Source organism: Cataglyphis hispanica, chromosome 9, assembly GCF_021464435.1.
Source record: "Cataglyphis hispanica isolate Lineage 1 chromosome 9, ULB_Chis1_1.0, whole genome shotgun sequence".
Taxonomy (NCBI): Eukaryota; Metazoa; Arthropoda; class Insecta; order Hymenoptera; family Formicidae; genus Cataglyphis; species Cataglyphis hispanica.
Genome location: NC_065962.1, coordinates 2,708,612 through 2,780,700, shown reverse-complemented (window position 1 = coordinate 2,780,700; position 72,089 = coordinate 2,708,612). Strand labels below are relative to the sequence as shown.

The 72,089-nt window shown below is 36.3% G+C and overlaps 2 protein-coding genes and 1 pseudogene across 2 annotated transcripts; 1 reads left to right on the top strand and 2 right to left on the bottom strand.

Moving 5' to 3' along the window:
* Positions 1–21,173: 21,173 nt before the first annotated feature.
* LOC126851889 (uncharacterized) lies at positions 21,174–27,465 on the top strand. Its single transcript, XM_050596223.1, has 5 exons — positions 21,174–22,608; positions 22,712–23,214; positions 23,315–23,909; positions 26,703–27,355; positions 27,424–27,465. Exons 1-5 carry the CDS (start codon positions 21,174–21,176, stop codon positions 27,463–27,465), a joined length of 3,228 nt encoding a protein of 1,075 aa, XP_050452180.1.
* Positions 27,466–27,649: 184 nt separating this feature from the next.
* Positions 27,650–32,006, bottom strand: LOC126851888 (uncharacterized). The gene is made up of 2 exons (XM_050596222.1): positions 31,918–32,006; positions 27,650–28,118 (listed from the first exon to the last, which is right to left on the bottom strand). The coding sequence occupies exons 1-2, from the start codon at positions 32,004–32,006 to the stop codon at positions 27,650–27,652; spliced, it is 558 nt and encodes a 185-aa protein (XP_050452179.1).
* A 19,703-nt stretch (positions 32,007–51,709) lies between these two features.
* Positions 51,710–54,971, bottom strand: LOC126851887 (uncharacterized; annotated as a pseudogene).
* Between the last annotated feature and the right edge of the window lie 17,118 nt (positions 54,972–72,089).

Genomic DNA, 72,089 nt, shown 5'->3' with positions numbered 1-72,089 from the left:
TGTTAACTAATTTCATTAATCGCTTATCATTCTAGTTCCATATGATTATTTAGCCTAAAAACCGAATATATTTTAATCCTTTTAGTAATAATAATAGATGGCGCAAGAAATTAAGAATTCCTTAGATCGACGAATCAAGAAGCATTATTTAGAACTAGCTAGCTGTACAGCAGTGACTTTCTAGAACTAATCTGCTGATTTAAGATTTAAGACTTTAAGAACGGACTTGCGAGCGAATTTCACACTCGATAATATCAATACTAATACTTAGCTTTTAAGATTTTAATATTTAATCACACAGACAAATATATATAAAAATAACTCACTCTTAAATTGAGGAGTAAATGCGCCGTACTTTATGGAATCATAGAACGTATATAATAACAATTTGTTGACAATATTTATAGTTATTTTATCCAAAACATCACATACAAAACTTTCAATACTATATTCAATACAATTATACTTTATAAATAATTAAAATTATATTAATTAAAACAGGTTATTATATAATGCGCGAATGCTTCCATAAAGAAGTGATTTTAATAGAATTAATATGCTTTATTGTAGTATCGATCAAGCGACCATAAATATAAATTTAAGAGGCTTATATTCTATGGAATCATAAATTATATACATTACATATAATACATATAAGTTATCTAAAATATCTATTTTTCTTAAACTATAGAATGCCATAACTTTATATAAACTGCCAACTTATTATCAAAACTGAAATAAATAGAACAAATGATTCCATAAATTAATAAGCATAAATATTAACCATATTACTAAGGATTTTATATTATAAAATATTAATTAAGCTGAAGAGAATGCGCATAAGAGGCCTCATATCAGTGAAACCTGATATTGCGAGCGATAAGTCGAACGGACTCGCGACGGCTACGACCACGAGCGCCGAAACTTAATAGACAGATAAACATATCGATCGACAATTCTCAGAAGAATTGTTGTTAAAAATCTTTCTTCTCGGAAGTCTTCCACTGAATCATCCTAAGAACATTCCAGAGCACAACGCGTGATCTGCACACGGCCCGAAAACCCTTTGTTTCGACAGTATATAAGCCGGCGATATCGAACCTTCGCAGCATTCAATTAAGAGGTCTTCAAGCATTCGAATCATTCATTCTTACATTCAAGCATTCAATTAAGAGGTCTTCAAGCATTCGAGTCATTCAATTGAAAAGTCTTCCAGCATTTATTTTTAGTCAACATTATTCATTACTAATTCATTACTATTTCGTACAAGTATTCGCTCCGTATTATTCGTTCATTCATTCACTCACGAACTCATTTTCGAATCATTCATCCGCTCTGCACCTGATCATTGTTCGCGTACATTCGCTATACAATTTCGATTAACATATTAATTGTTATTACCGTCAATTCTGTGTTAAGCTGTGTAAAACTAAGGAAATAATAAAAAAATTTGTGCATATGTCTGTGTACTTTTATCCGGCCTACTTCAACCACGATCGAGGTCTTAAAGGACGAGAGAAGGGCCTAACAGAGTACGACCAGAACTTGAGCAGAAGGAAGGATTTTCCTGCCACATCACGGTAAGTACTTACAATTACTATAAACTCCCGTCTTTCTATAAATATTAGAAACTTTATTTGAATTGACTGACAACCCCTAATATCATTTAATTACCTTTTCATCCTCTAAATAATAAGAAATCCCCTGTCAAGCATTAGCATGTGGCTGACAGTTTCCAGTCAGTCAACTTTAATCTATTATCCTACTATTATTTAAACACACCCACAATATCAATACTAAGTAAGATTTATAAATTCCATGCAAAACATATACTACTGTTGTCATTTGAACCTGACTTAATCTTGCAACACTTTGCTCTTTTTCCCGAAAATCCATCGTTGCCGAGCGCTTATGGTGCCCCTGGCGACTCCCTTTTTCCTAAATTTTGACCTCGTTGCCGAGCGCTTATGGTGCCCCTGGTGACTCCCTCCTTTCTTCTTGAATTCTTTATATAACCCTTAAACCTAGTTGCCGAGCGCTGATCGAGGTGCCCTGGCGGCGTTTCCTATCAATTTAAAAATCTCCCACAAGAAATGACAACAGGAGATTAAATTGAAATCAAATTTATTATCTAATTTTCTGAACACAACCCAATCCTTGAACCTAGTTGCCGAGCGCTAATTACGGTGCCCTGGCGACATTACACATTCTCCCTAAAATTCCATCGTTGCCGAGCGCTTATTACGGTGCCCCTGGCGACATTCGATCTCTTTTCTAAACCTTCCCTTTCTAGCAGAAATTTAGAGTCATAATATAATCAAGTATTGATATTAAATAAAAGACCTTATTCTTTAAACAATCCTCATAATAAATTAATTCGATCTAACTAACTCTCTATTATTTAGTGTCCACAATTTGTTAACTATCCTTAATTTCTATTATAATGTTCCTTTTCAAATCTTAATTCTCTAACTCTTACGGTTTCTAATTAATATATATATATATATATATATCTTACGTAACAAGCCCCTTGCATATGGTGAACCCGCAATACAAGCGGACTTGCCGCTAAAACGCAACCATAATCGATATCTTTCTTTTATTATAATATTAAAAGTCTATTCTTTAAACCTGATTAACCTTCGAATTACATATACCTAGTTGCGTCCATATCCCTAAAATACCTAGTGAAACTTCCTAGTAACCAAATAGTTCCGCGCTACATCATTCCCCTAGATCCACTAGATTAGTCCTAGCTCTCGGCGTCCCTGGGGTATAGCCGGTGAAAGCAGGTTGCCCTATAAAAGTAGAGAGCAATCTTTTTCTCACTAACTATAGAGAGAGAAAGAGCGTCGCTGAGACGTAACATTAACAAATTGTGGACACTAAATAAGAGAGAGTTAGTTAGATCGAATTAATTAATTATGAAAATTTTCTAAGGAATAAGGTCTTTTATTTAATATCAATACTTGATTATATTATGACTTTAAATTTCTGATAGAAAGAGAAGGTTTAGAAAAGAGGTCGAATGTCGCCAGGGGACCGTAAGCGCTCGGCAACGATGGAATTTTAGGGAGAAAGAGCAAAGTGTTGCAAGATTAAGTCAGGTTCAAATGACAACAGTAGTGTATATTTTGCATGGAATTTATAAATCTTACTTAGTTGATATTATGGGTGTGTTTTAAATAATAGTAGAATAATAAATTAAAGTTGACTGACTGGAAACTGTCAGCTACTTGTTAATGCTTGACAGGGGATTTCTTATTATTTAGAGGATGAAAAGGTAATTGAATGATATTAGAGGTTGTCAGTCAATTCAAATAAAGTTTCTAATATTTATGGAAAGATGGGGATTTATAGTAATTGTAAGTACTTACCGTGATGTGGCAGGAAAATCCTTCCTTCTGTTCAAGTTCTGGTCGTATTCTGTTAGGCCCATCTCTCGTCCTTTAAGACGTCGGTCGTGGATGAAGTAGGCCGGATAAAAGTACTCAGACGTATGCACAAAGTTTTTTATTATTTCCTTAATTTTACACAACCTAACACTGAATCGACAGTAATAACAATTAATATATTAATCGAAATGGTATAGTGCATAGTACGCGAACAATGAACGAATAATACGGAGCGAATTCTTGTACGAAATAGTAATGAATTAGTAATGAACAATGTTAACTAAGAATAAATGCTTGAAGACTTTTCAATTGGATGTAAGAATGAATGATTCGAATGCTTGAAAACCTCGTAATTGAATGCAAGAGTGAATGATCTGAATGGTTGAAGACCTCTTAATTGAATGCGAGAACTGAATGCTCGAAGATCTCTTAATTGACTGACCGAACTGAATTGAATGCAAGAGTGAATGTTCTGAATGGTAGAAGACTGCTTAATTGAATGCAAGAGTGAATGATCTGAATGGTTGAAGACCTCTTAATTGAATGCAAGAGTGAGTGATCTGAACGGTTGAAGACCTCTTAATTAAATGTCCCGAAGGTTCGAAATCGCCGGCTTATATACTGTCGCAACAAAGGGTCTTCGAGCCGTGTGCAGATCACTCGTTGCGCTCTGGAAGGTTTTTAGAATGATTCAGTGGAGGACTTCCCAGAAGAAAGATTTTTAACAACAATTCTTCTGAGAATTGTCGATCTGCCTATTAAGTTTCGGCGCTCGTGGTAGTAGCCCTCGCGAGTCCGTTCGACTTATCGCTCGCAATATCAGTTCTCTCAATTTCACTTATATGAGGCCTCTTATGCGCATTCTTTTCAGCTTAATTAATATTTTATAATATAAAATCCTTAATAATATGGTTAATATTTATGCTTATTAATTTATGGAATCATTTGTTCTATTTATTTCAGTTCTGATAATAAGTTGGCAATTTATATAAAGTTATGGCAATCTATAGTTTAAAAAATAGATCTTTTAGATAACTTATATGTTTCAAAATAAAGAATGTTTTTCAATATATTACGTAAATAACACAGTGCAACATACAATATCATGTGAATGGCTACCAAATAAAAATATTAAAAATTTTTATTTGATGTCGTGTGATATTGTGTGTGATTACACTGTGTAACTTGGTGGAAAACATCAAAAATGTTAATTCATACTTAATATTTGTTATAAATGTTACGCATATAAGTTATAATTTTATTTTATGTTCTTGTTGTGATGAGATTGTTTAAATACGTATAAATTTAAGTTTATGTGAGTATACTGTTATTTTAATTTATCAGTTTTTATGTATAAGAATTATTTTATTTTCATTTGTGATATTTGCACAAATAGATTAAAAAATATTGTGATATTAAGATAAGTATTCTAGAATAAGATCTATGGACGTATCATTACTATCACGTACCATTGAGCGTATTAAACTATTCAACTTCTATGTATGTTTTAATTTACATTTTCTTATTTAAAAAAATTAAATATATTTGCTACGCAATTTTCATGCATTTACAATAAGTAATTTTGCGAACTTTAACAAGTGTAATATGGTTGATACATAATAATAAAATATGAATTAATTTTTTATTTGTCATGTATTGCATAATTGCATTTATTATTCATTTTAAAGACAACTAAAAAAGCAATTGAAAATTTATTTTTAATGATATTTTATCACAATTCTAATAAAGTATAGTTTATTTTATTTTTTATGATTATTTAGTGTCAAACATGTATTTGTTTATTGAGCTAAGTTAAAAAAGATTAAACATACTGTATGCAAACAATTCTTAAATTTCTATGTTTATAAATGTGTTTGAAATTTTGGTAAATTGTTATTGACGATCTGTAAGCAAAAACGTAACTAAAACAAAATGTATGGAAATGAGTTGGGTATCAATAAAAAATAATATATTATATAAAACATTTTTTTTTATTGTACATTTTTCTTTTTTCTCTTGTCTTGTATATAAATCTTACAAATATATATCATACTGTATTTTAATTACTAATATTTTATGTATTATGAGTATCACCAAGTACCACTCGTTGCTGCCATGGTACAGCTCCAGGTCCATTAAAATATGTAGTCCAAGTATCTCGAAGAACGCAGATATCAGTTGCATGGCGGTTTCCACCTTGATGACATAATTGTACCAAACCATTAGCTGGTTCTTGTCTCCATTCACCAGATCTTATGTGACCTGTTAATACATCCTCTTCATCGAGGAATTCTGATGGGGTATACATGGTATGACCTATAGATTGGCTACGTAACATATTATGAAGACAGCAACAAGCCATTGTGATTTTAGCTGCTTCATCAGGATCGTATCTCATAGCTGTTTGAAAAATCTGAAACCTTGCACCTAGCACTCCGAATGCATTTTCCGAACAACGTCTGGCACGTGACAGTCTGTCAAAATATAATGTATGATTGCATTACTAAAACTTCATAATTTGAACTCAAGAATCATAATATGCATATTTACATCATACCTGTAGTTAAAAATTCTTCTGTCCAGCCGATTGCGGCACTGATCTTTTGGATATGGAATAAATAATTTAGTTGTAAGAGCAAAAATCTCATCAACTAGTACATACGGAAAATTATCGACACATCCAGGTAGTGAAGATGACGGAGGCAAATTAAGATTATTACTGTACAAATGAGATTTAAGACTACACTTATTCCATATGTAAGAATCACTCATTCTCCTATTGGTGCCTACATCAATGTATATAAATCTCAATTGGGCATCAACAATAGCCAATAATACAATACTGTTAAAATCTTTATAATTGTAATAAGCTGAACCCAATGAAAGAGGAGGATATATTCGCACATGTTTTCCATCCATTGCACCAATACAATGATGAAAATTCCATCTCTGTCCAAAATCGTCAGCGATGATACTCCATTCTTCTGTACATGTTGGCATTCGAAGAAACTCATATCCTTCAAGACATTTACTAATGCTGCACAGACTTTTATTATTTTTGATACTTTGACCAATTCTGAATTGCAGGCTAAGTGATTCCTGCGATTCTCCTATAAGTTAAAAAATTAATTATTTTATGAAAGGAGATATATGTATTACGTCTATATTTATATAAAGTAAAATATATTATACCAGTATTATACCAGATGTCGTAAAGTGACAAAAAGTCTCTCAGCAGGAAGTATGCTTTTTCTTAAATGTGTTGTTTGTTTTTGAATAAAGGGTGCAACTTTTTCAACAAGATATTGGAAGGTGTCATTATCCATGCGCAGGCATCTGCAAATGTAACTCAAATTATCATTGTTTTCAAGTAAAACCGAGCATCACTGACTTTTCCATTACTATTTAATATACTTATTAATTAATTTGTAAATAATATGTTTTACCTACGAAATCGATTCGGATCTTCAAATGCAAGTTCCAAAAATAGGTTATGATGCATATCACTACAAATTCTTCGTAATAAATATGATTTAGTCCATACAGAACGTTTTTTACATTTTTTCTGATAAGTTGTTATAAAAAACAACAAACATGAATATGCAAATTTACATTTGCGATTTCTTACAGCTAATTCAATAATTTTTGACATTGCTACAACTTAGCACAAAAAAGCAGACGACAATAATGACAGCCAGCCAAGCCGGCATTGCTAACTTATAGTGTAATTGGTCAACCCGCAACCGTCAATCGTAACCCCAACCGCAATCGAGCCCGCAATCTATAGTGTAATACGGCCTTTAGGGAAGCCACACAGACCAGTGGAGAGATTTTCTCGGAATGAGTCCCAATCCGTCCTTCTCGGATTTCTTTTATAAATTGCCTCAGGCTTCACATTGACAAGCCTGAAGACAATCTGTCTGTGGTCGGAAAGGGAGGGCTCAGATGAGACCTGCCATCCAACAATTTCCGGAACCAGATTTTTAGAACATAAGGTGAGGTCAAGTATCTCATGCCTAAGTACATTCTGAAATGTTGGCTCGCTGCCCCTGTTCAGGATCTCCAGGTCAGTGGCCACTAGGTACTTCAGAAGCTTTCTGCCCCAATCGTTGATATTAGTGCTACCTCAAACCGCGTAGTGCGCATTAGAATCGCATCCCACAATGAGCGGCAGCTCTTTGGTCTGGCAGTACTCCACCAGCTTGACCACAGGTCCTGGCGGAAGTGATCCCTCCCTCCTCATGCGGAAAGTATGCTGAGCACACCACTACCTTCCTGGTCTCACCCGTGTGGATATGCGAAGATCCACCATGATTGCCGCAACGTCCCTGGAACAGAACTCAGGCATGAGCTGCGCTTCCAATCCCTTGACCGCAACGGCGGCCCTGGGATTGGGCTCTGCGGGAGACTTGAAAAGTCTATCACAGGCCACAATGCCCCTAATGCAGCCCCTGTAAACCCAGGGTTCCTGCATTATGGTGATACATGTATGCACCACAGCCATGCTCCTAGCCAGAACAGCCGAGGCGCCCTTGCTACGAGGAAGAGAGCTCTCCCGGATCTCCGCGAATACCGCTCCCCGCAGCAAGGTCAACTGCTCCGGAGTCACCGCCTGTTTTGGGTAGCCTTCCTGAACAATCGCCCTCGCCAGGGGGTTGGCAGCAGAAACAGGGCCCAGTTGTCTGAGCCCTAGGCCTTTTAGTCAGTCTTTGCACCGAAGAGGGGTATCCCTAGAGCCTGTCCGGCCCCTTTTGCCAGTGGGCCCCTTTTCTACTTCCTTAAGTGTCGCCCCGAGAGTCCCGGAGGAAGAGGGATCTGACCCTGCTAAGGACAGCTCTCTGTCCCTCTTGGCCCTCTTTTTCTCGGCTCCACAGCACTTTCTCTTACGAGAAGCCAGTGCTTCACCAACAGCGGCCTCGTTTCCTCCCGGGCCCTCGAGAGTCCGTTCGAGACCCGTGGCAGCTATCCCTGAGGGTGGGAGCCCTTGCAAGCTCTCATCCTCAGTCCCCCCAAGTCATTGATTTTTAAGTTACTTAGATCCATAATTGGTCCCACGAGAAGCTAGGGAACGGAAGTCCGCGCGAGCAGAGCCCCGCATGCCCGAGTAAGGCTAGATACGAGGTACTGGGGTTCCGCCCAATGCCCCAAAGGTGCATCGTTCATGCACACTGCACCCCCAGTGCCACGCAGCCCTCACCATGATAGTTTGGAGAGTCGGTCCGCGGCTATCATATAATAAATAAATGAATAGAACTTTATTGCCCCAATGGGGATCTAATATTACACATTTAGAATATTACATAAATTTACAGTCGTTTGATAATCCTATACTTAGCCTACGCTTAAACTACTTTCTCGCTATATATATATATATATATATATATATACACCTTGCTACCCGCCCTATACTCTCTTTCTCTCCTCCGACCAACCGCCTAATGATTTCCGTTTACAAGATATACATACTCCGCTTGCATCTCCATCTGTCACACGTTCCTCCTCTACTCTCATACCATTAATTTCCCCATATCCTATTTTTTCCTTCTCCTCTTCCATCTCTCCCACATCCATGACTCTCCCTCTTCCCCCTCTCCCAAAATTCTTTCCACTTCTTCCGTCCAGTTCCTATCTTCTCCCACTCCTCCATCTGCCATTCCTCCTCGCTCCAAGTCTCCTTCTCTTTCCCTCTTCTTCCCAGAATCTTTCCTCTTTCATCTCAATGCTCAATCTAAATCTGACTACTCTTCTCCATCTGTTCTCCCCCCCATCCTTTCTTTAAATACTTTGGTATTCTCTCTTATTCCACCCTCACGTATCATTTATTATACCTGGATTTCCTTATCTTTTCCCATCTTTCCGATATCTGCAGATTCTTTTCCTTTCTTTCTACTTTTTCCCATGCTTCTCCTCATTCTCATCTTTCCTCCTATCTCTTTAATTTCTATCCCTCTCACTCGAAAAAATTCTCCCCTTTCTCTTTCCCAATCCGATAACTCCGTTTCCTTCTCCGCTCTGCTCCTCAGTTCACTTAAACATTCCAGGACTAGCTCCCCTCCTCTCCCTTCCTTTAATCTCCTCTCGAAAACCCATTCCCACTTCCCTGTTCTACATCTCAATTTATCCCTCTGCATCTTCTCCCTTACTATAGATCTCGGTGTCCTACTATCCACCCCCAGCGTCCATCTTAAATATCTCTCTTCCAGCTTCTCTATCCCTTGTCTCTCTTTTCATTCCCATATCTCTACCCCATATCCCATCACCGTCCACGCCAATCTATCAAACAATCATAGCCTTCTACACCAATGTTTCCCTAGGCTCAATATCTGCCTCATTACCATCGCTGCTCTCTTAATCCTCCTTTTAATATGTCCCTTTTGACTCTCATTTGCTTGAAATGTCTCAAATATTAAAAATATCTCAAATATTTAAAAGATTTCACCTCCTCTAGCGATCTTCTTTTCCGTCTCCAGCCCATCTTCTTCTATCTACCGCCTCCCTTTTTAAATCTCATTACTTTCTTCTCCGTATTTACTTCCAGTCCCTTTCTGTCCATATACCTTTCTAATCTGTCTAACATACTCCTCATCTGTCCTTCGTCCTCCACCACCAACGCTATGTCATCCGCGTACGACAACGTACATATCCTCCCCTTCCCTAGTTTTGCCCCGCCCTACCTTATTTTTCCCTTTTCCTCTTGGAGATCCGCTAACACTAAATTAAATAGTAGAGGGTTTAAAGGACACCCCTGCCTTACTCCTCTTGCTCTCCAAAAACCTCTCCCCACTTCCTTCCCGATCATCACTTTGCATTTTGATTCCTTCAAAATCTCTCCCACCCTCTCCACTAAATCCTCCCTCACTCCTCTTGCCCTCATCGCTTCCAGCATCACCTCTATTTACTGAATCGAAAGCAGCCATTAGATTTATAAATACTGACCAATCCTCCTTTCTTTTTCTCCAATTGCTTCTTTACTAAAAAATTCAGTACATATATACTATCTATCGTCCCCTTTTCCTTCCTAAAACCTACTTAGCTTGGTGACAGCAACCCCTTATTCTCAACCTCCTCCTTCAATCCTTCAACACCGTTGCGTATATCTTATATAACATCGGCATCAACGTTACTCCTCTATATTCATTTGCCACCTCTCCTCCCTTCTCACTCTCTCCTGGCCATTCTTCTCCTCCACACTCTGCTGCAAAATCTCCATATCCATCTGTTATCCACCTCCTTCATATTCCACTCCTCATCCATCCATCCCTTCCTTCCATCCATCCATTCCTTCTGCCTTCTTTCCATCCTATTTTCCCCCCTTCCTTTTTGCGCCTTCCAGCAGGCTCCTGAAATACTTCTTCCATTCCTCCATCTTTATCCCCTTATTTATTCCTTTTCACTTCTTCCTTTCTCTATTCACTATCTCTCAAATTTGCCCTTCAGTCCTCGCCTCATCTATTTCCCTTTCCCATCTTTCATTCTCCTCACATAACTGCTTATACTCCCTTTTCTTTTGTCTATATGCCTCCGCCCTACTCTCTCCCCTTTTCCATGCTCTTAGCTCCCTCTTCACCGCTTTTTTCGTCTCTCTGCATTCTGCATCCCACTATCCTTGTATCCCTTTTCCCTCTATTCTCTTAAGTTTTTCCTCCTCTTCTAACGCCAGGGGAAGGTGTTCGAGGTGTCGTCGCGGGCGGGTGTGAGCAATCACTATGTCCGCGGCGGCAGCTTTACCCGCTTCGCCGACTGGCGCTTCATCCATCGCGCCAGACTGGATGTCCTCCCCCTTAACGGCGCACGCCGTTGGGGGGAGGGGGACCGCAGGTGTCGGCGATGCGGTGCGGCAGCCGAGACCCTTCCCCACGTTATAGGTCACTGCGGTGTTCACTCCGCCGCCATCCAGCTGAGACATGACGCCGTATTGCACCGCCTCTGGAAGGCTTGTCGGATGCCGGGGGAAAAACGGGTCAACCGGCGTGTCGAGGGCATTGACGAGGAACTTGGTGAACTCCGACCGGATCTTGTGGTTCGGAACGAGCGAACCAAGTGCGTCGTTATCTGCGACGTGACCATCCCCTTTGAAAACCGCTGGCAGGCTTTCGATGAAGCCAGGGCGAGGAAAGTTGCCAAGTACTCGCCCTTACCTGAGGAGCTCCAGCGGCGGGGATATCGCGTCGTGGTGACGGCCTTCGTCGTCGGTGCCCTCGGCTCTTGGGATCCGAGGAATGAGGCGGTGTTGAGAGTGCTTAGGATTGGTAACGCCTACGCCTCTATGATGCGCCGCCTCATTGTCTCGGATACCATTCGCTGGTCCCGGGACATTTACGTGGAGCACGTGTCTGGCGTTCGCCAGTACGCCGCTCCTTCTCGTCCCTCGGCTGAGGGGGTGCTCGCGACACCTCCTCGCGCGATTCGCCGGCGCTGGCCCACCAACGCGTAGGTGCGGCACTTCAGCGTGGTTGTCTAGTTCGTTTTGCGTGTATGAATGTCGCGTAAATTATAGCGTGCAACAATAACAGATGACAGATCATGTTTGAGATTGCAGCAATCCCGAACTTCGCATGTTGTTGCCGCGCGACCGCGTCATCGCCACGCGCGCGATGCGAGGCGGCGTTTCTGCGATCGAGCAAAAACGCGCGGCAACATCAAACATCGTCGCCCTTCTCGAAGGATCTCTGATGAAATTGTGACAAACAAGTCGCATAAAAACGGTCGGCGGAAATGAGCGAATTTCGAGAACCTTCTGGATCCTTCGAGAAGGCGATGACCTGATAAAAGCGAGCCGACAATCGAGCTCGGCGCAGTCCGCTAAAAACAATCGACGCGTACACGCTATCCTAGTGATAATAGAAATTAGATTTCATGGAGAAATACTCACATATTTCAGTGACTACCGGAGATATTCCGAAACAGACGATTTATCGCTGTTCGTCCGCCGCGAATTATAGTCGTATGATACGTATAATTAATCTTATAAGCAGTGTACATAACATATTCGTCAGTAGTATAGGGGCCACTATAGTGAGACAGGAATGTCCCCCCCTTTCCCCCTTGGCGTCAGCCCCCCGCTGTGATCCCTTTCCCCCTGTCCCCCTGGGCAGGTACATGAGAAAAAAAGAGTGGGGACTCGTGGACGTCCACGAGGCGATTTTTTAATTTTAAAATTTTTTTAAGAGTGGGGGGAGTCGTGGACGTGCACGAGGCAGTTTTTTTTATTTTTTATTTTTTCCTGGGAAATACTCGGGCTGGAACCTGGGTCCTCTGCTTTTCTGATCGGGGTCCTAGTGCGGTGGGCTAACTAAAATCTTACAAGAGTGAGAGTTAGATGGGGCATTTAAGCGAAGAGTAGGTCTCTCCGGCCCGGCGACCGAGCGCTCCGATTGGTTTGTCCTATAGTGGCCGGCTGTTTGATTGGTTCCGACGAGCTGGAAAAACGAGAGAGAAAATAGAGTGAGAGAGAGAGAGAGAAAGTCGACAAGATGTCCGTCGTGTCAGCAGCCGGTAAAATATCGGCCGCCGAAGACAGTAGAGATGTCCCATTGCATTCCCCTCCTCCTCCTCCTCCTTCTCCCCCCAGCTCTGTGGAAAATCGAAAAATATCGCATGACATACGGTATCTCTCGCCTTCGACCGTCCTTACGGAAAAACTTCGAACTGCAGCGAGCGTGTCGCCCGTGTCTCTCCTTCCTGCTGAAAAAAGAAAAATCGTCTAGTGCGGAATTATCAGATATCAAGGTATACAAACGAAATACGAAGCGTTCATGATCGGACATGATTGTCCGCGCCGGTCGAGTCATGCAACGCAGATAGACGCGATGTCGTCATCGGAGGCGATACGCTATCGGAGATTGAAAGAGCTATGGCGCCGCAGAGTCTAGGAAGTATATATATATATCAAGCCCTTATCGGATCTATATATATAGGGTGTCCTACGTCAATCGCATCACCCGTCCTGTGCAGGTAGAGCAGGAAAAACTAAGAAGAAAACTCCTGTTCCATTTTTTTCGATAACGCTTAATAAAAAAGTTATTATTGAGTGAATTCTGACAATTTAGCGCCGACCTTTAGTTGGACACACGTCAATGAGGGCGCCTAGCAGGTGTGCGTGAGCGCTCAGCTGTTTACAACTTTTCACTGACGTGCGTCTGGTTAAAGATCGGCGATGATTGGCGAAACTTTACTCAATAATAACTCTCTTATTAAGCGTTGTAAAAAAACAGTACAGGAATTTTCTCCTCAGTTTTATCTGCTTTATCTGCATACGATGGATGATGCGATTGATGCCGGATACCTTAGATATATATATATATATATATATATATATATATATATGTATATAGATAGATATACGATTTATTGAATCCTCTGAGGGTTACAATCTCTTACAATTTAATTACTTACATCTATCTTAACTCTAGCTTACAACTATCCTAACTCTAACTTATCTTAATTTAACCTCTACCTATTTCTAACCTACCTACACGCACACACCGCTACTTGCCCTATCCTAACTTGGGACCTCCGCTTCCGGCTCATATCATGTTTCCAATCCTTTCACACACCTTCATACACACATCCCACATCAATCCTCTCTCTCTCGCCCATTTTCTCTCTCTCTCTCTCTCTCCCCCTCTCCCTCTCCTTCTCCCTCTCTCTCTCCCTGAGATCGAGAGTGGACGAGTTCGCTGCTCTCCTCGAGTATTCTCGAGCGTTACGGTCCTCACACCCGACCGTCCGAACTCGGCGCAACGACGCCTCCCACGAACCTTGCTCTGGGAACACGCCGCGTCACCGATACCGACGCTTATACCACCTACAAGTCGCTGTCCTGCAGTCCGCGCCGACCACCTGGCCAAGTATTGTACGCGCCTTCGCGCCCGTTTGTAAGTCTATCGCACCGCGAGATATCGAATATAATCTCGCGTAGATCACTCGCGAAAATACAGAATAACGGCATCACTGCCCGCACCACCGCGCACCTCGCGCCCATAAGCACGTGCTGACAACACGCGTCCGCCTTACCGCGCATGCCTCGCGCCCACAAGCGTGCATCGGCAAACACACGCCCGTCTTACCGCACGCGCCCCGCGCCATGAGCCGGGCCTTTTAACGAGACGCACAAAAACACCGTCTAGACCGGCGTCACAACATGGCGAATACTATAGACATATAGCATTGTAAGATGACCATTGCCACCGAGAGGCAAATAAACGACGTATCTTTTACCTATCGTCTCATAGTTGTGTTTCGACCCTTCACGAATCCTGATCCCGATTGCGCTGTCCGCGCACGCGAAACCGCTCGTAAAGCGATCCGTTACATATATATATATATATATATATATATATATATATATATATATATGTATATATATATATATATATATATGTTATTTTTAATTTTTAATAGTAATATTGTACGTCATCAATTTTTTTCTTATAAATTCATTATTAACAATATCAATTCACAATATCGACATATTGATAATAAATCGATATGATCAGTTAATTAACCCCTTAACCTACGATTTACGTTCGAGAATTTTGGGCCAAAAACGTAAACAAGTTCGCGCAGCCTTTGAGCCATTCGCACGACTTGTGTAATACGCTGATTGAGCCAATTGTAAATATTACGGGCATCGCTCGTGATAGGACGGTCGCGGTTTGTAAATAGCACAGACAAGGCTCGTGATGTATTCCTATTATCTCATCTCTTCATATCCTGATCAGTTTCAAGTTATTCTTGGTCACATTCGCACATCGAAATTTACTTTCATAAATTCTAGAGAAGCAACCCCACAAGATGTTCTCAGGAAAAAGATTTCGTGATGAAAGCAGTGACAATTGTGCTAATAATTTTACTATTTAATATTAATTTATCTCGATCATTGTACACGGGCTATGCCCGTAATATTTACGTTTGGCTCGATCATTGTACACGGGCTATGCCCGTAATTGTAGGTTAAGGGGTTAAAGATACAAAGCGCCATTAATATCACTAGCAGCCGTTAAATTACAGAGCGCTAATATCGCAAATCGCTACTGGTGTACTCTTGTGTCAGATGGTGGAAACATATTTTTCACAAGAAGGCATGACGATATATCTTACATAGAATTTTCACAATTAAAACTTTAACAAATTATATCTCCATTTATAATGCATATAAAGTAATAATAAAGACACTTTTATTATATAATTCAATCCCGATCTATCGATTAAAAGCTACAAAAAGTCAATCCGTTCAGCCGTTATAAAGAATTCCATAATCTAAGATACTCGTAAATGGTCGAACTGGCCGACTCGTATAGATATCCGAAGTGCCTCGCTGCTCGCATGAACTTGGCGTAAGACACAACCGTGTCTCTTTATAATATATTACAATTTGAATTACATTATTAAACGTGCCATCACATTACATACATTGCTTCACATGTTTCTTTTTTCGTGAAGAAAAATTTTACGAAATAAGTGTACGATTAAACGATCGTTATGTTCGCAATCTTCGGTAAAAAGATTAAGAAACCAATTGAGATCATAACCATATTGCACATATAATATAAAAATACACAACTATATTGTCCGCATGTTTGAGAAAAAATTCCTTGCAATTGTTGAATACTCCACCGATAAATAATAGAGTTTCGTGTAAGTCGGAGGAGAAATCCAGGATGCAAGGGTGGTATTCCATAGCTGTCAAAGTAGGTGGTTGTACCATGCTCATCGAGGAAAAAGGTGACTGTGTTCTCCAGATTGATTGTGGTTGTCTGTATTAGTGACGATGGCTGTCCGCACCCTCGGGACTCTGTCGGCAGGATAAACTCCCGCATGTCTGGCATTGATGTGTCGCAATGCTTGTAAAATTTCGCGAGAGTTCATTTTTTTGATTCGGAGGCGTACGAGAAGTATTGTATATTCAATAACACCAGTATTTACCTCGTCCGGTTCACGTTTTGACTGCTTTGTATCGATGAGTCTTCAATGTCTGTTTACGTGGAGATAGTAGATGTTTCGATCCTGTTTTCATCCAATAGTTTCGTCGATAGTTCGAATTTTGCAAATTTTTCTTCTTCTTCTTCTTTTTCTCCTTTAAATGATTGCTCGAGATTTTCTTTTTTCTCAATTTCGTTATTTGGCAGCGTTTTAATATTTATGTCATAGGAAATGTCATACCCGTTACTGATTTCCTCGTTTTCGTCAACGTCATCAAATATTTCCCAATTATGTGGAGAGCCACATGTAGCTGGAGTATTGTTTGTAAAATCGCCAGTGATATTATTTTGTTCGAGTATCCAATATTTTAATTTATACGCGTAACGCGCAATGGAAAATTCCAAATTTTTGAAACCCCTGATAAGCACAATATCGTCCGCGCTCTCCTCTTGTCGTCAGATTTTTAAATTAAATGTTTTTGTATAACATTAATTATAACGCGGGAGAGACTTGTTGCTCGGTCGGAAACGCGGAAGAGACTGACTGAGTTGGAGCGCGCACTGAGCTCCTTCGTTTCGGCGGCTCGGCCGCTGCCGAGAGTAGGGATGTGTAGTGGTGGGACGCGCAGTAGTGGGAAGAGCTAACGGAGCGCCACGCTTCGGCGTTCGAGGAAATCAGGTGTCATGGCGTGTCTTTGGCGCGCTATTCAAATTGCGCTTGCTGGACTTTGATTATTTATAAGGGAAAAAGAAAGAGAAAAAAAAAGAAAATAAAGTTAGAATTTTTGACAGGACGTGACAAAAGCCACACTGTCTACGCATTTTTGGTTGAGTCATTTCAGCCACAGCTTTTAGCTTCTTGCATAAATTACGAAGCAAATGATTAGTGCATACTATTTTTTTTTACTCTAACCAAAGAGTATCTGTTATCAAATATGGCCTGATAAACGCTACTGTCACCATCGGCAACAACCGTTTTATAAATCAGACCATGCATTTGAAACCTTCCACGATCGCATCGCTCTCCATGCTTGTGAAGCTTGCGTTCCGATTAAAATTTTTATAGCATTTGTGAGCATTTGGTTCTATACCTTTTCGCTCTGTTATATTACATAGCGTGCAAAATTTATTCGGATACCAACAAAGAGAATCTTTCCCGTGCGGTAACCAATTATGGCTCCAATACCGGAAAGAGAATCGTAGGCACTGCCGTACGATCTCTTCATCCAACTATCATTCGCTCCGATTGTTATGTACGGAATATCGTTTATAACTTCGTTTTTTGCAATAGCGAGTTGCTTTTCAGCTTTGCCAGCCAATTTCACATTTTCCATGGCTGTTTTTTGAAAATCATCGACTAAATTTTCTCTATACTTTATATAAGTCGACTCGGACATACAAGGAACATTCATGGCTGTACACAGTTCTTCCAGCTGGGCAAAACCAATTCCCGTTGTAACAGTTCCTGCTACAGCGGCTGTATTAATGTCCAATGTTTCCAGCTCTGTGGGTTCTGACAAGATGTTGGCTTCATAATTGCACATTTGGCATTTGAAGAACAACTGCGTCATTAATCCAAGGCGACAAGAATTAACGAATTTTCAATCTTTAATTTGGCACTCTATTCCTCGCACATGATTATTGAATGTTCTGTGAATTTCATTCCACATAAAAGAAATATCGATAATGCGATGGCCTTCAGATAAGATTCCTTGGATACAAGAAATGTTTAGAAAAACTTTGTTATTGATAACAAGAGTATTGTTATCATCGCAATTGTCAACATTTGAGTAAGACATATCTGTATTAAACGTTGCCTCCAGACATTGCTTTATCTGGATATTAATTTTTGAATCCATTGTGTTAGATAGAGATTTTTTTGATTTGCAAAAATCGATTCACTAGTACTCACAGTAAGCTTTATGCTCTTAGATTCATTGATTTTCTCTTTATTTAGAGCTTGTTTTAATAATTGTCGTCTGCAAAGAAAAATAAATTCATTAGTATTTTGTGAAAAATTGGTTCATTTATTTAAATCATTTAATTTATCAATTTATATAATAATGAAAAAAATATTTCTAAAAAATAAGTGCAGTCTTTTGTTTATGAATCTGTTTTGTAAAATCTGTTTTAAAAATTAACTTATATAATACTGTAACGATGCGTATATCGTTACCCGGCCGTTCACCCGCCGGACGCCGCCGTCCGACAACCATCGGTCGGGCCAACGCGCAAGATATCGCCGTCCCACGTCCAGCAGTCACGGGACCTTAGAGCGAAGGCGCTATGCGCCCCATTGTATTGTAAACCGGTGAGCGAACATAAACAGTTGTATTTGTTTACGTTTATACCACCGATTCGGCACACCGTACCGGAGCACGAGTCGCGCGCTCGGGAAACCGCTCCGACCGTTTCCGAATATTCCTGAGATGCGAACGGGCTCAACCGAATTGTTTAATGACCATTTATTGCGCCGACGCGATATCGCCGACACCGGGTATAAATAAGCGCTCCACCGACTAAACAGACAGAAGCTTCTCCGCCGTTCTGAAGTCAGTAAGACGCTCAGAGCACTTCAAAGAACCTACAAGCTTCACAAGCGAGATTGAGGTTGGGTGTACTCTGCCTCTGCTGGGCTTTCCCAGCATCTCGCAAGCAAAGCGTTCCTACCGCACTTCCGATCGTCCGGCAATATTTATAGCGGTGGGAATTTACCCGCCACCGACGGATATTCCCGTCTGCCGGACGCTCCTATTCCGACCGCGAACCGTTTCCGCTAATCCGGAAATTATTGTGAAGTATCTCGCGAGACGACACAATTCGACCGAAACTCGCCATTATTACGGCAACAGAATCCGTCTAGGGTCTTGAGACCGCCCTATGCACCGAATTTGGCGACACGCGATTCGCCAAGCCGCGAGGCTCCCGCCCCTCGCGGAGACATCACCGCGCGCCATCACACGAATCTATCCGACGGGTGATACCACCCATCGACCACAGGCATCAATTATCGCGCCCTGTGTTCGATCCGCCGCATAAAACGCGCCTTTTGCGAATGCACTCCAAGCGTGCACTCGAGCGCATCACGCACCGAATCGCACCACCGCGGTGCATCCGCTTACCGTATGAAATATATACACACATTCACGCGTCACTCGCATATACACATTCACGTGTCACATTCATGCACACACGTGCTCATCACTCGCATACGCACCTCTACCGTCACTCACTCGCGTACACTCGCACTCATACGCATTCATTCGCGCACATTCATACACTCATACACTTTTGTAACCCTCGCAGTCTGACATAAATAAACACTATTTATTTTACTAACGCATTTTGATACTTGCTATACCTTCCGAATCCTGATCCCGGCCGAACTATCCCGCAACAGCGTTCGGAAAATCCGACCGTTACAATACAATAAATAATGTCAGACAAAATTTAATTTTATATCTATGCAAACTGCATCTAGTGTAAAATATTTGTTACAACTAGTTCACGAATAAGTCACTTCTGGGATAAATATTTTGGTAATATGTAAAGCGTAACCGTATATGGTGCGAAATATTTCACCAGTTCACGAATACATCGTTTCTGGGATAAATATTTTAACAATATGCAAAGCGTAACCGTATGTGGTACAAAATATTTCACCAGTTCACGAATAATCGTTTCTGGAATAAATATTTCGACAATATCCAGAGTGGACATATAAACCATTTCTGATGCAAAATATTTCACCAGTTCACAAATACATCGTTTGTGGGATAAATATCGCATGCAAACTGCATCTGATACGAAATATTTCTTATAACTAGCTCACGAATAAATCGCCTCTGGCACTTACACGAAAGTACATTTATTTATTAGAATTACAAAAAGGACAGTTATTTTTTACAAACATAAAAATAAATAAAAGGCTGCATTGTTATATTTCAGAAATTGTTATTTTCCATCGCACATTACTTATGTATTTATGTACAATTAATATTAAAAAAATACTTTAAATTAATTTTTTTATACAAATAATTTATTTAAAAAAATTCTTCATACATAATTAATACCGTAAAATGATATGTTGATTTGTCGTTCACATAGAATGTCACTGAACATTATTGCAACAGTAAGTATCAATAGAAAGAGATACATTATTATCTTTTTTTTCTTAATTTTCTACATCTAATTGCAATCAATGCAAACGATCAAGATATTGCATTGCGGTAGTTATACAGATTGTTGGTCACTGCTTTATATGTTTTCTACTTTTGTCTATTCGTGTCTGTTTATATATCTGTTACTATATGTGTTGTATGTGCAACATTATAAACTATATGTTTATGTCTATGTGTATGTATAGCAGCAATAAATAATTTATTTACATATTATTATATTACACTTTATCAACACAAACTTCTTTATAAATATAAAAAATATAAAAATAGATAAAAATATATATAAAAATTCACAGTTTTGTATATACAGGGTGTCCTAGACTACCCGTACACCCCTTTTATTTTAAAAACTAAGCATTTTATAGAAAAACGTTTTCCACAAAAATTGTATGATTTTAAGGGGAACATAAGATGGTGTCATTGGTTTGACCTTAGATGGCATTGTTAAGGTCAAGTCAAGGACATCTTTAATTTCTTGAATGGAATTCCTTATTTTCTATTATATATTCTTACAGCTTATGTCGAGAGCTTTCCAAAACACTATAATAAAGTATTCTTTCATTAAGAATTTTTTGAGTTATTTTGTATCTTAATCTGACATTTTAGTATAAAATATAAAATATCAAAGGAAGGCAACGGGAAACCACCTTCATTATTCTTCCCAAGACAATCACATGAATACATTTGATTCAAAATTTTCCGGAGGTTTAAATAGTTCCCCGATCGGATCTCCGGGGGGAACGGTATTGAATGTAAGCGTGAAACTGAGCCTTAGAAGACCTGTAAGGATTGGAACATGGAATACGCGGAGCTTATTTGAGGCTGGGAAACTGGCAAACTTGACTCAGGAAATGAATAGACTCAAGTTGAACGTGCTGGGTGTTGCTGAGACTTGGTGGCCCGGAGCGGGAAGATGCGTAATGGAGAAGGGAACATTCTTCTACTCTGACAACGACGATCTAAATCATAGGAAAGACGTAGGGTTCGTAGTGACGAAGGAAGTACTGAAGGCTGTGGTGGACTTCGTCCCATGCTCCGACCGCACTGCATTGCTAAAACTCAGAGCAGGACCAGCCGACCTCAATATAATACAGGTTTACGCACCAACAGCGGACTCAGCGGAACGAGAAATAGAGCAATTCTACAGCGAAATCAAGGAGTTACTTAAATTAACTAAGAAACATGATATCAACATAATTATCGGAGACTTTAATGCCAAGGTAGGAAAAGGCAGATTTGAAAACATAGTAGGACCTCATGGCCTTGGAACAAGAAACAAGGCAGGAGATCGCCTCCTGCAATTCTGTCAAGAAGAAGACATGAGAATCGCAAATATATGGGTCCAACATCATCCCCGCCGTCTTTATACCTGGAGGTCCCCAGCAGATGGGTCGCAAAAGGTAATACGAAACCAAATAGACTATATCCTCATCAGCGGAAGATTTAGCTCATCCATCAAGAGTGCGTGCACATATCCCGGAGCGGATATGCCCTCAGACCACGTGTTGCTGGCAGTAGTTATAAAGGTGGCTCTATCAAGCATAAGCAAGCCAGCCGCACAACGAAAGATAGCACTGGGAAAACTGAAGAATCCAAATACTGAAGCCGAAATAAGTGATGAAATAAACACGCAAATCCAAACATTAACACCAAAGAATGAGGAAGACATAACACAACTGTGGTCGAAAATAATGAAGGTTGTAACAAACACCTCACAAAACAAGTTAGGATTTGGAGCAAGAGGCAAGAAACAAAGATGGATGATAGATGAAATACTGTTGTTGATGGATGAACGTCGAAAATACAAGAATGATAATAACAATAACAACAACAATAACTATATAAACATCCAAAGGCAAATAAGATCAAAAATAAGGATAGCCAAAAACGAATGGCTGAAGCGAGAATGTGCCGAAATAGAACAACTACAAGGCAAACATGATGAATTCAACCTACACAAAAAATTGAAGGCGGTTGCTGGATTATACAGAGGAGGGAGAGCCAGTGTGATGGCCGACCAAAATAATCAGATAATACTGGATAACAAAGAGAAAAACAAGGTATGGGAAAGATACATAGAGGACCTCTTTCGCGACGACAGACCTAAAGGTAAGTAAAGGAGAAGGAAGGTGAATTGCTGATTTAACGGGGCCCTCAATCATCAAAGAAGAGATAGAAAAGGCCATAAGAGATTCGAAATCTAATAAGGCAGCTGGGCCGGACGAAATTCCATCAGAAATACTCAAACTCTTGGACGAGAGGGGCATCGCAGTGCTACACAAAATATTTAACATTATTTACGACACTGGTCGTTACCCAGAACAGTGGTTGACCTCCACCTTTGTCCCCTTGCCTAAAAAGATCAACGCAAAGAAATGTGAAGATCACAGACTTATTAGCCTAATGAGTCATACTTTAAAAATATTCCTAAAAATAATACACCAGAGGATATACAGAAGGTGTGAAAAAGATATAAGCGACTCGCAGTTTGGGTTCAGACGAGGACTGGGTACAAGGGAGGCACTGGTTGCAACGCAGGTTCTTGTTCAGAACTGTCACGACCAGAGGAAAGATATATGTCTATGTTTCTTAGACTACGAAAAGGCATTTGACAGGGTGAAACATCACAAATTAATGCTACTTCTCAGGAAACTCGATGTAGACCAAAAAGATATATGGTGCATTGAGAGCTTATACTGGTATCAGACTGCACGGGTAAAAGTGGGGAACGACATGTCCGCCTCCATACAAATTAAGAGAGGGGTACGACAGGGATGTGTGCTGTCGCCATTTCTATTCAACCTGTACTCGGAAGCAATTTCAAGAGGCCCTGAAAGAGAAGGAAATAGGGATCAAGGTTAATGGAGTATGGGTGAACAACATCCGCTATGCCGACGACACGATCTTAATAGCTGGTAATATGGATAACCTGCAACATCTGGTTAATGCAGTAGGACGACACAGTAAGCTGATGGACCTGAATATCAATTCCAAAAAGACGAAATTCATGGTCGTGTCTAGAGACTTGAAGGCATTCAACAACTCCAGAATAACATTTGAGGACAAACCCATAGAGAGGGTTAACAAATTCAAGTATCTGGGAACATGGTTGTTTGAGGATTGGACATCAGATAATGAGATAAAATGTCGCATAGAGCAGGCTCGACAGACCTTCTTAAAAATAAGAAGAGTGTTAACATGTTCAGAATTTGACCTTGATCTGAGGATAAGATTCGTGAAATGTTATGTCTGGCCGGTGCTTCTATATGGAATGGAGGGATGGACTCTGAAAGTGAGCGCTATCAACAAATTGGAAGCTTTCGAAATGTGGCTGTACCGCAGGATTCTTAGGGTGCCATGGACAGCACGGATGAAAAATGAAGAGATTCTCAAACGTGTTAACAGGGGACGTGAGCTGTTTAATATAATAAAGAAAAGAAAAACAGCTTACCTAGGACATGTATTGCGAGGCGAAAGATATCAATTTCTACAGTTGATAATTGAAGGAAAGATTGAGGGCAGAAGGGGCATGGGAAGGAAGATGTCCTGGCTGAGAAACATAAGACAGTGGACGGGATTGCGGGACATGCAGTCACTGATAGGCACCGCAAGAAACAGAAAAGCAATGGAAAATGTGATCGCTAACATTCATTAGTGGATATGCATCAGAAGAAGAAGAAAACGTATCGAGCGATTCGCGCGTCTCTATAACGATTTCAACTGTAAAAGCCGAGATACGTTGTTTCTAAATGTTTCTGATATAAAATAACTAATTTCATCAACATTATTTCTCGTTCTTAAATGTAACTAACACGTACCGAGCTATTCACGCGTGTCTGCATAACGATCTCAGCTGTGAAAACCGAGGTGCATTATTTCTCAATGTTTTTGGTGTAAAACAGTAAATTTCGATTTATTTCGCGTCTTGGCACGTAACTGAGACGTACCGAGCGACCTGCACGTGTCTACATAACGATAACAGTTGTGAAAGCTGAGATGTGTTGTTTGTCAATGTTTTTGATGTATATCATAAAATTTTATCTTATTTTACATTTTGTCGTTTATTTCGTAACATTGAGAATGTTAGATTTTTCGTTATATAACGATGAATTGTTAGATTTATTGCTATATAATGACGTGTTGCTTAAATTTTTCGCTATTTAACGACGTATTGTTTATATTTTTCGCAATATAACGACGTATTGCTTAAGTTTTTCTTCGTATAACGATGTATTTCTTATGTTTTTTTCGAATAACGACTTCTTTTTTTGCGCCTTTTTCGCGCCTATCTCGCATATTTGACAAATTGATACGTGCAAGACCGTATCTGGCTCCCAATTTAAATTCTCGCGAGTTTTAAGGTTTCGTCACGGCACGCGCGGAACACCTTGCACCCCGTTTCCTCCCTGTGTGTAACTGATTCTCAATTTACTGTGTTTTTGTCGACGATCCCTTTTCCCGCATCTCCCGACCGATGAATCGTACTCCTGTTCGCCGGCGCAACGGAATATCCGCGCGACGGAGATCGCGACGGCGGACGCGCGCAGAGTTCGCGGAGGGAAAAGTCGTCGCAATATATATATATATATATATATATATATATATATAAGTATATAAATATAATACATTATTTACCTTTATATATATATATATATATATATATATATATATATAATATAATGTATATATATATATATATATATATATATATATATATATATAAAATTATAATATTAAAAAAAATCCAAAAATTATTAATAAATAAATTAAAACTAAAGGTAAAATAATTTTTCAACACAAATATATTAATTCATCATAACGTATCCGTGGTAACAATTCTCGTATAAAAATTACTATTGATCTTATCATAATCACAAAAATAAATATTAATATATTTGAATGTTGCAATAAATTTGTAAATATTAAAACTCTTAAAAATCTAAAAAAAAAATTATTCCATATTCAGCTAAAAAAATTAAAGTAAATCTTCCGCTAAAATACTCAATTTTAAATCCAGAAACTAACTCTGACTCTCCTTCAATAAAATCCATTGGTCTTCGATTAAGCTCTGCTAAAATTCTAATAAAATAAACTATAAATAATGGATAAAGAACTGCTATATATCACACATAAATTTGATACTTACAAAAATCTATAAATGAATATCTTTCACTTAAAATTATCAAAACTAAAATAATTAAAATAAATCTAACCTCATAAGATATTTGTGACACTGATCGCATTGGCCCTATTATTGAATAAATTGAATTAGATGATCATCCTATAAAAATTATAATATATCCCCCAACAGATATAAATAAAAATATTAATAAAATAGAATAAAAAATATGTATTAGTTTAAAAATTATGTATTAGTAACATACGGAAACAATATTCATATAACTAATATTAGACCAAAACTTAAAAAAGGACATAAATAAAATAAAAATTATAATTAGATTTATATACATAAAATAGTTCTTTATTAAGCAATTTAATTGCATCCTTAAAAGGCTGTAAAATTCCAATAATTCCCACTTTATTAGATCCTTTTCGTAATTGAATATATTAAAATTTTTCGTTCCAATAAAGTTAAAGAATCAATACCTACTAATAAAATAAGTAATAAAATAACTAAATTTAAAATATTTAATTTAATATAATTTATAAATTCATTTATAAAAATTATTATTTATATATCTTAAAAATATTTATATATATATATATATATATATATATAAATATTTTAAGATATATAAATAATAATTTTATAAATGAATTTATAAATTATATTAAATTAAATATTTTAAATTTAGTTATTTTATTACTTATTTTATTAGTAGGTATTGATTCTTTAACTTTATTGGAACGAAAATATATATATATATATATATATATATATATATATATATATATATAAATATTTTTAAGATATATAAATAATAATTTTTATAAATGAATTTATAAATTATATTAAATTAAATATTTTAAATTTAGTTATTTTATTACTTATTTTATTAGTAGGTATTGATTCTTTAACTTTATTGGAACGAAAAATTTTAATATATTCAATTACGAAAAGGATCTAATAAAGTGGGAATTATTGGAATTTTACAGCCTTTTTTTATATATTCTCTTTCTTTTACAAAGTAAAGAGAGAGAATATACTCTTTAATTTCTTTATTAAATATTTTTCTTTTCAGCCCGAAGAGCAACCAGCTTGCCGGAGAGCGCGGCCATGATGGCCAGGACGACGACGGCGGAGGCGACGACGGCCGGGGCGACGACGGCCGGGGCGACGACGGCCGAGGCTACGACGACCGGGGCCATGGCAGCCGGGCCGACGACGGCGGGGGCCATGGCGGCTGGGACGATGACGGCCGGGGCCATGGCACCTGGGCCGACGACGGCGGGAGCCATGGCGGCTGGGACGATGACGGCCGGGGCCATGGCACCCGGGCCGACGACGGCAGGAGCCATGGCGGCTGGGACGATGACGGCCGGGGCCATGGCAGCCGGGCCGACGACGGCAGGAGCCATGGCGGCTGGGGCGACGACGACCGGGGCCATGGCAGCCGGGCCGACGACGGCGGGGACCATGGCGGCTTGGACGACGACGACCGGGGCCATGGCAGCCGGGCCGACGACGGCAGGAGCCATGGCGGCTGGGACGATGACGGCCGGGGCCATGACACCCGGGCTGACGACCGCCGGAGCCATGGCACCCGGGCCGACGACCGCCGGGGCCATGGCACCCGCGCCGACGACCGCCGGGGCCATGGCAGTCGGGCCGACTATTTATAAGCGGACATACCCGAAAGGATTTCTCTCCCAAAGGGAGTGGGAGGAAAGAAAGGTGAGTTTTATTGCAAAATATATATAAATATATATAATATCGATGCGATCATTTGCATGTGTACACAGGTAGCAAAAGTAGTCTTCTCGACATTAGTCATTTTAATATAAAAATAACATCAAAATCGCTATTTTTGCTACCTGCATATATGAATACGCACGCACATTCATATATATATATATATATATATATATATATATATATACATGGCTAATATTAATATTTTAATATTTTTTAGCGGATCAATGAAGCCATTAGAAGGGCACTGAATAAAGAGAAAAAAATTAAAAGACGTTATATGCCCGCATCGTCCGCACCATCCGGATACGTGGCCGGCTCATCCGAATATGTGTCCGCATCGTCCGCACCACCGGGATATGTGCCCGCATCGTCCGCACCACTGGGATATGTGCCCGCATCGTCCGCACCACCGGGATATGTGCCCGCATCGTCCGCACCATCGGGATATGTGCCCGCATCGTTCGCACCACCCGGATATGTGCCCGCATCGTCCGCACCACTGGGATATGTGCCCGCATCGTCCGCACCACCGGGATATGTGCCCGCATCGTCCGCACCACCGGGATATGTGCCCGCATCGTCCGCACCACCGGGATATGTGCCCGCATCGTTCGCACCACCGGGATATGTGCCCGCATCGTCCGCACCACCGGGATATGTGCCCGCGTCGTCCGTACCACCCGGATATGTACCCGCATCATCCGGACTATCCGGATATGTGCCCGCATCGTCCGCACAACACCTAAATTTTTTTAATTTTTTTTAATTTAATTTTATTTTTTTAAATTTTAATTTAGTTTTACTTTTATTTTTATTTTAAATTGTATTTATTAATTTTTTAATTTTATTTACTTTAATTTTCTTGACTTTCTTGATTTAGTTTTTATTTTATTATTATAATTTTTATTATTATATTTTATTATTATTATAATCATAATTAGTTTTAGTTTTAGTTTTATAATTTAATTTTTATTATATTTTTTATTATTATTATAATCATAATTAGTTTTAGTTTTAGTTTTAGTTTTATAATTTAATTTTTATTATTATATTTTTTATTATTATTATAATTATAATTAGTTTTAGTTTTAGTTTTAGTATATAGTTTTAGTTTATTTTTTTAGTATATAATTCTCGTTTTTACACATACACACACACACACGCGCGTATATTGCAGATATTATAAACAAAATAAAGATTTTTTAGAAATATCTATATTATTTTTTTGAACTGTTTGTCTGTCTGTCTGCCTCTATCCGTCTGTCCGTCTGTCTCTCTCTGTCCGTCTGTCTCTCTCTGTCTGTCTGTCTCTCTCTGTCCGTCTGTCTCTCTCTGTCCGTCTGTCTCTGTCTGTCTGTCTGTCTGTCTGTCTGTCTGTCTCTCTCTCTCTCTCTCTCTCTCTGTCTGTCTGTCTCTCTCTCTCTCTCTCTCTCTCTCTCTCTCTCTCTCTCTCTCTCTCTCTTTTTTTCTTTCTTTGCTTGTATTCATTTATTCCCATTATTATATTCTTTTATTTGTTTGATTTTTGTTTTTATTTTTTTTTCTACTTGATAAAAATTCATCATTTTTATTCATTATTCATTATTCATCTTTTATATTTTATAGAGCATAAATGAAATATTGTATATTTTATAAATAAAAAAAGTATTATATATGTGTGTATGTTTCTGTATATACATTTGTTGTAATAAAAAAAAATAACTTGTACATCTCATTTATGTTGTATAAAATAAAAATACATAAATTGATTTATTTATTTATTTTTGTGTAGAAAGATAAGAATAAAATAGAATAATAAATATTGAACAAATATATAATAATGGGAATAAAAGGATAATAAATGAACAAAAGGAGAGAGAGAGAGAGAGAGAGAGAGGCGCAAGTGAATGTATAAGTGAATATGCGAGGAGCATGAAACGATACGTAGTACATAGTGAGCGAGCGATTAGAAAGAGACAGAGTGAAGAAGAGATTGAAAGAAAAAAGATAGAGAAACTGCAATAATGTTAGTGTGTACATACTCTGCAAACATGTATTTTGCTCTACACACATGAAAGAGACGAAGATAGTACGAATATATCTGTCTTTGTCATGTAAGATTGCAGCTCTGTCTATCGCGACATCACGCAACTAATCTACTGCTCTGTTTTACTCTTCAGCCTCGATCTCGCACACACACATATGCACGAAAATTTTAGATTGCATTATCTTTTTTATAAAGCTTCTAAACTCATTTCTCTAAGTTCACTGATACTCTTTGATGAAATGCCAAGTCGGATTGTTACTGATTAGGCACGTGCAGATTACAAATTTTTTGTATTAAATAAATGTTGATGGCAGAAGCCGATAACTAAACTGTAATTTTGTAATTTTTTTTCACTTTTTTTATGAAATCATATCTACCCGAGTACGTTATTATATATATTTTAATTATGGAAAAGGATTTATCGATATTTATAATAAACAAGATTATGCACTTTAACTTAATATTCGCGTTTTGATCGGTAAAACAGACCTTAAGGATCCCCTTAAGCACTTACTATTTATTGAGTGCGATGATACTTGGTTTAAAAAACGGAATCCGGTAGACCTTGGCTCTTGAGCTCGTCGAGGGGGAAGGTTGATTCTCCCAGCGCTCACGGTAGGATTCTTGATTGATTCACAAAGTCTTAATGACACTAAATGCACTCTAATAAATATTGCCTCGGAATACACTGTGGCGGAAAGTGATTTCGCGAGCACACGATGCACTTGGGTATAATTCCGACCAGGTATCTCGGAGTATGTAGTCGGAAGACTGATTAACTTTTAGAGAACGTTAGAGAGTGTGTCGCGTGGTCTCGTCCGACGTTTATTAAGCCCTTTTGCTCCTCTCCATTGGTTTGTTAATCTATTTTAACGAATAGTTGTTTCTAATCACGCCCTCCGATTTTTCCTAGGGCGTTGCTCTAGATTCTTAGATCATAGGTATTGGTGAAGATCTTTGCTGAGTTTTGACCAATGGAGAGTAGTTGCTATCGGGTGAGGGTGAGGCTTTCATTTTACGGATTGAGTCATCCCCAGTTTGCTTTGATCTCCGAGGTTGACATTTCACTTGAAATTTATGATAAACAGATAACGTAAAAGGGTGGTCTGGCAGGCAAGCATGTGGTGTCAAGTGTCGTGAGTTTTCGACTCCGGATCGTCTATGCATTGTTCTGGACCTCGCTCTACTTTTTGCTTAGAGTTCTTGGGTCTGATATTTGAGCTTGAGCTTGCATATCTCGCTGTCTGTTTGTCGTTCGCTTCCATATGGTTTTATATTTCTAACGCTTGACCGTCTGTTACCTTTGTTTAAAATTCTCGAACCTTCAGAATTGTAACATTAAATTTATAGATCCGCTGACTTTCGACAGCGAGATTACACAGTCCTGCTTCCCAGACTTCGCCTGCTTATTTTTTCTGTCGGACGTAGTATTTCTTAGAACGTAAATTTATGTCGCTAACGGATTTTCTATGAAAGAAAACAACTATGCGGTCTGCAGGACCCAATAATTTATATATTAAAGAAGAAAAAAAAGGAATATTCGTAAAGTCTACCGGACGTAACACAAACGTCGCGCAAAATTTTGACTGCATCTTCTCTCATGGCACCTAGGCATATTGCTTTGCAAACACCGAACAAATTGATCAAAGCTCGTATTTACGTCTTCTGTATTCTCATACAATTTTAAATATTCGTGATTTACGCAATGTTCAAGTTCGAATAAAAATAATATAGTTACTGATTTGATGTATAAGCAAGAATCATCTACTGTAAGTTTAATAACACTTGCATCATGTATTTTAACATGTTCCATTACTAGATATCCAATTCTTAGCGAAGAAGGTGTATTCGACTGCAGGAATCGCTCGACACGTCTTTTGATGAATATTTCCCACGTTTTATGAGGTATTATGTGATTTTCTCGGATGTCGCCAAGATGTAATTCCACAAAGGACTCAGCTCCCACGCTGATTCCAATGTCCAAGTATTTATACGCCGTGCGCGTCAATGCAAATCTGCATACCAAAATTCATGGTAGATAGATAGATAGATATAAATTTATTGACTCCCCTTGGGGTTACAATCTTAACACTTACACTATTTTAACTCTAGCTTACCACTACTTATCTCTAACTTATCTTGATCCCTATCAATTCCTAACCTACCTACACACACACAACGCTATTACCCTACTCTTATTTGGGACCTCCGTCCATCTCTCCATTCCTCCATCTCCTTCCATCCTCTCTCCTCTCCTCTCTCCTCTCCTCTCTCTCTTCCATTCCATTCCCTCATCTCTTCTCCATGTCCTCCATTCCTCTCCCTCTCCTCTTCCTATCCTTCCCTATCCCCATCTTTCTCCATGCTCCACATCTCCTCCTTCCATAATCCATTTCACTCTCATCCTTCCATACCTATTCCTCTCATTCCATTCCCCAACCTTGCCACCTTTGCCATCTACTTTCCCCACTCATTCTTCAATACTCTGGAATCCACTCCCTTGATTTTCCATTACCTATTGTCTCGATTCCTATCCTTTCCATCGTTCCTTCCTATCCCTCCATATCCTTCTCCACTATCCTCCATCTCCATTCCATCCTCCATCTTCCATCTTTCCTCTTCCATTCATCCTTCCTCTTCCTCTCCCTCTTCCACTCTCCTCCACTCCCCCTACCTTCCTCCAACCTTTTCTCAAACCTCCACGCCCTTCTCCCTGCCCTTCCTCTTAACTTCTCTCTCTGCAACTCTTCCCTCACCATATATCCCGGCGTTCCCCATTCCATTCCTAACACCCATCTTAAATACCTTTCCTGTAACCCCTCAAACTCCTTCCTCTCCATCCCCAAATTTCTACCCCATACCTCATCACCGTCCACACCAATTTATCGAAGAACCATAATCTTCTTTCCCAATCGTTCTTAAATTTCCTTTTTCCCAATCCCCATACCTGACCCATTACAGCCGCACCCTTTCTTAACCTATCTCTTATCTGCGACTCTTGTCCTTCATTCCTCTGCATTATATATCCCAGATAATCGAATTCTTTTACCTCCTCTATCCTCTTTCCCTTCCACCTCCAGTTTACCATCCTTTCTTTCCCTCCTCCTTTTCTAAACCTTAATATTTTTGACTTTCCTATATTTAGCTCCAACCCCTTCTTTTCCAGATAATCCTTTAACCTTCCAATCATACTCCTCATCCCGTCCTCCTCCTCCGCAATCAGAACCACATCATCCTCGTATACCAAGGAAAAAATCTTCACCCCCTAAATTGACCCCTCCCCATCCTCCTCTTCTCATTACCTCCTCCAAATCCGCCGTTACCAAATTGAATAGGTGAGGACTCAGTGGGCATCCTTGCCTTACTCCTCTCCCTGTCCAAAAACCTGTTCCTAAATCCTCTCCCCTCCTCACTCTGTTCCTAGTCTCCCTTAAAACATCCTCGCTCCTTCTGACCAGTCCTTCCCTCACCCCTCTCTCCCTTATCGCTTCCATCAATTTCCTCCTATCCACCGAGTCAAACGCTGCTTTCAAATCTATAAAAAATGCCACTAGTTTCCCTTTTTTCTTCCCTAACTGTCTATTCACTAAATAGTTTAGTATGAAAATGTTGTCCATTGTCCCTAACCCTTTCCTAAACCCAGTCTGATTCTGCGGTACTAAACTCTTCTTCTCCATCTCCTCACTTAGTCTACTTGCCAGCATCGAAGCATACACCTTATAAAGAGTCGAGGTCAACGATACCCCCCTATATTCATCCATTCTCTCCCCCTCCCCCTTTTTTAATATCGGTACAATTGCTCCCTCACTCCACTCCTCTATCCATCCTTCTCCCTTCCAAACCCTATTGCATATTTTCCATACCCATTCCTCCAGGCCCTCTCCTCCATATTTCCACACCTTCGCCGGAATTCCATCCAGACCTACCGCTTTATTATCTTTCAATCTTCCTATCGCTGATCTTATCTCATTTCTATCTATGTCCATCTCCTCATCTATCCAAATACCTGCTCTCTGCCCCATCCACCATCTCCATCCCTCCCATCCGATTTCTATATCCATCCACTCTTCCATTCCTATCTCTTCCTTCCTTCTCCTTCTCCTTCCTTCCTTCCATCTTTCCTCTCTTCTTTCTTCCTCCTCCATTTATTTCCTTTCCTTCTCTCCATCCATCCCCTCCTCTCCATCCTCCATCTCTTCCACTTCTTTCCATTCCTCTCATCCTTCATTCCACCTTCCTTCATCCACCTCTCATTCTCCATCTTCATCTCCTCCCTTCCTTCATCTCCATTTCCTTCCTTCCATTCCATCCACTTCCTCGTCCTCCTTCCTTCTTTCTCTCTTCCCTCCCTTTTATCCATACTATGATTGGTGATCCAGTCTTCATTATCCCCATCCTCCATCCATTTATCCACCTCTTCGTCTCCATCCTCTCCAGTCTCCACTTCCCATTCGTCCATTCCCCCTCTCTCTTATTCCATCCATTCCACTGTCCATCCTTCCTCCCTCCCTCCATTATTTTCTTGTCCTTCGACCTTCTCCCATCCCTCCTCCTTCAAACTCTATTCCCCCTCTTCACCTGTTCTCCGTTAAGTCCCCCATCAATATTCTATCATTTCCTCCTATTCTCCATCCATTCCATTCCTTTCCATCTTCCTCTCCATATCTCCTCTTCCATATCCTCCTATCCATTCCATTCCTATCCTATTCCATTCCACTCCCTTCCTTCCACCTCCATCTCTTCCATTCCATTCCCTCTCCATTCCATCCTTTCATCCTTCCATCTTCCATTCCCTCCATTCCACTCCTTCCATCTTCCATCCATTCCATTCCTCCATTCCTCCATTCCATTCCATTCCATCCATTCCTCCATCCTTTCTCCTTATCTCTTCCTCCTTTCCATTCCATTTCCATCCTTCCTTCTTCCTCCATCCATCTCCACCATTTCCATCTATCCATTCCCTATCCACCTTCCTTCCTTCTTCTCCTTCCTTCCTTCTATCCTTTCCTAAACTCCATCTCATTCTCCTTTCCTTCCATTCCAATCCTCCAAATTCTTTCCTTCCTACCTTCCATCATTTCTTTTCCATTCCATCCTTCCATCTTTCATTCCTTCCATTCCTTCCATCCTCCTTCCTTCCTCCACTCCTTCCATCCTTCTTCCTTCTCTTCTCCCTTCTCTCCTTTCCATTCCTTCCATCTTTCCTCCCTATTCCTTCCTTCCATTCCCTCCTTCCATTCCATTCCTTCACCCTCCCATTCACTTTCCATCTTTCCATTTCCCCTCTACTCTTCCATTTTCATTTTCTCTTTCTTCCTTCCATCTCTTTCCTCTCCTATTCCTTCCTTCCTTCTCCTCCTACCCTATCCATGCTCCCTCTCCTCCATTTCCAATCTCTTCCCTCCTCCTTCCATCTTCCTTCCATCCCTTCCTCCTCCTTCATTCCATCCTTCCATTCCTTCCATTCCCCTTCTCCTTCCTATCCATCCACCTCTTTCATTAATCCTATTTCCTTCTTGCTCTTCCTCCTCCTTCCCATTCCTCTCTTCCTTTCATGAGCTCCTCCACATTCCCGTAACTTCCTCTCCTTTCTTTACCTTCTTTACAGGCGAACTGTGCCATCTTAATTCCCCGCGCCCTCTATGCCGACTCCTGTCACACCTCACTAGTCCGCTCTACGCTCTCCGATATCTATATTCTATGGCCTATTGCCACTGCTCCACGCCTCCCTTTATGCTCTTATATCCGCCTTACACCGCGCCTCCACTTCTGCTCTTCACTTCCCCTCACTCTAACTCCTTACTACCCACAAGATACACACGTCAACAACTTCTCCACACACCACTCGACACCGGAAACGGAAGTCCCAAAATTCGTGGTATACAACGAGGTTTATCACGTCTGAAAAAAAGAATACAATTAAATATGGAAAAGTATGGAAAAAACATATATAAAAAATATATGAAATATTTTGTGATACTTAGGAATCAAGCGGTTTCTTGTACGACTTAATTTCATCTCGAGGAATAATAATTTATGCATTTAACACTATTGCTGTTTCCTTCAGCGAAGCGTTTACCACTATTGCTGCTTTTTTCAGTACATTTGTCTCTCGGAGTACATTTTGTCTCTTGGTTATAAAAAGTAGAACGGTTGACGTGACACTGATCATATAGAATCGAGTATACGTTTATTTTTTAAAAAGTATGATGTGGTGGAGATTAATGCTTTGAAATTTAGAAGAAGGAAGAGACAGCCAATTGAAAAGAATTCTTAGAAACGACTTGCGAGGAAAGGAATGGGGAAAATAAGAGATAAAACATATTAATAATGTTTACATGTAACGATGCATCCCCCATCGTTTCCGACACGTCGCCCGTCGGAAGTCTGCCGCCCGGCGAACACCAGCCGGGCAAGGGCAGAGGCGCTTAGCGCCCTATTTTTAAAGCTAATGTTTATGACAAACATTGTCATAAACAACCGAGCGCCGAACGGCACCGAACGTTTCCGGCGAATGCCGATCGCCGAACGCTCAACGCCGGAGGCCCCGCGTCGCTTCCCCCACCTCGAGGTGGGTGCGAACGGCGCGGGTGTCGCGACCGCTCCGGTAAGGTATAAAAAGCCCTACCGACCACCAGACCGTACCAGACCGGCACCTGAAATCCGCTCGAGCAGTACGCTCCGAGAAATAAACCAGACACCGCTCCAAAACGTCGAAAGACAGTAAACCGGAGGTTGACGAGTTCGCAGCCTCCGTTGAGTATTCTCGACTAACTGCTCTAGAGACGAATCCCGTCTTAGCATCCGTACAGGACAGAGAGTGGACGAGTTCGCCGCTTTCCTCGAGGATTCTCGAGCCTCTACGATCCGAACACCCGACCGTCCGAACTCCGCGCACAGACGCATCCCACGATCTTTATCTGGGAACACGCGTCGCGTCACCGACACCGACGCATAAGACTGACTGCAGGCCTGACACCCTGCAGTCCGCGCCTTAACTCGCGTATCTCGCGCGATATCCATTTGCGAGATATCGAAGCATTGACACGCGGTGTCAACACGCGCCCGCCTTACCGCGCGCACCTCGCGCCTACGGGCTCGCACCGACAACACGCGCCCGTCTCACCGCACGCGCCCCGCACCACCAGTCGGGCCTTTTAACTAGACGCACAAAAACACTGTCTAGACCGGCGTCATAACATCGCGAATACTATTGTATCGACTCGTAAGATTGTAAGCTGACCATTGTCTTGAGTGGCGAATAAACGACGTACACACCAACTCACGTCCGTTGCGTTTCAACCCCTTCACGAATCCTGATCCCGATTGCGCACGCGAAACCGCATGTGAAGCGGCCCGTTACATACATATTTTTATTTTTAAAAATATCGCAATTCTTTTTGACGTTGCGACCATCAGTTAAATATTTTTGATACATTCTGTAATGCGCAATTCTTAATATGTATTCCACATCTTATAGTAATAGCAACATCTAGATTATTTAAAGAATCAATATCTTCATAATCAGCATCCAAAGCCTCGATAATCAGGTTTTCTCTCGCATAATTTTTAAGCAAATCCACCAGCCATTCTCGTTTCTGACATTCCTTGATGTTCACGAGAGTGGACGTCTTGTCATCCTTTTCTGTACTAAGCACAATCGATGTAATCAAACGTTTAGCCATGCGACACGTTTCCGTCTTCCCATCGTAATCCATGGTGATTCGCAATCAGCCAGGAAGCACATGCTTTGTCGGATCTTGTGAGAAGATTGCATGGTATGAGGCATGGAAATATGTAATGCGCCAGAATGGTCTTCTTTCTCAGCATCGCCATCTCCTTTACGACAAATTTCATTCCGACGAGGAATCTTTGCAAGTCCACGAACGTTGGTACGGACATAACGTTTTTCATATCAGCACGTCGAGAAGAAAACTGCAATTAATCCTAATGCATTATAGGTTTTATATCGGCTCATGACCCCACACTTAGATGATTTTGCGCACAACGTTGGTCAACGGGTTGTATTGAATCACGCGATCGTGTATGATAAGACAGTATGCAGTGATATTCATCGGCACGTTCTCCTTACACTCGAATTCCAATCTCACATTCACGGTTGCGCTCTTGATCGATTCGTTTTGTCAAGAACAATCGATGATCACGAACGGACAGTTGCGTAGAAACTACGTGACGGTGAGACTCGGCTCGAAATACTCGTATCCGTAATAGTTTTCGCATAAACGCTGATACGTCGCACAGAATCGACCAACTGTTTTTATCGAAGTCCAAATTTATATCGTCGTACGGATAACATTCCGAGTTCAGATAGAGTTTCACGTTGTTCAATTTGCGGTCGTCGAATCGACTCGTATCCTCAGACATGACATTTTTCCGGCCTGTCTGCAGAGCGAAGACAACGTAAGGCGGTTTCTCCAGCTGAGTCGCGGTGTTAATGGCCCACGAATGTTTGATTGTACGCTGCAATAGCGGAAACTCGTACAGATCCCACGAGCGAAAACCCATGCTGAGATATCGTCCGCTTTCCAAGGCGCGCAGCATCGACAGCTTGTTGACCTCGTTCAATATAACGTGTAGCATTCGCCATTGTATCTTGAATATGTTAATCACAGGCTCCAACGCCAAATTTCCAATCAGACAATTGTTGTCGTTGCGCGATCGTATTAAAATCAACTCGTGACGAGCGTTAATCACAATGCGTTTGTAATCTTCGCAAAATCCCAATAACATGTAGTGTGGTACGCAAAAATTAAAGTATCCAGTCGCATTAGTCTGCGCATCCCAGCCGGCGTTCCTAATAATAACGGTTCTATCGGATGATATCGTTACATAATTCTTGAGTGTGCTAGTTATTCCCACATTTCTCTTACGATCAATCTCCACACCGTCGAGTTCGTATCAAATCTCATCGAACATGAACGCGATGCAATTATTTCCCAGAATTACATCAGATCCTTCAACTGGTTTGTTTAGCGTTAGTTTTCCTTCAATGTATAGAAAACTCTCATACAGCAATGTATACAGATCCTGTTGTATGGGTATTCGTATCTCGTCGCTGTGTTCAAACGTTGTGTTAGCTTACAAATCGTACGTGTGAGTCTCGATTTTGACGATACGATCGTCAAAGACCGGCTCGCCTCCAATGTTAAGGATATCAGTCATGTTTTCTCAGATATTTCGTACCGCGAAGCCCAAAGATTGTAAAAATTCAATGTTCGACGCGCTGAGCTTTTTTCTTTTTTGCGCAACCTAATGGTGACGATGATGATGATGATGATGATCGGATGGTATCATCAATCGGTACCGTAAAGATATTATTATATCTCACGTTCTTCTTCGAGTCGTTCAACACTCGAGCATCTCATGTATCGCACGCTAATTTTGTCGCCGTCTTACGTGCAATTTGATGGTGATCTCTTCTCCTCGAAAATTGAGCAATCGTCCGTCTTGATCCGCGACGCGTATCGTTTGATCCGTAATGCTCCGCACAATGATCGGCAGGTAAATGATCTGCGCAGGCCTTTCCGATATCTTATATCCTGGCGGCATGCTCGGTGAAAATTCATGTATCGTATGAACGCGTTTGTCGTTACTTTACGCATCCGCGGTTACGTTACTTTCTATGCGGATAATGTTTACATTGATGATATTAATCGGTACGTCCGATTGATGCCACTGTCTCGGCTGTAATATGCGGTTCGAGAATCCCAATAACGATCCAATGTTGTTGGGTTTGTTAAAGTTTACTCTGAAAGCGCACCTGATCAATGAATAGCGTTCATCGTATTATAATTAGCACGGAGTACTATCGGATATTCTACAGTTTCGTCCTCGTCACCGTTCGCTCGAACGGTCTCCTCTCCTGACGGGATATCACCGCGTTTATCAACACGATTGCCGGAGCGAAACACGCGTCACGAGCGTTTCCCTAAAATTTCACGTTTCAAAAACTCATGTATGGCGTGTATCTCGTACGATTCTTCGGAAATCGTAATTTCTGTGTCATTTTCATCGAAATAAAATTTATTATTCGAGGAATTCACGTTCGACATCGTATGATAAATCTCAAATTATCTTATAAACCTCATATATCTTATTAGACCGAGCTCGTAGTCCCCGTCGCTCATCTATGGCTGGATGATAGTGTGCCGCGAGGACGCTACTCTTCCCAGTCAGCGTGAATGTCATAGACATGTCGGAAAAACTGTTTAACGAATACTGAGTCTTAACAGCACATCGTCAGGCTTTTAAATTCCTACCGATCGTCGTCGACAGTACGAAGAAACTGCAGACACAATTGTCTGCAGATACTCTGATCGTAAGTTTGAACAGGTTTGTGATTGTACTGTATATTCGTCACGTTCAGCCCGAAATATCACGCCAATTCATTCAGTGGTCGAAGATTGCCAAAACTGTCGAAATAATTAACGCGATTCTCTCTCTTTGCATAGGCCACCTAATGAGTACCTGGTCCTTTGGTGTTATCCAAATTCACGATGCCACTCTCGTTTCGACGTATACCACCGATTGGTAAAGAATCACGCATAAAAACACCTCTAAAGAATGGTATACGCATACGTTTTGCTAGTTGTTCTAATTGTATGTTCATTGTCACGCCCGTAGGCATATTTAACATCTCTTTGACGTTTTTTTTTCTTCGTTACCACGCCCTGTCCACGTTTGTACGGGCCGAGATACAATCTCTGTCCATATTTGTACGGAGCGAGATAAAGCCCGTAACCTTCCATTGCGCGATTATGGCGTTGCAGCTCCTCCAGCTGATGCCGCGCGGCTTTGCTATCGTTCACCGCTTTTGCCACGCCAGCCGCTCCACCGATCAAGGATCCGAGTGCGCCCAATATCAGTAAAATCGGCAATACACCGCCTCGGTTCGCTGTTGGAATTATTCGTTTTTTCACCGTCTTTTTCTTCGTCTTCGTCTTCGTCTTCATCTTCATATCCATACCGATCTTTGTCTTAGCTTTCATCGCTGCCCAAACAGCTGTAGCTGCGGCTCTTTCACTCAGAGTCGAATCTTTCGCGACATTGCGTTTTTGCGCTCTCTCAGCGAGTATCCTGTTAGCCACGTGTCTTTCGGTGAGATCGGTGCTCCGAGATTACGCAATGTCATGCTCGCGGCACGTCGCGTCCAATGGATTTATATCCTGATCACCTCTCGCCAATCGTTTTTCCAAATGAGTACCCGGGTCGCAAAATTGATAGCCAGGAATATGTAATTCGAAGGAAGTGCGTTTATCGCGCGATTTAATAGACCTCTACCTATTTTCGTTGACATTCGCTGCAATCTTTTATCAACGATGCTGGCCCGTCGATGTGCGTTCGTTGCCACGGTTGATTATAATGTTCGTAGCAGCGACGATATTGTTGAACCTCCAAATTCGCCTTTATATTATGTTCCGGAAATTTATTCCACAGATAATGGATGTGATCGTGCACATTCGCAGCAAAACGATTTTCGGCACAAATTGTAACTGTTCGGTGCTCAAGTTACAAATATCGGAAGGTCTTGATAGCAAGATGAACATTTTTGCTACTGAGTGATTCGCGGTTTCGCACACCTATAAATAGGTGTTCAATCCAACTGCCCTCTCAGTCGGCAGTGTGAAAATGAAATTCGTGTGACAAACGTTGGCGATAATCAAAGTGACGAATTGTGACGATAAATTACGGTTTGGGGAACAACGCGGAGATGCGCAAGCATGGTACAATGTTACCGACTACTATACGCGGTATCATTTGCGGTCCTTCGAATTGTGATAAAACCAACGTGTTGATAAGTTTAATAGAAAGTCCACACGGTGTACGTTTCGAAGACATGTACGTGTACTCAAAATCGCTTCAACAGCCGAAATATCGATATCTGGAGAATTTATTGACATCGATCGACGAAATTGGTTTTTTTACATTCTCCAACAGCAGTGACGTCATTCCGCCTAGCGAGGCGCGTCCAAATTCTATCTTTGTGTTTGATGACGTGGCATGCGATAAGCAAGATGCGGTGACAGAGTACTGACAGAATACTTTTCAATGGATCGACACTCGAGCGTCGACTGCTTTTATTTCTGTCAGACGTACGCGAGAATACCTAAACATCTGATACGCGACAATGCGAACTTGCTGATTCTGTTCAAACAGGATGGTACCAACCTGAAACATGTGTATATCGGTCACGTGAGAATATCGAAATGTCGTACGATGAATTTTGCGCGTTGTGTCATGATTGTTGGCACAAGTATGGATTTGTAATGATAGACAAAGAAAGATCGTTCAACGATGATCGGTACAGAAAAGGATTTAACGTGTTCGCGATACCGCAAAGCGATTAGTCGTTGCCGATACGTCGTGGTGAAACGTGAAAAATTGACACTCTATCGACATGGCTGGCAGCGAGGATATTCGTGAGCGCGAGAAGATTGCGAGGAAAATTGCGAAAACGAGCGAATCGATTCGCAAGAAACATCGCGCTTTGAAGACCGGTAAAATCGAGGAGGATGTATTAGATAGACACTTTAGATCTCTCATCGGACCGCTACAAAAGATTGTCGACAACTTCTAATTCGATCATGGTAAAGAACGAGCCGGGGAGTAACATCGATGCGGAGATCGAACCGTTAATCATCCAGAAGCGTGAGAAGGATGCGACACTGAAAAAGAGAGAAAAACAATCTGACGTCTGGTCGAATCACTCAGCGATATAGCATAAATCAAAACGATTGGACGCTCCACTGGACGAACCGCCGATAACCTCTACACCGCAACAACGAGAAGCGTACCTACAATGCCCGAATTACTTGCTCGCGAGGATGTTTTCGAAACCACCGACGACTCGCTCGTAAGGTTCGTTCGAAATAAATTGCAAACGCCGGAAGGTCAAGAAATGTTGCGAGATCAGTTAGGTTCACTGGATCAAAAGTACATCTGGCCTGTCCTGAGCGGTGATCAACATAGCGGTATAGACAACGTGTTTGGTGTTTATCTCGGTCAAGATGGAATGATGTTCGGTAATAAACTTTTTGATTTGGACAACGCGGATAACATAATTATCGACGGTGGATGATACGCCGGTACACCTGGTCTTTACGAGTTGATCTTCAAGAGAACCACTGATGACGTCATCTATACAGATGATGATAAGCAAACGTACAAGAGCATGCTGTTGGCAACGAGCGCGCATAAAGACAATCACGATGCGCATGGTCGAATACAAGGCAACAGAGGACAAATACAAATACAAAGAAATAATCGCATCGTTGATGTCGATCGAACCGAAAAAGAAAAATCTGGAAAAGGACTATTCATGCCTCGCGCGATGTCGCTAACCGACAATAAGATTGAGTATGTGCTTTGGGACGATCCCAATGAATTGGTGGACGTTTACGATTGCTCGACGCTTCGCGCCAAGCAGGTCACAACGGTCACGACAACGAAATCTTGTCGATCATCGAGGAATTTCGTGAAGCTGGCATTATTATAAATTAAACGGTGCCTCGACAATCGAAGGATAAGACTCGGGAAAAAAAATGATTGAGATATAAATGATAATGTAATTTTTTCAAACATATTATTACGCGTCGAGAGACCAGTCACATCGCTAAAAATATGACATTGTTAAAATCTGATAAAAATATCGAGAAGCTACGACTCGTCGAGGAACTGCATGCTCCGGCGAGAAGAAATTTTCCTCGAAGACACATCATAGTGCAGGCATTAGATGATCTGTGGCAGGCTGACATCGTCGAGATGCGTCCGTACTCGCGTTTCAATAGAGGCCACCACTACATACTTATCGATGTGCTGAGCAAGTACGTGGGCCGTACCGCTCACGAGTAAAGGTGGAAGCGAGACGGCTAATGCTATCGCAGAGATAATTCGAGATAGTAAGAGATCTCCGAGAAACATGCAAACCGATGTGGGGAAGGAATTTTACAACACCGATGTGCAACGGATGCCTCATGAAGAAACATAATATTAATAATTATTCCACGTATTCGGTTGAAGGCATCGATCATCGAACGATTCAATCGTACACTGAAAGACGCTATGTGGAAGATGTTTACGCTCAACGGATCTTACAAATGGGTGAATGAGTTTCCGCGACTCGTGTCGGATTGCAAGCATTGAACGATCGGTTTGTGACCTGTCGATGTAACCTCGATGATCGCCGAAAGACTCTTGGCTACGGTATACAGCGCGATAAAGATAGCGGGTCCAGCAAAGTTCAAACTAGGTGACTCGGTACGCGTTAGCAAATATAAGATGATTTTCGAGAAAGGTTATAATACACCGAATTGAACCGAGGTGTTTAAGATTGTTAAAGTGCAGCGTACTAATCCCGTAACCTATCTACTCGAGGACTATAGCGGAAAATCCAACACTAGAGCGTTCTACGAGTACGAGTTGCGTCGCGCGAATTATCCGGATGTATACCTTGTGGAGAAAATACTTCGCAGGAAGGGTAACGAGATTTACGTGAAATGGTTGGGATTCGATGGATCGCAAAATTCTTGGATACACAAGGATAATGTCGTTTAATTAATATAAACTGTATTTATTTTTACATATGCAAAATATGAAATACATATAAAATATATAAAATATATAAAATATATAAAATATATATGTAAAATGGTTTAATGGTTTAATGGTATAAAATATAAAAAGGAAAAAATAGATTATATATATTTCTTGTTTACCTATCAATAAATTGCACGCACGCACGCACGCACGCACGCACGCGCACACATATAATGAAATAGAAATAAAATAAAATTTTTTTTAATATCTATTTTAATTATATATTTAATTTTTCTTAATTCCTTATTTTGATCCTAACATTCTTCTCCTTATTTTATAATATTGTCACCAAAATTATATATCACTTATTTGTTTATACGTTAGTCATACTGCTTTCTCTCTTTCTCTCTTTTTGGCATTCTCTTCTTTTTCTCTGCTTATTCTTTATTGTATTCATTGCCATTATTATATTCTTTTACTTGTTTTATTTTTATTGTTTGTATTTTTGTTTTCCTATATGATAATAAATTAATTTATCTTTATTTTATAGAGCATAAATGAAACATTGTGTATTTGTAAAACTAAAAGTATTATACATGTGTGTTTGGTTTTGTATATACATTTGTTGTATTTAACTATTATAAAGTAAAAAAAGAAAATAACTTGTATTGTATATCTCATTTATGTTGCATAAAATAAAAATACATAAATTTATTTATTTATTAATTTACGTGTAGAAAGATAAGAATGAAATAGAAGAATAAATGTTGAACAAATATAAAAATATAATAATGGGAATGAAAGAATAATAAATGAACAAAAGAAGAGAGAGAGAGAGAGAGAGAGAGAGAGAGAAGCGTAAGTGAACGTATAAGTGAATATGCAAGAAGCATGAAACAATACGTAGTACATAATGAGCGAGTGATTAGAAAGAGACAGAGTATGATTGAAAAAGAAAGATAGAGAAACTGCAATAATGTTAGTATATGCGTATTCTGCATACATGTATTTTACTCTACACACATGAAAGAGACGAAGATAGTACGATTATGTCTGTCTTTGTCATGTAAGATTGCAGCTCTGTCTATCGCGACATCATGCAACTAATCTGCTGCTCTGTTTTACTCTTGAGCCTTGATCTCGCACACACACATATGCACGAAAATTTTAGATTGCATTAACTTTTTTACAAAGCTTCTAAACTCATTTCTCCAAGTTCACAGATACTTTTGATGAAATACCGAGTGCGTGATTTACTAATTAGACACGTGTAGATTACAAACCTTTTATATTAAATAAATGTTAACAGCAGAAGCCGGAACAAAACTGTAATTTTTTAATTTTTTTTTCACTTTTTATATGAAATTATATCTAACGCATTCCGTTATTATGTATTCTTTAATTATGGAAAAGGATATTTATAATAAATAAAAAGATTATGTACCTTAACTTAATATTCGCGTTTTGATCGGTAAAACAGACCTTACAGATCCCCTTAAGGTTTTTTTTTTAGAGGGATATCATTGTTTTTTGTGATAACTGTTTTTTATAAAAATTTATATTTTTTCTGCAAAATTTAAGTTATTTTTTGGGATAATTATTAAACTTCTTTTGCGTACAAGTTGGGAATTCTTTATGTACTTGGCGTATTTTTTATCTTTGTGAATCTTTTTTTAGAGGGATTATTACTATCATTATTTTTATTGAACAACAATAATTCTTAGTATTAATTAATTACTTATGTCATTATAAATTTGTGTACAATAATCTTTATGTGCACCAGTGCGCACTATACATCCAATCGAATTTCGCTATTAACACATTTGAAAGTAAAGTATACAATATCAAGTGACGCGATAGCGTCGCGACGCCAAGTACATAAGAGAAATACTTTCTAGCTTGTAAACGGTTTTGCCTATGTACAGTGGCCGCGGCATTACCAAGTATTCGGAATTTTAGGTTTAATAAACTTTCAATTAAGATTTAAGAATTAAAGCCGTTAATCAAAAATCTAACGGCGCTTTTATTATATAATGTGGATACAAGCTTTCGATTGCGGCCGGTTCGAATAAGATTGGTGCAGTCAATCGCGAGAAATGATGATCATATATCAGAATTATGAGATTTTTCATTTTCCTTCAATTTCAGATCTCATGTACGTACGTTCGCATGTATACATGCAAAGCGATTTTGTCCTTCAAGGCATGTTTGCAGAGCTCATGTACGATTATTCGCTTGAATGTGCAAATACGCCTTGAGAGACAATGTGTATGTGCGTGCATGATGTAATAATATAAGTGTAACATTGCGCATAATGGCGGCAACATGATGTGATAGCCAATCAAAAATTAGTCCCAAATGCACCAGCAAAATTATTATCATTATCATCATCATTATTATTTTTATTATTATTATTATTATTATTATTATTCTTATTATTATTGTTATTGTTATTGTTATTGTTATTGTTATTGTTATTGTTATTGTTATTGGGATTGTTATTGTTATTGTTTATTGGGATTGTTATTGTCGTTGTCGTTGTCGTTGTCATTGTTATTGTTATTGTTATTGCTATTGTTATTGTTATTGCTATTGTTATTGTTATTGTTATTGTTATTGTTATTGCTATTGTTATTGTTATTGTTATTGTTATTGTTATTGTTATTGTTATCGTTATCGTTATTGTTATTGTTATTGTTATTGTTATTGTTATTATTGATTATGATTTATAATATTACACTTAGTATTCATTTTTGAATAATACAAGTTGTTTTAATATATAAAAAAATAAAAAATATTGGCAACTATTTATTATATTTAATAAAATCATCACAAAACAGTCAAAATATTTCAATATTTTATATGTGATAATTAATTTCAAGAAATTATTAAAACGTTTAAATAAACATGCTTTTTATCTCAGAGAAAGTAGATGTCATAAGAACAGATAAAATATAAATGTCGTAATATGAATAAGGACGGTACAGAACTAAGATTAAATTTATCCGATCTTCTTCATCTACATTGTCATTCTTTAGATTCTGTTGTATAAAATCTTGTTCCATTCGTCAATCTTCAGGAACAGACAAGAGAAATCTATTCTGCCCTCGTTTTTTTTATTGCATGTGCATTAATGCAGGTGACCATTCCCTGATGACCTTCGTACGTTATTAATTCGGTGCAAGGCTATTGTGTCGGCAAGCTATATTGTATATTATATTATATTATAAAATTGTATAAAGTAGTTTTCCATAATTTTTATCAAATTATGTTTTCACTTACAAAAAAGCTCCATATGAGTTATAAATATAATCTTACAATTACAATTAGTCCGTATGACAAATTATGTTTTTATACTTACCAGAGAACTCCATATTAGTTTTTTTGCTTTCGCTACATAATTTACCTATTCGTAGGACCAAGTCTATAACAACCTATAACAAATTAAACACGTATAAAATAGTTGAATCTAAATATCAGAAAAAAATATATTTATATTAGTATACAGTGTTAATATACTTTAAGTTAAGTATTAATATATTTTAATTTATTAAGGATTCTAAAGAGTATTTTCTAAATATAAATTATTTTAAATATAAATTACTTTATTGTTTCGTTGTATATTGTTTATTGCACAGCTTATATATATATATTTTTCTTTTTTTTAATTAAAATTATCTCTATTTATTTTTCTTAATCTCATGTACGTTCTAGTACGTACAAGACATGCAATTACTTTTTGGGGGAAATTTACATTAACTTTAGCAATAACTATATTAGTTAATTTATCAAATATTTTGTCCTCTGCACTAAAAAAATTGTCATGAAAATTTTCAAATTCCTCGTTCATTATTTCAGCTGCATTTTGAAAGGATGCAGAAGGATAAATACAGTTTCCTCAAGATAGGAACAGAAGCCAATCATTATTAGGTATATCAAGAAGTGTTTTTATAGGAACTCCTAAATAATCATATTCATCACGAAATCTATGTGCCACGTAACCGGCAATGTATAAAAGAGTATTCTTTTCTATTATTTCGTGAGTTGTTACTCGTTCAAAATCTTCCAGCAATTTTAATTCTTGGAAAGTAGGTTTATAATTATCAAAATTTAGAGCTGGAAGTATCGATAAAATTACATATGCAATGATACAAATGACACTTGAATCCTTTTTTACTTTAAAAAGTGAATCTTTTTAAAGTAATATAACACTTATATATATTTTGTGTCTAGCATTTACACATAATCTAATTTATAAAATTTTCAATTATACGTAAGTTAATACAAACTATAAATAAGTAAAGAAAAATTACAAATTTTTGATAATACCTTCATTGTTTTCGTCCTCTTCCAAATTATATTGTTCTGTTGTTCCCTTTTCAGTTCTTTTTGTACAAACTGTGTTTAATTCAGGAATGTTCATTAATATTTCCTCTTCTTCTCTCACCATGATATCATCCTCGTCTGAGAGGAAATGTGAGCACATTGGAGTTATAATATTATCGAAAAGGGTATCTTGAATTTCAATTAAAGTTGTAGAACTGCTGTCTCCCGCAATATTTTCACCTGGCGAAATTGCGTGTCCTGAGTTTGAAATGTACTATTGAAATGTACTATTTCAGTCTATTTCGCAATTCCACAGGTGTTGGATGATCTGTGCTCCACCCATCAGTCTCAAATATGAGAATAAATTTTCTAATATGTCCTGATTTAATTTGCTTGTTATCAAATATTCCACTTGAATTATATCAGATGAATATTTTTCTTGAATGTATAAAAACATTTCTATTAAAGATTTATTACACAATAAAATTCATTTTTGAAACGGTAATAATTTTGATCTTTGTCCAACTCGAAATTTTATAATAAATTTATTCATATTATTGATAATTTGATTTTGTTCCTCCAAATTAATTCCATACGCATTCGTGCTTCTATGGTACCCATATTTGTTCTTGTTATTAAAGACATCAAACAAATCATTAAATAATTTGAGTATATCAGCAGTTTTTTTCCATTGTTTTGATTTTAATAAACTATTCTCTCCACACCATTTAATTGCTGCTGCATTTTTATTAGAGAATATTTGTGCCGTCAATTTTACATTTTGTCGCTGTGTTCCTTTAACATCTAAATGTGTTCTACTTAATTTATGAGCTATTTTTTAAATTTCTTATATTGATTGCTAACAGTTTTTCTAAACAATCCTTATTTATAAAATTTCCTTCAATTGTATATCCAGAATCTAAATAAATTATTTCTTGCTAATTTTAGCAAATGAGGAACGTCGGCATAGAAAAAAATTTTCTGTTGGATGTTGGCATAGAAAAGAATTATCTGTTGGATGTGTAATAAAATATTGTTGTTTAATATCTTTCTTCATATTTTTCTGATCAATATTCCAATATTTAATTCATTCCATAATTTTATGTTTGTTGATCCCATGTTACATGTTACAGCCACAACATTATAATTTGATAGATACAGATTGTGTATCACTGTCAATAAAATATCTGGAGACATTGCTCTATCAAAATCATAATAAATAGGCTGTTTCTATTTCAGAAATAATTCTCGAGCCATAATAAATTGGCATGTTTTGTGAGGCCCATAATTTTTTGTCCTTTTTGCTCTAAATCTACTTTATTTGATATATATAATTCATCAAATGTTAACACGGTTAATTTTTCTAATATGCAGAGATTATGTCCTTTGTCTTTCATTATATTAAGGACATCTTTTAAAATGCTAAGTGGGATATTAAATGATGCACACCAATTATGTAAGGTTGTTTCGCATCGCAATGGTATTTTTTAATGTAAATGTTTTTTAAAATTGTGTTTCTTAAATATATCAATACGCCTTTAGACTTAGGGATCTTAAATTAATAGCGGATGGTATATCATCGGACGACCACTTAATTCTCATTTTGTTATTTGGTGACATCAACATTTTTATTTGTCCAGAAGTAAATACTTTTCTTAATGTATTTGCAGCTATATTTTCGGCTTCTTTCTGTTTATCTCTTTCCATTTGTTTAATAATACAAGATTTTTGTTGTACATCCTTTTGCAATTGTCCTATTTTCTTGTTTAATGATTGGTTTCCTCTAAGAAGTTTTTTATTTTGCTCTATTAGCCTATTTTTTTCTATCAATAAATCTTTTTTTTCTTGTTCTGCTCTTTCTAACAAATTAAGTATTTCTACCGGAATATCTTTTTTAAATTTTTGATAAGATATCTCATTTCTGTAAAATAAAAAGTTATATTTTAGTACTAATGTAGTTACAGAATGTATATACAAAAAAAATTATTATATGATAATAAAAATCATATATAATAAAAAAAAGAAACAGAAGTTAATATATAGTGAAAAAGCTATTGTGTTAATATATATAGGAATCAAAGATAAGAACAAACTAAATTGTACTACATACGTCTGTTGTTCTTTTTTAACATGCATTAATGAAATGTCTTTTTCTCTATAAATTTCTTGATCATGTCTTATATTTTCTTCCATAATACGATCAACAGTTTGTATTTCAGCTTCATCTTGTATAGTTACTTCATTTATAGCATCTTCTTTTGAAATAATAACTTGCTAATTTTCATGCATATGTTTAACAAGTTCAACATAAGTAGGTATGTCTATTCTCATTCTTAAATAATTAAATAATTTATTATTTATTTTTTATTATTTATTTATTTATTTATTACTTTTTAAGTAAAAAAATAATAATAAAACTTACTGTACTTTCATCTTTTTGTTTTTATTTTCTTTTTCTTCTATTCCATTTTTAATTTTTCCTTTTTATAAATTTAACATTTTAGTAGGAACTGAGTTCTTTTTCAGTCTCTGTATTTGTTTGGCAGGCACATTGCTTGTATGTGGTTTTGTTCATTTCACTTCAAAGTAATTTTCATTAAAATGAAGATTGCATATTCTTGCTAAATAAAATTTAATTTTATAATATTTATTTATATAATAAAATAACATTATACAAGGTGTCCTGTAATAATCGGATCACCCGTCGTATGCAAATAAAGCGAATTAACCGAATAAAAAAGTTCTCTATTATTCCGCAATTCTATTCGCGCGGATTGGCTGATCTTTTTAAATTAATATCTTATTAATTATTGTGAAAATCGCAAAATGGTACAGAATTTTCCTACTCGGTTTAACTTGCTCTACATAAGATGAGTGATCCGGCTATTATATGGAATATGTATTATACTGTCTTACCCTGTATTATACTGTCAATACAGCCATATTAGTTTTTAACATTTGGGACCAATTTCTGATTGGTTGAAAGGCGGCGATTTTTTTTGGACGACTGCGCATTTACGGCAATGTTACACCTATATTATTACATCATGTGTGCATATGTATGATTCTTATATGTTTCTTATATGTACACTCTTTTATAATCAAAGACACGGTTGTGTCTCGCACCAAGTAGCGAGGCATACCGTGTATCTATATGCGAGTCGGTCAGTTGTAAGTACCTCATAAGTACGGTTTTCAGTAACGGTTGAGCCGATCGAGTTTTTAGTAGGCTTAACACGTTCGCGATGGGATGTACCACCGATGGTACATTCTTGTCTGTCCCATGGGACGGGATAAACCATCGGTAGTACATACACAATTGTCCCATCGGGCGGGTTGAGTCACCGGTGGTACATGAACTATTTTCGCGTCATAAAATTTAAATAACTGATTATTTATTAAAAAATTTATATACATCTTTACATCTATTTCTTTTTATGAATTTCTTTAAAACATTTCAAACACATAACCGGCTGATTGTCGCAAAGAGGACAAAAAGTTGTAACGCGCTTAGCTTTTTTTGCAGCTATGGAGGCGCCTACTATTTCAGATAATTTTTTATAACATTCTTTGCAACGTTTTCGAACATTTCTCGCAAAGCCCGGATATTTTTCTAAATAATGATAGTCCTTATGTTTTATTTGCCTTATTGGCATTTCGTTAGCTGCTAATAATTCGTTAATAATTATTTCTCTGAATTTTAAAATGCTTAATTGGCGACTGCCCCATTTTTTGTGCATGTAATACGCATTTACAACTGCTGCACCGCAAAGCAGCTGTATTAGAATTTTTTATACCACTTTAGTGTGTTTCTTAAGCAATTATAATAGGATGACATTTGATCTGACAAATCAACACCTTTTTTTGCATTATTATAATCAAAAACGAGATCAGGTTTCTTTTTTCCAGATTTTCCTTCGATTAGTACACATTTATGATTTTTCTGAGTTGTTAACATGGAAACTGTTCTTTTATCGGTCCACGAATTTTATGCCTGAATTATTTTTAAAGGCCATAATTTCCCTACGTTTTTGTTTTGTTTTTGCTTCTGCTGGCAAAAATTTTCGGTTTTTTTGCACTGTTCCGCAAAAATACATTTTTTTTTGTAACAGTGATTATGCTAAAGGAATACTGAAATAATAGCTGTCTGTATAGAAAGTTCGATGTTCAAATAATAAGCCATCCATCAGTTTTTCCACAACATCGTATGCATGTCCGTTTGTTGAAGTTGTTGAACTCTTTCCGTTATACACATCTAAATCATAAGTATAGCCATTTGGTAAGCACAATTTATATAATTTTATACCATATTTATGGCGTTTCCCTTTGATGTATTGGCGGAAACGCAAGCGTCCACGCTATAAAATCATGCTCTCATCTATTACTACAGTTTTCCCAGGTTTTACTGTACTCTTGAACGTAGAAATAATTTCCATAATGTCCCTAATTTTGTTCAAGGGATCTTCGATTCTGCATGTTTTATTGTCAGAAAAATATAAATATTTCAAAATGGTCAAGAAACGATCGCGCTTCATGACACTTTTTATACGGGCATTACCATACATGTTATTTTCGGACCAATATAGCCTAATGTTTGGCATTTGTATAATCCTAATTAATAATATACCGATAAAAACCTTTATTTTGCTTATTGTAATGGATACCCAGCAGCTCTGATGTTTTTTTGTTTTCTTTCCAATGCCACTTTGCATGGCATATTCATTTGTCTGTTGAACCATACGATGAATTATGCTATCGGTCAGAAAAAGTCTATATATCTCCAACGGATCATCGCAATTAATATTTTATATTAGAAGCTCCGCCTCTTGCCCACGCTCATGTTTTATTTTTCTGTTTCTGTTGTCTGAATTGATTGCCATTCTTCTTCTTGGAACGTTATATTTGTAGACAAATGCAAATTCGAAAGTGAAAGGCATGAAGTTTCAATACTATATTCTACCTCAGATGTATTTTCATCTGAAGTATAATAGATAGGACGTGGCTTTTTCCTTCTATAACATATATCAGATTCATCTGATGAATAATCGAATTTCTTTTTTGACATCCTGGGGATAATTATTTTGACTGAAATTCGATTTGTAATTAAGGTTATAATACATATACAAACGTTGTATTGTCAAAAATACAATTAAATATTGAGATATATATATAGAATATTACCTCAGAAATAAAATATTATGTAAATTATTATAGCAAAATATTTATTTTGTTATACTTCTTGGATGAATAACAATAGTCGGATGTAGTTTTGACAGAAACAACAACGTGTGTTTTTATTTCGATTGTTTATATTCACAAAAGATGAACAATGTTGAATAAACGAGCATATGATTAATTTCGAATTCCGAACGAAAAAATAGATCATTTCTTAAGTGCCATCTCTGAGTCTCAAGTGTAACACCAAGGAGAAAATAAATGCATACATAATTTTGAATTAGCCCCGCCAGATGGGAGAAAGCGCGAGAAACAACGCCGCCCCACGGCGGGGACACTAAATACAGACCCCGTCGCGAACGTGTTTATGGATAGTTTGGTCTTAATTATATAAGGAAAATGTCTTTATTTTTGCTCTATATGATCTATGATCAGAGATATTACGATGCAAAGTTTCATATGTGAAAATTTTGTTTAAGAAACGTCCGTCATTATCGTCATCAATCAATATATATAATATAATATAAAATAAAATGTTTGCTGCTTTCGACGATAGATTGCGCTAATATTGTTCTGAGTTATATTAGCAACGCTCTGTAGTTAGCGAATGATTGATCAAAAAATTACCATGGTAAGTGCATCTAAACTAAATTTGTGCAAGTTTGAATTGAGTCTGACCATAATGCGCATTCTTTTTTATTGGTCGAAACAAAATTTAAAAAACATGGCAGAAATAATAGAAATTGTTAGAAAAAACATAATAATTTAAAAAGAAATGAAATAAAAAAATTACAAACAATTTATATTTATTTGAATAAAAAAGGTAAATATTCAGATTAGGTTACACCGATGACCTTGACCTTGATGTATGTTGTCAAGGACATGACCCTGAGTAACATTTCCTTATAAATTTATTGGCGGTCTCTTATAGTTTTTTCTCTTATAGTTGTAAAGGTCATGACTCTGAGTAACATAAAAAAATTTTAGCCGTCGATCGCTTATCATTAAAAAGTTATTAACAAAAAAGTTCAAAATATACCAGTACAGTACATGCATAGACAGGAAGCACGAGCGCGTGCGCATGGACGCGCACACACACACACACACACGCACACACACACGCACACGCTCACGCACGCACGCACGCATGCACGCACACACACACACACGCACGCGCGCGCGCGCACATACACGCACACGCGCACACACACACACATCCACATGCACACGCACACGCTCACGCACACGCACACACACACACACACATACACACACACACACACACACAAACAAACAAATACACACACATATACACACACACACACACACACACACACACACACACATGGAGGGGAGTGCAAGGGGGCCTTCGTACCTCTGCCGCAGCCATCCCGCCGACAGGGTGGATCTCGCTTTACAATTTACAAAGTACATGCTACATTGTAAAACAAGGTCTACACTGCCTACCGACGGGGTGGGTGCTGGAGGATAGCTGAAACCCTTTTTCCTCATCGCGTGTGTTTGTGTGATATGCGCGAGCGCGCGTGCTTCTTGTCCATGCATGTACTTTGGTATATTTCAAACTTTTTTTGTTAATAACTTTTTAATGATGAGTGACCAACGGCTAAAATTTTTTTATGTTACTCAGAGTCATGATCTTGATAACATATGTCAATGTCAAAGTCGTTGTGACATCAAGGTGCTCCTCTAAAAGTAAATAATTACCGAAAATACACTAAAACTGTCAAAATTTAATTAAATATCTAAAAAACTATAAGAAACCGCCGATAAATTTATAAGGATAGGTTACTTAGGATCATGTCCTTGACAACATATGTCAAGGTCAAGGTCATCGGTACGGTGTAACCTAATCTGAATATTTATCTAAAAAAATTACGAATAGCTTGTATTTTTTTATAAATTTATATTTTATTTAAATAAGAAAATTACGAACAACTTATAACTTTTTATAAATTTTTAAATTAAAAAAAAAATTAACTTAAATAACAATAATATAACTATATTTAATATAATATTCTAAGATAATAATATACGATATTATAAAAAATATAAACTATAAAATAAAAATAAAAATTTTTTAATTTTTAATTATAGAATGCCATTGTTTTGCTATTGTATATTAATTTGATTATATGGCTTTTGGTGTAGGCAATTTTTATTCTATATGAAATAAATTGTCTCATAATTTTCAAACCTGATTGGTAGTAACTTGCAACAATTGTTAGTAACTTGCATAAGAAATATTTTTTATGCAACATAATTATAATTGCTGCAACAAAAGCACATCAAGTTTTTTTTGGCCAATTTTGGGTACGGTTAAATCAATTAAAAAAACTGAAAAATCAAGTATTTATAATAGCTTTATATTTCTGGAAATGATTTTATATTGAAAAATGAAATAACGTTAACAAGAGAGATAGTTGTGCTTCATTTAGTACTATTTTCATCACAAGATGATAAATTAATGAAAGCACAAAAATTTAACTTATGATCTGTTCCAACAACTAAAGTATTACTAGCTGGACATTTTTATAAAACGTTGAATGCTATACTTTATCATGGTTCATGTATTGATAAAGATCATTATATGAGTATATATAGAGAAGGAACATCTAATATTGGATCGAAGTTGATATTGAGCAAAAGATGTTTATATGAAGATGTTTATATAATATTTTTACAAAAGATAGCTAATAAATAATATATATTGGATATTATGAAATAAAGCAATAGTTATATAGAAGAATTTTTATTAGAAATTTTTATTAGAAATATATTTTTGTAATATCAAACTTGTGATTAATATTTAATAATTGTATTTCTACCAGTCCCACATAAAAGTACCACATGTCTCGTAATGTATCAGCAATTTCGTGAACAACGTTTCACGACCTGCATTATTCATGAACTATAAAAAATATATCCTTACTATTCAAAATACAATTATAAAACTCAGATCTTTCTGTCTTATTTATATAATTAATAAAACTACATGTATAACAATTATTTATCAAAAAATTTATAAATATAGATTGTAAATAGTAATGTATATTTCTGATACACTAATTTGTAATTATCCGTTATTCTTAGATTAAAAGTAAATAAGAAATTTAAAAATTTTGGTTATCTATAATATGCAAAAAAACTGTCGTATTTTGATAAAAAAAGAATGATATCTAAAAAAATTATCTTTTTAAAAAAAGATAAAAAAAACGCCAAGTACACGCGCTATGTAAAAAAATATTATATTTAAATAAAAATATTTTTGTATAAAATAATTATTTAAATTTTCTACAAAAATAATGATATCAGAAAATTGCGCCAAAAAAATAAATATTATCCGGTATGTAATAAATTAAGGTAATAAATTTTAACCGGTTGATATGAGAACGACTTTTTATTGGACACCATTATTATCATCAATATCGCTACGAAAGCAAAGTCAGTATGCGAGATGATTGAGTTTAACAGGTACGACCGTCGCTGTGATAGTCTTACTTAGAATAAGATTCATGTTCATATTGAATACATATTGTTTAATGTATTCGTGTTTATTTTTGCACCTATGTTATTATCCTATCACGAGACGCGCCGGATTCTTATAGTGTTTGTTATTTTTCGTAAATCTAATTCGATTCATTAAGAAGGGCCTGAAATGGGCCAAAACTTTTGATTTTATGTATTTTTCAAGTTTTAACATAATTTATTTGCCCCAATTACTACGTGCTTCAATTGACTTTCATTATTACTTGTTAATTGATATTACAATAAGATTATCAAAAATTAAATATTTTACGAGATATTTCATATTTTATATCAAAATATGTCCAATATAAGATATAAAATATTAATTTATATTAAAATATAAAATATCCCAAAAATTATTTAATAAAAAAGTACGTTATAATAATGTTTTGAAAATGTCTCGACAAGAGCTATAAGAATATGTAATAAAAAATGAGGAATTCCGTTTAAGAAAACATCGATCACATTGATCTGGCCTTGAAAAAGTCTTTCAAAGTCAAGTCCATTTTCATTATGTAGCCCCTTCAAAGAAGCAACTTTTGTCTAAAACATTTTTCCATATCTTATTTTTCGATATATTTGTATATAGTGAATAAAACGATTTATCTTATATATGTATATAGAGCGTTTCCGAAATAAATGCTCAAACTGTAAAAGCATGTACTTATTATAAAAATAAAAAGAAGTTATATAAATATGGGTTCGGAAACGCTTTCTTTGCAAATTATAAACATTTAACAGACTTTAGAACATTTAAACTGTAAGAACATTGCATTACAGAAATTGCTGGAAATTATTTCTTTCAGTATTAATGCATGCCTTGCATCAATGTCACATGGATTGTCGAAGACAATTTAAAAATTCCTGGAATATTTCGTATTTTGTCATACGAAGCGATAATACGATTTTGGAGTACTTCCACAATAGCAACAGGAGTATCATAAATGAGAATCTTTTTATCCTTATAGTACATAAATTAAATTCTTAAAGTTTGATCACAATCAAACAAGTTTATTTCTGAAACACCTTGTATTAGTGTATTTTTTAAGCCGCAGTTTGCATATCACCACAATTGGATATCTGACTATGAAATTATCATAAAAGTGAATCAAATACTTACGTATTTTTCAGGTATAAATTTGACGAGAAATTGTCAAAAAGGCGATGTGTGGAAAAAATTTCGTGTTTGGGTATTGCGCGCTTCTTCTTTTTATTGCTTTATCATCGAAATCTCAGCAAAATTCCATGAGCAATGAAAAGAAAAATAATAATTTGACAATACGATATGAGATGGATACGGATTCTACAACAAACTATGGTGACGAAATGAAAACACTGTTGTATGATTTGTACGAAAAGTTTACCAAGAATACGCAATACGAAAATATACAATATGAATCTCACACTTCCACGAGCAACGATCGCGAGGATGATGATTCGATACTGTACAAACTCGGTACGCAGAACCATGAAGATAATCAAACATCGGTGGAACCTCATACGAATTCATCAAATGTCTACCGTAAAAAAAACTTCATGTCACAGGATAGTTATGAAAACTTGATGAGAATTGAAAACAAAAATAATTCTATGTCGCACAAATTTTTTGAAAATTCTAATATAGATAGTAATATAAATAACATTACTCCATATGAAATGTGTTACAATATTACTTGCATTCAGCTTTGTTGTCCTCTTGGCAATCGCCTAAATGAAAAATGCATCTCGGAAAAAAATAAATATTTCTTCCCAAATGTGTATGAATATATAAATAATTCATTAAAGAATATAAACAAGACAGTAAATGAATTGTTTCGGCTGGTCGTCCACGATCCGTGCCAGGATAAAGATCGTTTCCTGCTTCCCGATGGTTATCAGTATGATTATAAGTTTCTTACCAATGGTTCTCTCTATTTATCTAATTATAAAATATTTGCCAAATTGTCATCATATTGTCTTGCCGTAATAGACATAATAGACGGGATAGATAAGTTCGAAGTTACCATCTGCTCAGAAACTTCTGACGAAGTCTTCAATACAACTTCTGAAAACACCTCGCCAATTGAAGATTTAAAAATCATATACTTGAGCTTCCGTATAGTGCCTATACTATTTTTGGTATTAATATTTCTAGTGTATTCTGTATTGTCAGAGCTATTATTTATACATCAATATCTATTAATATAAACTAATTATCAAAAAAAGATTCAAATTAATAATGATCCACTAATTAATCTTAATGTTATTAAAATAATTTTAGAAAAATTCATTAATTTATCTTCTTTATAATAATAAAATCTTCTTCTACTTTCTTCACCAAAATAAATATAATAAAATAAATGCACTGAATAAGATACTGTAAAAGAAAGTGATAATATTCTTATAATTAATAAAAATACATTTATATTTATTATATAAATAGACTCTATAATTAAATCTTTTGAATAAAATCCTGCCAAAAATGGAAATCCTATTTAATGCTAATCTTGAAATATAAAAACTTATAGTAAAAGGAATATATTCATTTATTTTTCCACAAAATCGAATATCTTGATTATTATTCATTAAGTGAATTATAATCCCTGCACATATAAATAATAAAGATTTAAAAATTGCATGAGTTAGTAAATGAGAAAAGGCTAAAAAATTTAATCCTAATCTTAAAATTATCATTATTAATCCCAATTGTCTTAATGTAGATAAAGCAATAATCTGTTTTAAGTCATTTTCAAAATTTGCTATTAACCCAGATATAAATATTGTAAAAATTGATAAATACAATAAAATTTTATCTATTACCCTTCTGATTAAAACTTTATTAAATCGAATTAATAAATAAACTCCAGCAGTTACTAAAGTTGAAGAATGAACTAATGCCGATACAGCCGATAATGCGATACAGGAGTAGGAGCTGCTAAAGGTAATCAAACTGAAAAAGGAATCTGAGCTCTTTTTTTAGTAATTGCCGCAAGTAAAATTATTATTAAAATTAACTTTATTGATTGAGAATTTATAAAATAAGTTCTTCAACTTCCATAAATAAATATTATTCTAATAAATAATAATAATCCAATATCTCCAATTCGATTACATAAAACCGTTACTATACCTGAATTATACCTAATATAATTATGATAATAAATTATTAAACAATATGAAGTTAATCCTAATCCATCTCATCCAAATAAAATTCTAACCAAATATGGCCTAATAATTATTAAAATTATAGAAAAAATAAATAAAATCACCATAATTACAAATCGATTAATAAATTTTTCTTCTCCTACATAAATTATTCTATATAATATAATTATTGATGAAATTAATATCACTACCCTAATAAATAAACAGGAAATTCAATCAATTATTATAAAAAATTCTATATTAATAGAATTATATGAAAACAATAATCATTCTATAATAATCCCCAAGTCAATTATATATAAATAAAATCTCACAAATATAAATACAATAAATCTTATTAATATTATAAACGAATAAATCAACAAATTAAAAATTACTTAAGATAACAATAAAAATTATTTCTTTAATCCCACAAATTAATATTTTATTTTTATAAACTACCTAGGCTTAATTGTACTTATAATTATTAATACATCAACCCTAAATTTAAAATTAATAAAATTAAAGGTCAAACATGAATTATTAAAATAACATAATCTTTTAAATTGATAGAAAATAACTTTTCCTCAAAATAATTTAACCCGTGCTGAATATAAGAATATAAATATAAAGAATAAGCTCTTCTAAAAAAACAAATCAATATTAAATAAAGTATCAAAAAAATCTCCCACCTAACTAATGTTACAATTATAAAAATTTCTCTAATAAAATTTAAAGAAAATGGAAATGAAAAATTTGCAGCACATAAAAAAAATCATATTTTTAAAGAAGGTAAGTTATTTATTATTCCTTTATTAAAAAATATCAATCGTCTGCCTCTACGTTCATAATATAAATTTACTATAAAAAATAATCCTGAAGAACATAATCCATGAGAAATTATTAAAATATATGCTCTAATAACTCCTATTTTTATTAAAGTCAATATTGAACATATTAAAACATTTATATGAACGACTGACGAATAAGCTACAAGTCTTTTTATATCTACTTGAACTAAAGTAATTAATCTTACAAATAAACCTCCGACAATTCCTACACTAATTATAAAATAGTTATACTTAATTCTCTGAGTATAAAATATTTCAATAAATCGCAAAATACCATATCTTCCCAATTTTAATAAAATTGAAGCTAAAATTATAGACCCATAAACAGGGGCTTCAACATGAGCTTTAGGTAATCACACATGAAATACGTACATAGGTAATTTAATAAAAAATGCTATAAATAAAATTAAATAATCCCAAAATCCTAGTTTATATGTTATTATTATTATTATTATTAAATTTATATCTAATGAACCATTATATTTTAATAATTCAATAATATAAATTAATAATAGTAATGAAATAAATATTGTATATATTAACGAATAATAAGAAGCTTTTAGACGTTCAAAATTCATTCCTCAATAAACAGTAATAATAAATGTTGGAATTAATCTCAATTCAAACATTAAATAAAATACAATCAAATTTATGGAAGAAAAAAATATAATTAAAATTAATAACATTACTAAAAATATTAAAATTTTTTTTGATTCTTTTTGCCTATCTTTATATGAACTTTCCCTCCTACACTGAATTACTAAAAATATCAATCCCAATACTCATATTCTTAAAATTAATAAATAATAAGAAAAAAAATCATATCCCAATAATATTCTAATATCAATTCAAATTAAATCTTTAAATGTAAATTTAAATAAAAAAAAAGTAATCTTATTAAAAAACAAATATTATAATAAAATATAACTTTTAAATTTTTTATTATTAACATAAATAATATAAATATAACTATAAAAAAAATTTTTATCATAAATATTCTCTGCCTCTTATTAAAATTTTTCAAATTATTTAATTTCTTGTAATTAATAATAAATTAAAATTATTAATAATTTTAATTAATAATAAAATTTAATATCAACCTTTCCAGTTAATTTAAACTTTCCAAATCTAAAACTTTCTAATATTAAATAAATAGTATAATTCATTTCCATGAAATCGAACAACTAATACTAACAATGTCAAACCTAAAACACCCCCACAAACTCTAAACACTAAATAATAAATTATATACATTTCCATATTTATTATACTAAAAACCATATATATAATAAAAGAAATATTTAAAATTATTAACTCTACTACTAAATATTAATACTACCAGTATAAACTTATATATAAAAATTAATAAAATTAAAATAATTATATATAAATATCTAAAAATTTAAATATCAATATTAATTAATTTTTATTAAATTAATTATTTTTAACTTAAAATTTTCTTAATAATTATTTTATTAATTAATTATTTAAATTAACTAATTTCTATAAACCACTTTATTTTATTTAAAATTAAATTCATATAGTTTAAAATAAAAACATTAATTTTGTAAATTAAAAATAAATTAATTTAATTTTATAAATGTAATAAATTTTTAATTAAAATATAAGTAAAAAAAATAATTATTATTAAATCATACCTTTAATCTCCAAAATTAATGTTCTAATTTAAACTATTTCTTGATATTTCTATCCACACTTCTTTCTTTACATACATACAACTTTTTAAAATATATTATAATCTTTTTATTAATTTATTACCTTTATTTTTGTTATTCAAATTATAATTTTTTTATTTAATTTATTACCTATATACATATACATATATATAACATATACATATATATATATATATATATATATATATATATATATATATATATTATCTCTTACCTAATACAAACAATTTTATGAATAAAGAATTATTATTTTCAAACATATTAATTTTACTAATTATTTTTAGAATTATATATTTAATATTAATATCTAATATTTCAGCTATCCACCCAATTATTATAATAATTATCTTATTAATTTATAGATCATTCATTTGCCTAAAATTATCGATATGAAAATCAAATTATTTATATTCTATTATATTATTTCTAATTATAATTAGAGGCTTATTAATTATTTTTCTTTATTTTTCTAGATTAATTTCTAATGAACAAATTAATTTTAAATTTAATAAATTTCTATTTATATCATTTATTATTAACTTAATAGTCTTTTTTACAACTGAATAAACTCTAATAATTATAATTTTTACTCTTATATTATAAAATTTAACTATTCTGAAACTATTTTATAAATATAAATGAAATAAGCTTAATTATATAATAATTGAGCAGAACAAATCTTATATTAATAACATAAAACTATGTTTTTATTAAACAGATGAACTTTACATTTATTATTTTTAACAATAAATTTATTTTGCCTAATTCCTTAAATAAATATAAAAAACTATTAATACCACCAATATAAACTTATATATAAAAATTAATATAATTAAAATAGTTATATACAAATATCCAAAAATTAAAATATCAACATTAATTAAATTTCCTTAAATTCTTTATTTAATTTACCTTTTTTCTACTATTTTATTAACTAATTATTATTACTTTACTTATATTTTAAATCAAAATTTATATAGTTTAATAAAAACATCAATATTGTAAATTAAAAATAAATTAATTTAATTTTATAAATACATATACATATATATATTATTCAAAAAAATAATTATTATCAAATTATACCTATAACCTCCAAAATTAATGTTCTTATTAAACTATTTCTTGAAAAATATTTTTTATATAACCACCTCTTCTCTCTCTCTCTCTCTCTCTCTCTCTCTCTCTCTCTTTAACATCTCGATGCATCACGTCATCCTCATATTCCTTATTTTTCTCATTATTTAAATTAAAATTTGTTTATTTAATCTAATAATTAATAATCAAAAATTTTATGAACAATGAATTATTCTTTATAAACATATTTATTTTAATAATTATTTTTAGAATTATATTTATTTTAATATCTAATATTTCAATTATTCATCCAATTATTATAATAATTATTTTATTAATTTATAGATCATATGTTTGCCTAAAATTATCAATGTGAAAATCAAATTATTTATATTCTATTATATTATTTTTAATTACAATTAGAGGCTTATTAATTATCTTTCTTTATTTTTCTAGATTAATTTCCAATGAACACATTAATTTTAAATTTAATAAATTCTTATTTATATCCTTTATTATCAACTTAATAACCTTTTTTTAATTGAAAATCTAATTATAATTTTCATTCTTACACAATAAAATATAATTATTCCGAAACTAACCAATTTATAAATATAAATGAAATAAACTTATAAAATATTTTAAATCTATATGAATATCCTTTTAATAACATCACCATTGCTTCTATATTTTATCTACTAATTACTCCCTTTTCTATTATTAAAATTTGCTCACTTAAAATCCATCTCCTTACGAAAAATTAATTTATTTATTTCTTTAATAAAAAATTTAATTATTTATGAATAAAAATTTATTAAATTTAATTAAAATATCACTTTTAAATCTTCCTACACCTGTAAATATTTCTTATTGAAGAAATTTTGGATCTCTATTAGGAATATTCTTAATTATTCAAATTATTAGAGGATTTTTCTCGTCCATACATTATTATTCTAATACTATAATAGCTCTTTCCAGAATTATTCATATTATTCAAAATGTAAAATTAGGACGATTAATTCATAATATTCACATTAATGGAGCATCAATATTCTTTATTTGTATATACTTACATATTAGACGAGGATTATATTACAATACTTATAAGTTAAAAAATACATGATTAATTGGTGTATCAATTTATCTTTTATCTATAGTTACAGCCTTCCTTGGTTATGTACTTCCTTGAGGACAAATATCATTCTGAGGAGCAACTGTAATTAAAAAATCTTGTTTCTACAGTTCCTTATATCGGAAATCTAATAGTTCAATGAATTTGAGGAGGATTTTCAGTTAATAATGCTACATTAAATTGATTCTAATCCCTTCATTTTATTTTACCTTTTATAATCTCAATAATAACCATTTCTCGATTCTTTGTGTTTTTGCTGACGATCCACTTTTCCCGTATTTCCCGACTGGCGAATCGTACTCCCGTTCGCCGGCGCAACAGAACATCTGCGCGACGGAGAGATCGCGACGGCAGACCCGCTCCGAGCTCGCGAAGGGAAAAGTCGTCGCAACATATAATTTTATATTTTAAACATAAAATTATAAACGACCTGAAAAATGCCCTTCTATGAACATATATTTTATTGAGAGGTTTATTTCAAAACATATGGTAAATTGATTCAATTATTTGAAATTTAATATGCATGTATGTTTCCATTAATCACATTTTATTAATTTTATACATAGGCAAATGAAAATAACCAAATAATTGTATATGTTTATGTAATATATTTGTGCGAAAAATCAATGGTCCTGAAAACCGCTTATTTGTTGATATAATAAGTATTTAAAAGGCAATTTTCAGGTAGCAATATTTTGATATATAATTCTGTTTTTAGTTTATTTATTAATATAAAATAATATAAATTCGTATTGTGAATTTCATTTCTTTCTATTTAAAATTGAAAAATTATAAAATATTATATAATTTTACGTTTTAAACATAAAATTATAAACGACCTGAAAAATGCCCCTCTATGAACATATTATTTTATTGAAAGGTTTATTTCAGGACATAGGGTAAATTGATTCAATTATTTGAATTTTCAATCTGAAAAGACATAAATATAGTGTTTTATTACTTATATATAACATATCTAAAAAAACAACTGATTAAATTAATGTATTTTATTGTATATAATCAAAAATATGTTGGTCTTTGAAATTGTCTTACAATATATCATTCTTTATATCTGAAAAATAATTATTTTTAAAATTTTCGAGCTGTATTAGTTTCTGTGAAGGATTTCCTCAAATTCTATACAAAAAAAATGAGAAAAAGAGAGTTGTTTCAGGTCCTGAAAACTGTCTTTTCGTATACATATATATATATATATATATATATATATATATATATATATATATATATACACATGCATATTTTATTCTACATATATACGTATTTGTCTATATTCATATATGTTATAATACTTTACCTTTACAGGCTATATATCATTATATACTATACTAACGTTTTACCTCATTGAATTAATATTACATATATATTATTGCCATATTTTGTTCTATATCCTATTGAAAAAAAACAAATAATTTTTTATATACATATATTAATAATATCTATATTAAATAGATCTTTAGACAAGCTGTATTGCATAAAATATATTTACATTTTATCCATATTGAATTAATAAGCAATTAACAAAATCATTACCAATTAGTCATTAACATCCTATATTATATTTTGAGTCATATTAAGACTACTATACTGTTATTAATTCCCAGATATTTATAAAAATACTTTACTATCTCTAAACTTAACGAAACTTTGGCGCCAGGCATTTTAGACTAAAATAAGGTTTTTGGCCGTCATTGTTTTTCATATACTTGAGATTTTTGAGTCGAAAGTACTCTAGATAATTTTTAAACAACCAAAATAAGGTCCACAGAAAATTTTAGGCGAATCGGAGAAGTCGAATTTTCTGCCATTTTGTTTTTTGTTAATAATCTTGAAGGATTAAAAGTATATCCATTCGACGAATGGAAGGTTATATACCATTACCTCTAAATTACAGTTCGATCGGAGCATAAATACACAAACTAGAGCAAATTCAAAAATAAAAAATTCCGCCATTTTGTTCTAAACTAAATCTTAGAGAGATGAGACTACTTTAGTTTTAATCGATTCGAGAAGAAGATTAACTGACCTTATTCCCGATACTTTAAGATTTAAATTTAAATTAGTATTAATTTTAAATTTTCTTAATTTAAACCGTAAAAATTTGATATTCTATAGAATTATAATAAGGACTATAATACAAAACTTTATCAAATCTTAAAATCTCAAATCGTAAAACCTAATTAATAATTTTTCAGTTATAATTACATTATACCATTCTATTTAATATATATAAACATTATCGTATTATTTAAACTTATAGACCACTACATTATTTCAAAACATTCTCATATTAACTTTTCATTTGCTTGATTTTAACTATTTTAGTAATACTGTTTTATATTATTTCTCTTAATAAATAAAATCATTGCCCACTCAACCAGATCGCACGGATCTGTAAATCTCGACGCGGAGACAGAGAAGAAATCAAAATTCGTTGAGGAACGTGTGGAGTCAATAGATATACAATCATTATACCAAACCTTGAATAATATTCAATTTGATTTAAATAAACTACAACACTTACCTGATAAAATTAATTATTTAGAACAAAAAATTTACGATAATGAACACCGCGCAAATGAGCCACCTGGCCATGACGAATGCGGACCTTACAATATTAATAATCGTCCTCCACCCGAAGCACAGCCAATGACTGTGCCCGCTCTAAAACAAAAGGATGTTGTTGCTAATATTCCACATTATGACGGCTACAAAATATCAGTATTTCAATTTGCCTGTGCATGCGAACGCGCTTATGATAGTGCCTTCCGTACCAAAACCCGAACTTGTACAATTTGTTATAAATAAAATCGATGGAGAAGCGTATCAAGTATTAGAAGAGACCACGTACGCGAGTTATAGATCTTCTCGATAAATTAAACAATTTTCCACATAAATCAGTCGCTCAATATAGAGACGAGTTGGCAAACGCATATAAACTACCGAATGAATCAATTCTGAAATTCGTTGGAAGAATCAAAGACTTGCGAACAGCCATATTGGATGGTCAACGACGTCAAGGGAGATGTTATGTTCGTGGATTTTATAACGAAGTCGAGGAGGAAGTCCTAGAAGCTTTTATTAACGGACTACCGTCGGATGTAATCACCCGAATGGAATATCGCTAATCGGTCACTTTAGGCGATGCCATTGAATGGGCCATAAAAATTACCAATAATTTAGAAATAGAAAAGCAGCGCAAAGGCCGGCACTTTCCAAAACCAATTCCTCCAATGAGATCAGACTCATAAATGGTAAAGCGCGAAGAGGCCGAACAGCCTAAATCAATTTTAAAGAATAATATTAATAACAATGCTCCTGCTTCAAAACCTTGAATCAAACCTCTAATCCCGGGTCAACCAGGACCAAATTTTCCAACTGTTTGCCGCTATTGTAAGACCCCGGGACACGAAATCGCTGCATGTAGGAAACTTGCCTACCGAGCAGGCGGAACTCAAGGGACGGCCCAAACAACAGCACACCCAGTAGAAGCGCACTCCCAACCGATCATAACAGAGACTTGAATGATTTTAAAGAAGACAATAATTTCGACGAATTCCCTGAAGTAAAAGAAATTGACGCGCCTGTAATTTCTTGCGAGGATCAAAACTTAAATTTATCCGAAAATCATCAAATATCTAATGCCGAAATCGGAGCTAATTTCACAATAAAGGGTCATCAATCTAGAGTTGTAATAACGTGTAAAAATTTCGAAGTTACATTTCATTGTTACTTTATAGTAGATTCCGGATCCTCTGTAAATCTAATAAAGATAAAAATGTTAAAAGATACTTCCATTGACATAAAGGACACCTTAGATTTTAAAAGCATAACTAAAAACGCGGTAAAAGCTCTAGGATCAGTCATTTTCAAGGTTATGGATAAAGTAACTAAATTTCACGTCGTCAAAAACGACTTCAATATACCCAGTGACAGGATACTAGGCGCCACTTTTCTGAAAGATAACAACGCCATAATTGACTACAGTAAGGAAAGTTTAATATTCGGCGATACTCAAGTACCTTTCTATAGGGAAAACAGAGTTAAAAGTCCTTCAAAATCTATCGTAACCGTGTCCTTCAATATAACGAACCCTGAAAAGGCAGAAGGATATCTTTGTTAGAACCTACTAGGTTTATTTATGGGTCAAGCGTTAGTCACGAATTCCCGAGGGAAGGGCCTAATGAAAGTCTATAATGTGACTGACCGAGATTACATTCTCATTGTAAGGCCCTTATAACTTATTGAATATACGAATCCTGCATGCTCCGAGGAGTTTCCAAGCATGAATCAATCGATTAATTTTTCATACCGTGAGGGGTCCGAATTCATTGAATCTGTTAACTCTACTGCCGTAGAAGTTTATCATAAAAATACTTCTTGTTTTTTCAATGAGTCCGGCACCAGTGCCGAGTTCCCAAATCGTTTTGAACGACTAAAGTCTATTATTAATACGTCTCATTTAAATGACGAAGAAGCAAGTCACGTACAGACCATATTAAAAGAATACGAAGATTGTTTTCATCTCCCAGGAGATAGACTAAAATCAACTACTTACGCAAAACATTCAATTCCGACTACGGATAACGTACCCATCTACGTAAAGCAATATAGATACCTGCCCGCTCACAAAAGGGAGATAGACAAGCAAGTAACTAAATAACTGGAGGATGAAGTAATAACTTCGTCTACTTCGCCTTATAATGCGCATCTATGGATCGTTCCGAAAAAAACAAACGGCGGACGGCCAATAGAAATGAAGGATGGTAATCGATTTCAGAAAATTGAACGAAAACTGTGGGAGATGCATATCCTCTTCCCAATATGGTCGAAATACTAGATCAATTAGGAAGCGCAAAATATTTTTCAGTCTTCGATTTGGCCCTTCGAGCGGCGCCAAGGATATCTCCTCCAACGCCATCATCGGAAGAGGAGGGGGACTCTGGTCATGATGGAGGACCGTGGGGCGAAGAGCGAGGAGCCGGTGGAGCGGCGACTGGATGGTGATAGTCCGCCGCCGGCGAGGTTGCAGCGGACGCCCGGCCATCCGCCATAAGTGCCAGCGAATATAAACGTAGTGCAGAGTGTGCCATGTAGGGTCGTCCTGATGGAGCGAACCCTTGTCTGCTCCATCAGGGAGATGCACGCGATCATCCCACGTCCGAGGACCAGCGTGGATGAAGCATCGGGAGAGCGTGCTGAGCGGGACAACGCGGGACATTCGAGTGCCCAAGTAAGTGTCCCCGGGGTGATGGGTCGTCGGCGGGGCGCACCCGCAACCGGCGGTCCCGGAGCTAACGAGCAGACACCGCCAGTCTATAGGGGCGGAAGCGGGGAGCATCCCCGAGGCCCGCGGCGTGTGGCCGCACCGCGCGATCGGCCCACCGATGCCTATCCCTGCGGCTGCTGCAAAGCAACGCAGGTGGGAACGCTTGGCCACTCGTGACGGGCTGGTGGCGCGGGCGGAAACCGTCGCCTCGATTGCGGACCTGGAGAAGTTGGCGCCCCTGGTCGCGAACTTCTTCGGCGAGGATGCACCGAGTGTGGTTTGCGGGGGTGTTCCTGGCGTTCGTGATCGTTCGAATCGGTCGCGTGGGGCGCGAGCGCGTCGGAGTGCGAGGGGAGTGCCGGCGCGAGACGGCGACAGTCGGAGGTCGGCACCGGCCGGTCCCCAGCAATCGGGAGAAGGACGCGGGGGCTGGGTACGCGAAGCCACGCGTCTCCAGGCCTTGTACAGGGCGAACCGTCGCAGGGTAGTCCAAGAAGTGCTGCAGGGGCCCGTTGAATCGTGCCAATTGCCGAAACAGCGGATCCAGGCGTACTTCGAACGGCTGTATAGCGGCGGCAAACTCCTGGACACGCTGGACGTTGTGGTGGAGCGTACTTAACCACCGGCCGAGGGCGAGGGGTTTGAATACCTGCTTTCACGGAGTTAGAGGTGGACCGTCGGCTCCGGTATGACCAATTCTGCGCCGGGGCCTGACGGTATCACCTACCGTGACCTCCGTGGAGCGGATCCGGGTGTTCGGCTCCTCACCGCGTTTTATAACGCATTCAGCACGAGATAGTTCCAGCGTCCTGGAAAACCTCCAACATCATATTGGTGTACAAGAAAGGGAACCGCGATGATATCGAGAACTGGCGCCTTCTCGCGTTGGTAAACACGACCCCCAAACTTTTCGCGGCGCTCGTTGCCGATCGTATGACCGACTGGACGATCAATAATAACATTCTCAGTTCGGCCCAGAAGGGATTCCTGCGGGACGAGGGTTGCTATGAGCACAACTTTGTCCTGCAGGAAATCCTAACTGAGGTACAGAGGACAAGGCGGCAGGCGGTCGTCGCGTGGCTGGACCTATCCAACGCGTTTGGATCGGTCCCGCACGCGGTGATCCGCCGCGCTTTCGTTCGTTCCGAGGGGCATCGTCAATATATGGCAATCCATGTATGACGGATGCACCACACAGGTTCGCGCCGCCGACGGACTCACTGCCCCAATCCCTGTTCGCTCGGGGGTTCGGCAAGATTGAGCTCGATTGTATTCGACCTCGCTATCGACTCGGTACTGTGTGCAGTTACCAATGTTGATGCGGGGTATAATCTATTGGGCTCTCGCGTCTGTATTCTGGCGTATGCGGATGACATTGCATTAATTGCCGATACGCCTGAGCGAATGCAGAGACTTCTGGCTGCTGCAGAGGAGGGAGCATCGTTGGTGGGATTGCGATTCAACCCCGCTAAATGTGCCACCCTGCACATCAGTGCAGGAGCAGGCAGCGGGGTCCTACCGACGACCTTCCGAATCCAGGAATCGCCCGTTCGATCCCTTGCATCCGGTGAGCTGTATCACCACCTTGGCGTCCCAACGGGTCACTCGGTCGACCAAATGCTATACACCGTCATCGGGGGCGTCCTGAAGGATCTCGGCGCGGTTGACCGGTCTCTCCTTGCTCCGTGGCAGAAACTGGAGTTGGTGGCAACCAACATCCTGCCACGGATGGACTTTCTACTACGGGAGGCCACAGTACAGAAGCGTCTACTTAAAACGGCGGACTTGGAGATCCGCCACAAGGCTAAGGCCTAGCTCAACCTCCCGCAGAGAGGCAGCGCGGAAGTAGTCTACCTCCCCCCCAAACGAGGGGGTTGTGGGCTGCTTCCGCTCGCTGACCTCGCGGATGTCCTGTCC

Coding starts and splice junctions, on each gene's coding strand:
- LOC126851888 (XM_050596222.1), bottom strand. CDS start 32,006: ATGGAGGATGGAATGGAGATGGAGGATAGTGGAGAAGGATATGGAGGG. Junction 28,119..31,917: donor GATAGGAATCGAGACAATAG/GTAATGGAAAAT, acceptor AAAAAAATTTAG/GTGTTGTGCGGACGATGCGG.
- LOC126851889 (XM_050596223.1), top strand. CDS start 21,174: ATGAATACATTTGATTCAAAATTTTCCGGAGGTTTAAATAGTTCCCCG. Junction 23,910..26,702: donor CAAACGTGTTAACAGGGGAC/GTGAGCTGTTTA, acceptor TTTTCTTTTCAG/CCCGAAGAGCAACCAGCTTG. Junction 27,356..27,423: donor GGGAGTGGGAGGAAAGAAAG/GTGAGTTTTATT, acceptor ATGTGTACACAG/GTAGCAAAAGTAGTCTTCTC.